Below are 72,089 nucleotides of genomic sequence, written 5' to 3' on the forward strand. Positions count from 1 at the left end.
CTCAAGGTAGCTAGTCTTGAACCTACTAGGAAACTAGGCCCGTAGCTCGACCTAGGGGCACGTAAGGAGCCCACCCTTTACTAGGCCTGTTTCTTAGTCCATCGACCTAGGGGCGCATAAGGAGCCCACCCTTTTGGTACAAGTCATACAAAGTAAAATATTATGGCATATACATATCATATCATAGCATATCATGTTCATGTCATTCATAGCATATCATATACATGTCATTCATAGCATATCATATTCATGTCATTCATAGCATATCATGTACATGTCATTCATAGCATATCATATTCATGTCATTCATAGCATATCATGTACATGTCATTCATAACTTTTCATAACATAGAGAGTGCTCTTAGTCCCACTTGATAGGGAAGCAACTCTTAGGCCTTTCACTTAGCTTGTCATAAAGAGTGCTCTTAGTCCCAACAAATAGGGAAGCATCTCTTAGGCCTTTTTTTTTTTCATTTCATAAAGCATACATACTTGAGCATATAGCACATCATAAGAGACATTTTCATGCATGATTCATAAGCATACATAAATGAGCATATAACATATCATGGAAATAACATATCATGGAAAACATAAGCATACATGGAATATAAGTTAGCATCTCCTAATTCATATCATGGCAAAGTGAAGCACATAAAGAGTCATAATTGGGTCTCAAACATCAACCTACTAAGGGTGGCCGAAACATGCAAGGGTTCTTCTAGATTGCAAGCAATCATAAAAGCATATGAACCTTACATCACTTTCATAACATTTATCATAAGGAACATCATAAGCATATTAAATTTAGGTTCTAAGCTTCCTAGGTCTAAACTTCATAATGTGGCCGAAACATGCAAGGCCTAGATCTAAGTTACAATTAGCATATCAACATGTGAACCCTAAACAATTTCCATAACATTTATTATAAGCAACAACATGAGCATATTGAGTTTAGGTTTCAAGCTTCCTAGGTCTACAAACTATAAGTGGCCGAATGTCATAAGGTGTGGAGCTAGGTTCTCAACCAAATACAAGCATGAGAATATTATGTTAATTTCATATCATATCATAGGTAAAAACATGAGCATGTTAGAGTTGAGTTTAAGCTTGCCTAAGCCCTAAATTCTATCTTGGACGAAAGTTTAAAATGTGGAAACCTAGTTCTAAACCACATGAAATCAAGTTATCTTCATATCATATCATGAGGAAGATCATAAGCAAGTTAGATTTGAGTTTGAGCCTTACTAGGGTTTTTAATTCTTTCATGGCCGAAACCCTAAGGTAAGGTTCACCTAGTTCCAAACAACATACAAGCATGAAACATCAAGGAAACATTCATAACATATCATGAGAAAGATCATAAGCATGTTAGTTTGAGTTTAAGCTTCTCTAGGGTTCTTATTCTCTTCATGGCCGAACCCTAAGGTGAGGATTCCCTAGTTCCAAGGAAACATTCATAACATATCATGAGAAAGATCATAAGCATGTTAGTTTGAGTTTAAGCTTCTCTAGGGTTCTTATTCTCTTCATGGGCGAACCCTAAGGTGAGGATTCTCCTAGTTCCAAGCAACATACAAGCATGAAATATCAAGGAAATATTCATATCATATCATGAGAAAAACCATAAGCATGTTGGTTTTGGGTTTAAGCTTTCATAGGTCTTACAACCCTTCATGGCCGAAACTTTCAAGGGAAATCCTAGGTTTTTAAACCATCTAAACTTAAGGAAAATTCACATAGCCACTTGTACCACAGATGAGGGGATACTTACCTCCTCTTGCTTGGTCTTTTCTTAAGATAAAGATACCCTTGTGAAGAAGAAGAAGAGAGCTCCTCCTTCTAGTATTTCCTTTGCTTCTCTTGCTTGTAGGAAGTAGATATTAAGGACTTCTTCTTGAGGTTTAGTTTTCCTTAGGAAGACAACTAAGATTGGATTTCGGAAATTTGGGAGAGGGGAGGCTCTAGGTTCGGCAATGGTGAGGAAAGGAAGAAGAAAAATAAAACCCCTTTCCCTTTTTCTCTCTTATGCTAAGTGGGAGGAAGAAGCAAGGATAAGTTTTGCTTTCCCTTCCCTATTAACTCATTTCTTATTTTCTTAATGATGAAGAATGTCTCCATTCATCCCCCTTAGTTCTCCTAATCCCTCTCCTTCTTTATCCTCACGAAAATGGAAGGAAGAAAAAAAAAAAGAAGACAATTTGTCTTTTTCTTGTTCTTCTCTTAATCAAGAGAAGGAGGAAGAAAGCTACTTGATGTTTTCTTGTTTCCTTCTCTTAATCATACTTTTACCTTTATCTACAAATTTCCATTCTCTATTCAACAATAATTTATGATGGCCTAGTGGTCAATCCATAATCCTTAAAGATTAAAAAGGTTCAAGGTTCAATCCTTGACCAATTCCTTTTCTTTTATATATTTTTGGTTCTATCTTATCTCCCTTTTTATTCTACAAGAGAACATTTTCATATATAGCTTTAAGAAATTCGTGGGTGTTACAAAATCTTGGAGTCTTCTGTGTGTTTTGTGTGTTTGATTTAATTTCCCCTGTGCATTTACTCATTACATTTTTGATTACGTCAAGTGAAAGCCACGAGCGCTATTCACCCCCCCTCTAGCGCTTCTCGATCCAATAATTGGTATCAGAGCGGGGTCGCTTTGAACAGGTGAAACCACCTTTCAAGCAAGTTTTTCGTGGTATTTTCAATTTTTCGGAGTCGATCGGAATTAGTATAATTGCTATATTCCAATCTATCTTTATCGAATCGATTTTTGCTCGAAGTTGGTGCAACACCACTCGAGTTCATTTTTTTATATATACATCCTGCACTACTAATCCAAGATCAAGTCTTGGAATAGATTTTTCCTGTTTTTGCGTGTGCAAGTTTTCAATGGCCCAACAAGAAGGCTATAGCACGGTCCGCCCACCGCTCTTCACTGGAGAAGACTTCAGCTACTGGAATGGCCGAATGGAGTCATACCTACAGACCCAGTTCAAGATGTTGATGATCGTCAAGACCGAACTCGAACTTCCAACTAACGACATCGACAAACTGATACCTTGCGAAAACTAGGATGTCGCCCTAATCAAGAAGATAGAAGCAAATGCCAAAGCGACCTGCACCCTCCAGTGTGGCCTGACAAAGGAGGAACTCAACAGAGTAGGACCTTTCTCAAGTGCAAAGGAGCTGTGGCAAAAGCACATCGAACTACACGAGGGTACATCAGACACAAAGGTAAGCAAGAGAGACCTTATTTTAAATAAACTATATAACATTAAATTATAGAAAAATGAAACGGTAAGCCAACTGCATGCCAGCATACAAGACCTATTGAACGGACTCCACGCAATCAGCCAAAGGGTGGAGAACAGGGGCATTATAAGGTATGCACTTCCTAAGAATACCTTGTGGGCATCCATGGTAGATGCTTACAAGGTATCCAAGGATCTCTCGTCAATAAAGTTAGATGAACTTTTTTTCTGAATGTGAATTGCATGAGCAGACTAATGCACGCCTAATCGAGAAGGGTATAACTTTGGTTGCAGGTACAAGCAGAAGGCACAAAACTAAACCGAAGTTAGAAGAAGAACCAGATTCGGATGACGACGATGACGAGCTCACGGCCGAACTTGTCAACCTAGTGAGAAAGCTCTACAGAAAGAAGAAGGGCTTCAACAAGAAGGATGTTAGAAAGGTGATCCAGTCCAAGGAGGTCCAACCAAAGGTGAAGTTCGAGGTGACGTGCTACGGATGCAACCAAAAGGGGCACATCAAGGCCAAATGCTCAAACCAGAAAGATGCAAAGAAACCAAGAAGGAAGAAGACCCTGAAAGCGACATGGGACGAGTCTTCTTCGAAAGAGTCTGATGGTGAAGAACTCGAACATACGAGTTTCCTCGCAATGACGACCCGGTACCAAATCAACGAATTCGGAAGCAAGGACGAATCAGAAGCTGAGTCTGAGAGAAGTCACAAATCCGTATCAGTTTTCGAAGGGCTGAACCCCTCTGTAAGTATATTTCGTTTGTATAATTTAATAAATTATTTAATGCATAAACTAGTTAAGTCTAATGCTCGGATCAGGTCACTTCTAAAGGAGGTAACAATCCTTAAAGAAGTGACTAACTCCGAATCCTTGACTGACCCAGTTCAAACTGGAACCTCAACTCAAGTCCAAAAGCTTGAGGAAGAGAATTCCAGCCTGAAAAGTCAAGTCAAAGATTTGAACTTTACATTGGAACGGTTTACACTGGGTTCCAAGAATTTTGGCTTGATTCTTGGAAAAAAAAAGCCGTATACAATCGATCCAGACTAGGATTTAGAACTAAAAGGAAATATCGGTCTTATTTATCGCTTGTTAACCGAATAGAAAGATAGTCCAAGCATGAGTACCTAAGTCCAACTTGGTCAATCAAGTTGGACTTAATCAATATTGGGTCCCCAAGGATCAAGTACATTACCTTGATAGATCATATCGAGGCTATGATTCAGGGGGAGCCAATAGAAAAACTATCTTAATAAATAGATAAAATTACTTGATGCTTGTTTATTTTCTTTTCTTTGTAATATGCATGTTTAGATTAGGTTAGATCAAGGACCTAAACGTAATTTACACTTGTTTAGTTAAACCTAGAGGTTTCAAAAGGAAAATTAAATAGATATTTTATTTGAAATGCTCTGTCTAGAGGTGGTGGATGATCTCATATCAAAGAAGACCTAGTGCCTTGCCACAACCTGGGAGCCAATCTTCGAAATGTATATTTAATTAACCAATTAGAAAATATAAGTTTAACTCAAATGTAAATTAATCCTTAGAAATAATCTAAATTAAGATAACGATCTCACAAAACTACTCAAGGTTCCCTGATTGGTAACTTAGAATCGGGTGAGATGGATCTAGGTTGAACTTAGTCCAATTTACCTGTAACGCCCGCCCTTCCATGGACACTCTGACTGCTCTAGAGGGACGGGGTTACTTACATTCACCTAACATACTAATGCATATGAATTCATGGCAGCGGAAGACATACTTAAAAAATATATATATATTTTTTATCATATGCATTTGATTGTCTTAAACATGGCATGTGAATCATAACTTATTAACCTTTTACCATATCATAATAATTCTAACATGGCACAATATCATAAGAGCATAACATACTAGCTCAAACTATCATCATAAGCATAGGGTCCAAACTTAGTTCACATGCACGATTTAACCAATATAGATTTAAACTTAATTTGATCTATCCACCATGCCACTTCCACACACATCATCATTGCCCTTCCTGCTGCTCCCCTTAGTTCATCCATTCCTTGCCTTTATCTGCAGTACAAGGAACATAAAACTATAAGCCCAAAGGCTTAATGAGCTCCTTTCCTACTCATAAAACATAAAGCACATAACACAACATAGCATGTAAAACATAGCATAGCATAACATAGCATGGGGAATCATAACATAGAACATATCTTATCATGTAAGAAACATAACACATCATAACATAGCATGAGGGAAACATAACGTAAACATATCATATCATATAAGAAGTATAACATAGCATAGCATAGCATGTGAGTGCATATCATGAAACATATCATATCATGTAAGCACATATCCTGAAACATATCATATCATGTAAGCATGTATCATAACTCATACCTGTTCATAATAGTGCATAAACAATAATTCATAAAATATGTGCATGTAGATGCAAGATGTATATATATATATATATTTTTAAAAAACATGTATCATGGAATGCACATATGCATCATGTCTCTTTTAAAACATATCATATACATACTTGAACATAATATCATCATGAGGACCCAACTTGTACCATATACATACATAAATGCGCGCAATCCCTAGGGCAGAGTAGCTAGCCCCGAACCTACTAGGGATCTAGGTCCGTTCATAGTCCGTCGACCTAGGGGCGTACTAAGGAGCCCATCCCTTTTTACGAGGCCCGTTTCATAGACCATCGACCTCGGGGCGCTTATGGAGCCCACCCTTGGTACAAGCCATACAAAAATAAAATAGCATGTCATACATATCATGTCATCATGCATATCATAGCTTATCATACATGTCATAATTTCTTGTCATATTATGAAGAGAGCTCTTGATCCCATCTTAAGGGAAGCATCTCTTTGCCATACCATGAAGAGTGCTCTTGATCCCAACTTAAGGGAAGCAACTCTTAGGCTTTTCTTCTTACATAAGTCTTTCATACATATATCATGAAACATAACATGTTCCTATCATAACATAAAGCATAACATGTGATCTTCATAACATCAAGCATGTCATATCATATCATGAAGAATAGCATATCATATCATGCGCATAGCATATCATATCATGAGCATAGCATATCATATCATGAGCATAGCATATCATATCATGAGCATAGCATATCATATCATGGAACATAGCTTATCTCATAACATAAGGCATAACATATCATATCATGAACATAGCATATCATATCATGAGCATAGCAAATCATATCATGAGCATTGCATATCATATCATGGAACATAGCTTATCTCTTAACATAAGGCATAACATATCGTATCATGTAGCATGGAACTTAACTAATCACATATCAAAGACCATACATCATTAGAAAACATAAGCATGCTTGGTTAGATTCACTCTAAACCCATTTATCCACCTTGGCCGAAACCTTACTAATTGGATTTCCCATTTTTTCCACTATAAGAAACATGAAACTAAAGCCACTCACAGATAAATAACCATATATCATAAATGGGCATAAACAAGCATGGTTAGTTTGCAAGACATGGCTCTAAGTCTCTACACTTGCTTGGTCGAACCCTAAGGTGAAGTTATAAGTTTCATTTGTGTAACATGTAGCATGAAAGCTTATCTAACAATATACAAAAGATCACATATCGTGTAGAAACATAACTAAGCATGATTAGGTTTCAAAAATTTACCCTAGGCTTGGCATTCCCTCTTGGCCGAAACCTACATTTAGGGTTTTAAGTTTTTTTCTAAGGCCACATGTAACATAATAACTTAACCTAACTACATATAAGATATCATACCTCATGAGTAAGCATAAATAAACATAATTAGATTTCAAAACTTTCCTCTAAGCTTTGCATTTCACCTTGGCCGAACCCTATAAATGGGGTTTTAAATTTTTCTAATGCAACATGTAACATAATGACTTAACCTAACCACATACAAGATATCATACCTCATGAACAAGCATAAATAAGCATGATTGGGTTTCAAATTTTGACCCTAAGCTTGGTATCATGTCTTGGCCGAAACTTTACACTAGGGTTTCCATCATTTTTGTTACCACATGAAGCATAACAATCTAAGCTATCAACATATAAAAATTCATATACCATGAAGGAGCATAAACAAACATATTTCCTTTTCAAAATTTTTGCCCTAACTCTTATAACCCATCTTGGCTGAAACTTTACATTAGGGTTTTCATTATTTTTGTTACCACATGAAGCATAAAAACCTAAGCTATCAACATATAAAAATTCATATATCATGAAGGAGCATAAACAAGCATGTTGTCAAAAGAAACTTTGTTTTCCACCAATACTTTTAGTCTTAGCCGAAACATTCAAGGAGATTCTAGATTTCTTTCTTTTTTTTTCCCACATAAAACATAACTTGTAACTTATTAACCCTAAGTGACCACCCATTTTATCTTGGCCAAAATTTCAAGAAGAATCTCTAAGGTTTCAAAAAAAAACATCTACATATAAAACGATCGACAACTACTTGTACTGCAGTGAGGGGATACTCACATCCTCGCTTGATTTTCTTAGGGAAGAGACATTGCTTGTGGAGCCTTCCTAGAGAGAAGCCTTCCTTTGCTTGGGTTTCGGCAATAAAGGTGGGGAAGGGCTTGGTCACGGTGGAGAGAAGGAGGGAAGAGGAAGAGAGAAAAAAAATGAAATCTCTTCTTTAATTTCTCTTTTTATTCTACATGAGAGGAGAAAGGGAAAATGCACTTTTCCTTCTCCTTTCTTTTACTCACTCTTAATGAAAAGAAGAAGCAAGGCTAATCTTTTCCTTGAGAGGAAGAAGGCAACTCCAACTTCTCCTTCTAAGTGAAGGGAGCCTTCACTTCCTTACCTTTAACCATGATTTCCCTCTCCTTTCTAACAATAATTACTCTTGGTCTATTGGTTAACATATTCATGTATTTAGTGAGAGATCCAAGGTTCAAGTCCTAGGTCTTGTATCTTTTTTATTTCCATTTTATTATTTTTTTTTGGCTAATGTTTACCTAAGACCTATTTTTATTCATGATAAAAATATCTAAAATCTTGCTTAGTACCCTATGGGTGTTACAGTGCATCACATCAAGAACATGTCGAACATGCAGATCTTTCCAATACTTAAGTTCAAAGAATATCGATTTCTTTTTCCAGCAGGACTTACCATCATTTTCCTTTGATTGAAGATTTGCTCTAATTTTTCCCCATCGGCATGTAATTCCTTCTACTTTTTTTAAAACTTCATCACCGCTTAGTAGTTTTGGGGCCATAGTAAAGTCTTGTGTCCCATCAAATGCCTTCTTCTGCCTTTGATAAGGATGATCTCTACGAAGAAACCGTCTATGACCTGTAAATGACATTTTTTACTATGCTTCAACCTTTTTGCACAAGTTTTCTCACCACAGATAGGGCATGCTTGATATCCTTTTACAGTGCATCCTGCCAGGTTTCCATATGCCAGAAAATCATTAATTGTCCACAATAGGACAACTCTAAGCAAGAATCTTTCTTCTCGGTGTGCATCATATGCTTCAACACCAACTTCCCATAATTCTTTTAAATCGTCAATCAAAGGCGCCAAGTACACATCAATGTCATTTCCCGGCTGTTTAGGACCAGAAATCAACAACGTGAGCATCATATATTTTCTCTTCATACACAACCATGGAGGAAGGTTATAGGTGATCATTATAACTGGCCAACAACTATATGCAGAACTCATCAAACTATAAGGATTGATCCCATTAGCTGCTATGGCCAACCTTAGATTTCTTGTCTCAGAAGCAAAATCTGGCCAATTATGATCCACAAGTCTCCAACAAGGTGCATTAGCTGGATGTCGCATATAGGCATCACATACTCTTTTATTAGCATGCCAAATTAACTCCTTAGATATTTCCTTGCTCCGAAACATTCTTTGAAATCTTGGAATAGGAGGAAAGTACCATAAAATTTTTGTAGGGACACCTTCAATTATCCTAGAATTCTTGGCCAACTTCCACCTTGACAACCCACAAGTAGGACAATTGGTAAAATCCTCATACTCCTTCCAGTATAAGACACAATCATTAGGGCAAGCATGTATTTTCTTATAAGTTATCCCCATTGCACATAAGCTTTTCTTCGCATCATATAAAGATAAAGGCAATTCATTGTCAACGGGAAGCATTTCACCAAACAAGACAAGTAGTTCAGTAAAACTATTATCACTCCAGCTGTATTTCGCTTTCAAGTTATATAATTGCACAATTACAGATAACTTTGTAAATTTAGTACACCCAACATACAGGGGTTTCTTAGCATCCTCAAGTAATTTTATAAATTGATCTGCATTCTCTGAACTTTCATATGCAGCGTGTACCATATCTATAGGTTTATCAGCAAAATAGTTTTCACTTTCTCCAGCTGCATCATTCTCTTTCTTTAAATCTCCTAATACAGATTCTTCCCCATGCTATATCCATTTTTTGTATGTTAAGTCTATACCATTACAGTACACATGTGCCCTTATGCTGTTAATATTATTGTTCCATAGATTGCCACATTTCGTACAAGGGCAAGGTATACTAGTAGGATTAGTAGCATGTTGCAGCGCAAATTGCAAGAAAGATTCTAGTCCAAGTTCAAACTCATGTGATAATCTATCATTTGCCATCCATGCCTTGTCCATTTTGTTGTACTAATGAATCTAAAATCAATCAAAAATATCAAGAAAATTACAACAATGAGCCAAAATTCTTAATCCATCATTATACAAATAAATTAACTATGCGGGTCCTCTGAGAAACCAACTACGCTTACCAAGAAAAGGATACAAATAAATTTCATAAACCAGAAACCAACTACTTCATCATTATACCAATAAATTTCTAAACTAGAAACCATGACATATCAGTGAAAAGAATTAGCATAGACATAAAAGAAACTTGATAGTTCAAGGATTACATAAAACCAACTTAGCAAGAGGAACTAACAACTCCTCAATCTATCAAACAAAAATGATAAAATCAACTCAAGGTAGTGTTTGAGGAAATTCATCAAACACATTGCATGCATCAATCAATTAATACTTGCAAACAAGAGATCAAGAAGATGAAACTGTCGAAGATGAGGAAGAAATTCAGTAGCGACGATGTATAAAGGAAAAATTACCGGAATGTGAAGAAGGACTCGAGCGGTGGCAGTGAATGCTGGACCGGAGATGGATGAAGGAAAAACTACTGGAATGCGAAAAAAACTCCTCTTCTCAACCAAATGGAGGAGTTGGAGGAGATGCGGTGTGGTTGGACGGAGAAGCAAGGGCGTCGTGTCTTGATCCTGATCGGGAGAGGAAGGGGTGTCGATCTAGGAAGGGGGAAGAGGGAGATGAGGTTGAGAGAGATGGTCGGAGGTTTAGGTTTAGGCTGAGAGAGATGGTCGGATGGTCGGAGATTTAGGTTTAGGTTTAGGCGAGAGAGATGGTCGCGCGGAGGAAGGGGCGCGATATAGATTTAGGTTTGGAGGGAACTTCACAGTATTGCAAATTTTGGCTGGTGGGAAAATTAAAATATTTTATTTTGGGTCATTAACACCGGGTTTTAAAAACTGATGTTAAAATCGGTGTCTATTAACGAAAAAAGGGTGCTCATAGACATCGCCTAAAAAACCGATGTCTATGAGCTAAAATCTGCGCTCATAGACACCGATTTTTGGAAAAACCGATGTAAAATACTCAAAGACATCGGTTTTTGCTTAAAACCGTTGTTGTTCCACTGATGTCTATGAGGGTTTTTGTTGTAGTGAAAATGAAGGGTTTGTTGCTACAGTCTGACCTGGCTGTTGTTTTGATGTTGACACGGATTTAAGTTTGGATCAGATATTAATTAGACTCAGACTGATTAATGATCAAGGTTGATCATGTGGAGAGGAAAAGTCCAAGTACGGATACTTGGCACGTGAAGTCGGAGAGGGCTCGACAGCTCGTTCTCTGGACCGGACGAAATCGGAGAGGGCTCGGTAGCTCGTTCTCCGGACTAGGTCAGAGAGGGCTCGACAGCTCGTTCTCTGGACCGGACGAAGTCGGAGAGGGCTCGGTAGCTCGTTCTCCGGACTAGGTCAGAGAGGGCTCGACAGCTCGTTCTCTGGACCGGACGGAGTCGGAGAGGGCTCGGTAGCTTGTTCTCCGGACTAGGTCAGAGAGGGCTCGGCAACTCGTTCTCTGGACCGGACAAAGTCGGAGAGGGCTCGGTAGCTCGTTCTTCGGACTAGGTCAGAGAGGGCTTGGTAGCTCGTTCTCTGGACCAGGAAGACGTTAGGGTTTAGGGCTGGGAGGCTCTAAAACTAACACAGGACATTGGATCGGTCTGTTGACCGATCCAGTGATACTTCGATTGACTGGATCAGTCTGCAGACCGATCCAGTGATACCTCAAGTGAACTGATCGGTCTCATGACTGATCAGTAACCACACAGAAACAATCTGTGGATTATCTGATCGGTCTCGTGACCGATCAGTAACCACACAGAAGCGATCTGTGGGCTATCAGATCCGAACCTGGACCGATCATTAACGAGCAACGAAGACTCAGAACCATAGGGGATCGGTCTGTGGACCGACCCACCCATAGGCTGATCGGTCCACAGACCGATCAGTATAATCCCAGACCGATCAGGGTGTGTCCTAATCGGTCCAGAAGGCTATGGATCGGTCTGTTGACCGATCCACAACAATGTCGTTTGTTTCTGCTTCTTCTCTGATTTTTCTGATTCACTGATCAAATCTTCTACTGTGAGATTGTTGAGTTACAGGTTGCAGGTGTCGTTCCATTGGTTAATTTCAAATGAAGCTCCATCAGAATAATAAGAACAAGTGCCCTTTATGCTGTATTTCACTGCAAGTGATGCAATTCAAGCTTCAACGTTCACTGGCCACGATCAGTTGGACTCTTGCTCATTGGTTCGAGCTCATAGACACCAGTGAAGACCATGGATGGTATTGGTGTGAGTTCAGAGAACCAGATGAGAAGGAAGAGTGATTGGCGACGCCTGAGTTGGTTGCAGTGATTCGACACAGGCGACAGTGATTCGGGACAGTGAGAAAGCAGAATAAGAAGAAGGAAGAAGAGAGGTTTGCCAAGGTTCTGAAAAAAAAACTCTCTCTGTCGATCAAGCAAGAGGCTGTGTGTTGTTGAGCTCTTGGCTGAAGACTTCCTTCTGTCTTTGCGTGCCTTTTGCTTCGTGGCTGTAAGTTTCATTTGTTCAATCCTTTAGCCACTGAACTCTGTAAGTCATTGTGCTTTATTTTCAAATATATTCTGTGACTTTTGTGGAGAGGTTACTCCACCGAGAAGGAGGAATACTTAGTCGGAATTTGTCCGGGCTGTGATCTACCGAAAGATCAAGGGATCGTCCACCTTACGGACACGCCGAGGAGTAGGGGCAAGTTATCCCCGAACCTCGTACATCGTTTTGTTAGTGGTGATTGTTTTCCTTCTTTGCATCAGTTTTCTTTTTGTTTATTTCCGCTGTGCTAACAAAGTTTTGTGAGAAAATTGATTGAGTTTTAGAGGAGGCTATTCACACCCCCTGCCTCTCTAGCCATCCGAAGGTCCTAACAAGTGGTATCAGAGCGAGGCGCTCTTCATCCGGATTAACACCCTAAAGAGCAAGAAGATGGCTATGAAGGAAGGTTTTAGTACAAATCGCCCACCCTACTTCGATGGAGCGGACTTCCAATATTGGAAGAGCCGTATGGAGTATTATCTCAAGACCGACATCTCCATGTGGTTCTCGGTCAAGGAAGGTTTCACACCTCCGAAGGATGAAGAAGGTAAGGAACTAGAATCGTCGAGGTGGTCCGCCGAGCAAACTCGCAAAGGACAAGCTGATGCCAAGGCGGTTGTCACACTACAATGTGGAATAGCCAAAGATCAACTTGTCAAGGTAGGTCCATTTGTGAGTGCAAAGGATTTGTGGAACAAGCTCATCGAGCTCCAAGAAGGAACTCGAGACTCTCGGATTGCCAAGAGAGACTTGTTCCTAAACCAACTACAAAATCTCACCATGAAGGAGAGCGACACGGTAAGTGAACTACACGGAAGGTTCAAAGAGATCATCAATGGTCTTCACTCCGTAGATGAACGCGTAGAAAATCGCGATCTTGTAAGGTACGCTCTCAAAGCCTTTCCGAGGAATGCCTTGTGGTCATCTATGGTAGATGCCTACAAGGTCTCCAAGGACCTTTCAATTGTTAAGTTAGATGAATTCTTTTGTGAAATGGAACTTCATGAATTTGCTAACAAGGGTCAAAAGGAGAAAGGTATTGCTTTAGTTGCAGGAGAAAAGAGCAAGGATGGAAGAAGGAAGAAAGAAAAGAAGAAGGAGAAAGAAATTCCTATATCCTCATCCTCCTCCGAGTCCGATGATGAAGGTGGATCATCATCAAGAGAAATGGCCAACTTCGTGAGAAGAATCATGAGAAGGAGCCGGAGATTCAAAGGGAAAGGTAAGTCTATTGATCAAAATATTGATAAGACTAACGTTACATGTTATGAGTGTAGCAAGAAAGGACACTATCGGAGCGAGTGTCCAAAACTCAAGAAGAAGGAGGAAAGGGCCAAGAAGAAGAAAGCTCTCAAAGCTTCTTGGGATGAATCCTCCTCAAGCTCATCGGAGAAAGAGAAGGAGAAAAGCACTCGTCAATTAGCACTCATGGGAAGGGAGGAATCGGAGTCCGGAAGTGATACATCAGCCGTGGCTTCATCATCTTCGGATGATGAAGAGGTAACTTCTCCACATTTAGAAAAATGCTATAAAACTATTGCACATTTATCAACTTTGCTTAAGAAATCAAAAACTGAAATCAAATTATTAAAAGAAGAAGTAGAACACTTGAAGACTCTTAGGGAAGATGAGGTTGATGACCTTCATCAAGAGCTTCTTGAGGATGAAAACAAAGCCTTAAAGAGTGAAGTTGAGAAACTCAAGAAAATGCTTGAGAAATTCTCAACTAGCTCTAAGACCTTAGATATGATTCTAAATGCCCAAAGGGCGGTCTACAACAAGGCTAGATTAGGATATCAACCTAAGGAGTCTAGTTTCATTTCCTTAGTGTCTAGAACCCAATTTCATAGATCACATGCTTCTAGGGTTCATGAGACTAGGAAGGGTGTGACCAAGGCATGGGTTCCTAGGTCTTTCATTGTAGATGCATTAGGTCCCAAGATTTGGGTACCTAAAACATCTATCTTTCGTGTCTTGTAGGCTTTTGTCAAGGGGGAGCATCTATCAACTTGGTTTGTTGATAGTGGATGCTCCAAGCACATGACCGGGGACAAGTTACTCTTTACTACCCTTCAAAACAAAAATAGAGGTAATGTGTCCTTTGGTAATAATGGTAGTCTTAAGGTTATAGGAGTTGGAGATATTCAAATATCCGAATGTCTTCAAATCAAAAATGTCCTTCTAGTCAAGGGGATGACTTTTAATCTCCTAAGTGTCAGCCAATTGTGTGATACGGGTTACACAATTGAGTTTCATTCAAGTCAATGTCTGGTTAAGCACATTGACACACTTGACATGGTACTAGTAGGCACAAGGGTAGACAACATTTATCAAGTATCTTTTAAAAGTGCTACTAATGCCTCTGCTAAGTGTCTCATGTCAAAAGAAGAAGAATCATGGCTGTGGCATAGAAGGTTGGCCCACGTAAACATGAAGAACATTCGAAAGTTGGCCAACAAAGGATTAGTGCGAGATTTACCAAGCATCAAGTATCAAAAGATAAAATTATGTGATGCATGTCAAAAGGGTAAGCAAACAAAAGCGGCTCATAAAGGTAAAAGCGCTGTAAGTACATCTACTGCTTTAGATCTATTGCATATGAATTTGTTTGATTGCAGTAATGTTATTTCATTAAATGGAAGTAGATACTGCTTAGTGATCATTGATGATTTTACTAGATATACATGGACCTTCTTTTTGAAAAATAAGGATCAAACCATAGAGGTTTTTGTTTCTTTTTGTAGAAGAACTGAAAATGAAAAATCAACAACAATTAAAACAATTAGAAGTGATCATGGTGGAGAATTTCAAAACCATAGATTTTTAGAATTTTGTCAAGAAAAAGGATATAGGCATGAGTTCTCTACTCCAAGGACCCCACAACAAAATGGGGTTATGGAGAGAAAGAACCGAGTCTTGCAAGAGACTGCACGAAGCATGCTCAATGAGTACTCATTACCGAGCTACCTATGGGCTGAAGCGGTAAATACCGCTTGCTATGTGCAAAACCGAGTCTTGATACATAGGTTTTTAGGAAAGACTCCCCATGAACTTTGGTTTGGGAAACCCCCTACAATTAAACATCTTAGGGTGTTTGGTTGTAAGGTGTTTATTTTGAACACCAAGGATCATCTTAGAAAGTTCACGGCTAAGGCTGACGAAGGGATACTAGTCGGGTACTCTCTCACCAGCAAAGCCTATCGAGTCTACAACAATAGGACTAAATTGATTGAAGAGCCCTCGGATGTAGCATTTGAAGAAATCCCTAAATCAAATGATCAATCAAGGGATGTAGGAGAAATTCAATTTGAACTTAGAAATCTAAGTTTAAATGATCAAAACATAGAGAGAGTCGAAGTTGACTCCGATGACGATGAGCAAAGGCAAGAGAGAGCTCAGTCTGATCCTTTACCTGATACTGAGCCCTTGCCTGTGTCTAGTGAGATCACTCATGAGGCACCGTCAACACCAAGGCAATCTAGGATAGCCTCTAGTCATCCCCAAGACCAGATTGTGGGAGACATTCAACAAGGGGTTAGGACTAGGTCGTTCTTTAGAAATGAGTCTAAAGAGGTCGCCTTGATCTCAGAAATCGAACCAAAATTAGTTGATGAGGCATTGCACGATCCTGATTGGATCATAGCTATGCAAGATGAGTTAGGTCAATTTGAAAGGAGCCAAGTGTGGGACTTAGTTCCTAGACCTAAGAAGACCACCATTATTGGAACTAAATGGGTCTTCAAAAATAAGTTAAACCAAAAGGGAGAAGTCGTGAGAAACAAGGCAAGACTTGTAGCCAAGGGCTATAGTCAAGTCGAAGGCCTCGATTATAATGAGACTTATGCTCCTGTGGCTCGATTAGAGTTCATTCGTTTAATGCTAGCTTTTGCTGCACATAGAGGTTTCAAGCTCTATCAAATGGATGTTAAATCAGCCTTCTTAAATGGTTTCATTAAAGAAGAAGTCTATGTTGAACAACCACCGGGGTTTGTGAATACCGAAGTTCCAAACCACGTGTACAAGCTCAAGAAAGCTCTTTATGGGCTTAAACAAGCACCTCGAGCTTGGTACGAAAGGTTGTCAACTTACTTACTAGAAAAGAGTTTTGTAAGAGGTCAAATAGACCCAACACTATTTCTGCGTAGAGATGGTGAAAACATATTTGTAGCCCAGGTGTATGTCGATGACATAATTGTTGGAACCCCAAGGTTGTTTTGGTGTGATCAACAAGTTAAGTTAGGTCATGCGTTGTTTCTAACCTTGTGTCTAAGTGTGCAGGAGCTTAGGAGCATAGGTACTCGAGCGGAAGACGCAGCTAGCGAGAAGGACGGCACGCTGTGCGTCCGAGGGACGAGGTGCTGCGGAAGAGTACACCGGCGGACGAGAAGGAAGTGCGCGCGGTGGTTCCGAGGTACGAAAGCCAGAGCGGAAGATTGCTCGGGGAGCAAGAGACGCAGCTAAGCCGAAGGTCTCAGACGGGTGTGACCGAGGGACTAAGTCTGCGGATGAGTACCCGTGGACGAGAAGGAACACGCGGCAATTCCGAGGGACGAAGCCGGAGGGAAGCACGCCCGAGAAGACCGGAAGATGGGTTCGGTGAGCCCTATTCGGATGGCGAGATCACCCAAGCAAACGAGTCGGAGTGAACAGACCCGGACCGAGATGAGCGGGATCGAGGCGAGTGAACCGAGTCGAAAAGTCAACTTATGTTGACCTTAGGCTCGGCGCCGAACCGACCGGCGCCGGAACCCTTCGCGCCCGAATCGATTTCAACAGGATCGAGTTTGACTCGATCCGGTCAAAAAATTTATCCCCAGGCGCCTGGAACCCTTCCAGCGCCTTGACCAAGACTATAAATATAGCCTTAGTCCGAGTTATATAGAACTCATCGATTGTAAATCCAAAGGTGCTTGCACACTCTCTTTAGTCTAAGCTTTTTCGCTTGACTTCAACAGACGAGGCTTCTCGTCCAAGGAGTTTTATTGAGCTTAATCTTCCTTGGATTAACAACCACATCGGTTGTAACCAAGTAAATCTTTTGTGCCTCGCTTTTCTTTATGCTTTTAATTTATCTGCTTAACTTAATTATGCAAGTGTTAGCCTAAAGAGTTCGAGGAGGGTTTGTTTTCCTTTTTGTGTTAGCAGGATATCCAACAACCCCCTCCTAGCCGGCCCAACGGTCCTACAAGTGGTATCAGAGCCGAGTACGCCTCAGAAGGACTAACCGCCGTCTGAAGCAACAAAACGATGGCCGGAGCTAGCGACTACCCACCTGCATTCGAGGGGGAGTTTTCCATCTGGAAACAAAACATGGAGGTATACCTTAACTCAGATTTTGATATTTCTTTAATAATGAAATTTGGTTATGAAGAACCAAAGAACACGAACGGAGAAGGACTCGATCTACGCCTCTGGAACGAAAAGCAACGTGAGGAGTCTATGGCAAATGGGCGAGCAAAATATTATCTTCTGAATGTAATACCAAAGGAAGATTTCAAAAAGGTCACAGATTATGAAAGTGCAAAAGAACTTTGGGAAAAGTTCTTGCAGCTCTACGAAGAACCTTCAGAAGCTGACACCTCAATAGACACCGAGCCACCGACAGAAGAGTCCGAAATCGAGGTAAGTACTACAACAGCCGAAGTACATCCCGAGATCGATGAAGGGGGAGAATCTTCGGAAGAAAGCAACTCGATAGGGGGAGAATCAATTACTGATAAGGTAAGTCAGGTATGGACTCGAACCTCTGATCAATTGAATGATTCAATCGAAGAATTGCCTGAAAATTTTTGCGAATCATCGAAAGAGTTTTTTATATTAGAAAATCAATTGTCAAACTTATCCTGCAAATTTGAAATATTATCGAAAGAGTTCTTCGAATTTCAAAATATCTTAACAAAAGAATTTTACAAGTTGGAAACTTTGCTAAAAAACTTTTGTGAATCACAAAGAAGTTTTTCGAAAGAATTATGCAACTTAGAAATATTATCGAAAACTTTTTCCGGTCCTTTAGAAATTGATTCATCAAAAAATATTTTCGGATTAAGAAACCTATTAGATTCCTGCAAATTCTTATTGTTAAAAAATTCTAGCAAATTACAAAATATTCTTTCAAACGAATTTTTGCCAAAAGATTTTTTTATATTATTGAGGAATTTTATCAAGTTAGAATTTATGCTATTTGAATATTTTTGTGAAGTTGAAATTCAAAAAATAATAGAAATTAACATGATACAAATTGTTGCATGTTTAATATTTGTGGCTTTAAATTTGAAACAGTGTGATTTAAGAAGTTTTGATAAATTAAAATGGAAATTTAAATCCTGTTGATAAAGAGCATTAGAACAACAATTAAATAAATGCAAAGAAAATTTTTTACGTTATTAATTTTGCTAAATTTTCTTAGAATGATTTTTTTTGGTGAAAATTATTGCAAAATTTTCAAAGTTCTAGAAATTGCTCTAAAAGGATCTTAATGACTTAGAAATTCTTTTGTTTAGAGGTATTTTTTTTTCTAAGTCTTTAACCCTTAGATTGTTTTTTTTGAAACCCCATTTTTATTGTGATCAAAGGGGGAGAAGAGAAAGTATAAGTCTAGGGGGAGGTAGAGAAAATTGAAATTTTCTGTTAAATTCTGTTAAAATTTAATTTTATCTATCATGTTGCATGTTATTGCAATAAACTGTTTAATTTCATATCTATTTTTGACCCTAGCTTAACTTGGGTTGATCACACCAAAAAGGGGGAGATTGTTGGAACCCCATGGTTGTTTTGGTGTGATCAACAAGTTAAGTTAGGTCCTGCGTTGTTTCTAACCTTGTGTCTAAGTGTGCAGGAGCTTAGGAGCACAGGTACTCGAGCGGAAGACGCAGCTAGCGAGAAGGATGGCACGCTGTGCGTCCGAGGGACGAGGTGCTGCGGAAGAGTACACCGGCGGACGAGAAGGAAGTGCGCGCGGTGGTTCCGAGGTACGAAAGCCAGAGCGGAAGATTGCTCGGGGAGCAAGAGACGCAGCTAGCGCGAAGGTCGGCACGGGGTGCGACCGAGGGACGAAGTCTGCGGATGAGTACCCTGGTGGACGAGAAGGAACACGCGGCAATTCCGAGGGACGAGAAGCCGGAGGGAAGCACGCTCGAGAAGACCGGAAGATGGGTTCGGGTGAGCCCTATTCCGGATGGCAGAGATCACCCAAGCAAACGGAGCCGGAGCGAACAGACCCGGACCGAGATGAGCTGGATCGAGACGAGCTGAACCGGAGTCGAAAAGTCAACTTATGTTGACCTTAGGGCTCCGGGCGCCCGGAACCCTTCCGGGCGCCCGGAATCGACTTTTCAACAGGATCGAGTTTTGACTCGATCCGACCGTTGGGGGATAAAATTTATCCCCCCCAGGGCGCCCGGACCAAGACTATAAATATAGCCTTGGTCCAGAAGCTTATATAAAACTCACTGATTGTAAATCCAGTGCTTGCACACTCTCTTTTAGTCTAAGCTTCTGTTTTCTGCACTTCAACGTTGTACGAGGCTTCTCCGTCCGAAGGAGTTTTATTGAGCTTAATCTTCCTTGGATTAACAACCACATCGGTTGTAACCAAGTAAATCTTTTGTGCCTCGCTTTTCTTTATGCTTTTAATTTATCTGCTTAACTTAATTATGCAAGTGTTAGCCTAAAGAGTTCGAGGAGGGTTTGTTTTCCTTTTTGTGTTAGCAGGATATCCAACAACCCCCTCCTAGCCGGCCCAACGGTCCTACAATAATTTGTGGCTCAAATAACAAAGGCTATTTGAATGAATTTATCACTCACATGGAAAGTGAGTTTGAGATGAGTCTGGTGGGAGAATTGACATTCTTCCTTGGACTTGAAATCAAATAAACTCGAGATGGTATTTATGTCCATCAGACAAAATACACTCAAGAGATGCTCAAGAAATTCAAGATGAGTGACTCTAAGGAAGTATCCACTCCAATGGCAACAAACACTCGCCTTGACAATGATGAGAATGGAAAACCAGTTGATCTAACGCAATATAGAAGCATGATCGGTAGTCTTCTATATCTCACAGCTAGTCGACCAGACATACTTTTTGCTGTGGGCATGTGCGCTAGATATCAAGTGTGTGCCAAGGAATCTCATTTAATTGTAGTTAAGAGAATTCTAAGATAACTTAAGGGCACAATTTGAGTAGGTCTATGGTACCCTCATACGGAGTCTTTTGACTTGATAGGTTATACCGACTCTGATTATGCTGGGTGCAAATTGGATCGAAAAAGCACTAGTGGGGGATGCCAATTTCTAGGTTCATCATTGGTTAGTTGGTCAAGTCGGAAGCAACATTGTGTTGCTCTCTCCACAACCGAGGCTGAATACATTGCCATGGGAGAGAGTGTGTCACAATTGTTGTAGATGATCCACACTCTAGAAGATTATGGACTTTCGTATAAGGGAGTGCAAGTGTTGTGTGACAACATCAGCACAATAAACCTAACAAAAAATCCAGTCCATCATTCAAGGACCAAACATATTGAAGTGCGTCATCACTTCATTAGAGATCACGTAGCTAGGGGAGACATTGCACTCACATATGTTGAGTCAAAGTCAAACCTAGCCGATATTTTCACCAAACCTCTTCCGGAAAATGAATTTAGTCATTTGAGAAGAGAATTGGGAATGTGTTTGGCTCAATAAGCCATTAGGACCCCATCATGATCAATAAGGACAATTAAAACAACAAGAGAATTTGGGAAATTAATTTGGGTAACTTGAGGACATCTCACACAAACTATAGGATTAACAAATGATTTTTATTTGCTAGAAATGGGGTGAGATGCTAGGATCAGCCGAATTATTCAAAATGTATCATGCATCCCTTGAATAATTAGGTTGAAGAGACATAAATTGAGTATGGGAAAGACCATTACATAATTCATGTGTATTTGGTTCCTAGATCGTACTAATATATTCCAACCAAGGAAACTTGGTTGGATCTTTATTTAAAAATAATGTAATTTTGGTTGATGGACTATTTGATACATTTGAACGATACTTTTCATGATTTTGATTGAAACTAGGACAAGTTTTTGAAAGAATGATAGCAAATTGGTTATATTTTGACAAACTTGAAACTGAACATAACAAGTCGAAAATTTCAGTTTTCAGGTCTTAAGTTGCCTGTTTTCTAAATGTCTGAAATCCTTGGGCTATAAACAATTTCAGACCATAATTTTTAGGTAATAGTTATGCTTGTAGATCCTCCAGGTTCTAGGTACTGAACTTGGAAGTTTTCCTGGAGACACTTCTACGAATTATCGAACATCTCTACGAATTTCAGTTACTGAAATTACTGAAAAATTTAAGTATCAGACACTGATCGGTCTACGGACCGATCTCCCCACCCTTCTATGTGTAATTTGATCGGTCCGGGGACCGATCAGGTCAGCCTGGCACGCAGAGCCCGCTACTGATCATTTTCTGATCGGTCTACAGACCGATCAGGTAGTTCCCTGATCGGTCCAGGGACCGATTAGGTCAATCTGGTATGCAGAGGGCTACTGATCGCCTTCTGATCGGTCTACAGACCGATCAGAAGGTTCCCTGATCGGTCCAGGGACCGATCAGCAACTGCTGATCGTCTCCTGATCGGTCTACAGATCGATCAGGGTGTTCCTGGATCGGTCCATGGACCGATCAGGAGGCTCCTGATACCTACTGATCGGACAGCCGTTCGATCATTTCATCATCAATACACCCATCAGTAAGCCCTTAAATCTTCCCGATCCTTTCTTTTCACGTTTCATGCGGAAGCCCTAGCCGACTCTTCCCTACTCCTCACTTCTTCTCCTCTCTTTGCACGTCGGAACCCTAGCCAAAGCTCTAGCCATCCGAAGCTCTAGCCATCCCAGCAACCACACGATACTTCAATGGCACCAAGGTAACTCCTTACTTCTCTAGAACTTGGCATTTCGGTTTCATTTCTCACCATATCTGTGCTTTTTGGTGTTGGTGGCTCCGGTGCTCACTTACTTGACCCATTATATCACATTGTTACACCTTAGGAAGAAACCAGTGGGTGAGGGGACCTCTAAGTCACCTGAGAAGTCTAAGTCTAAGGCTCCCTCTCGACCTCAACCATCTGTCTCCGGGAGATTTTCAAACCACCAGTTTGAGGAAGCTTTTAGACAAAGAACCTTTAAATTACTCCCTTGTAGGTCTGTGGATCGAAAATTCATGGACGAATTTTGTCCAACTGTGTCAGAAATCATTGCCTACTACAAACTTGATACACTTGTCTATTTAGAACGAGATATCAATTATGACTTAGTATCGGAGTTTTATAACAATCTTCATCAAACTAATGATGTAAGTTATAAAACAAAAGTTGCTAAGCGGACTCTTGATTTCAGTTTCTCAGCCTTCTTTGACTATCTAGGTTGCCGGAGGTGTTCCGGAAATGTCTTTTCGATATATCCTAACTTACCAGACCCCTTACCTTCACCTTTTGATGTCACACCTGACTCCGTCTATGAGTATTTCTTCAGACAACCTAGACCGGGTGGGCTAGATAAATTAGATGTTGATTTTCCTACTTTTGCAGCCTTGAGATTATCTCCTCAAGATTACATTCTTTTTAAAATTGTCACGAACTGCCTTCTGCCTATCACATCTAAACCATTGTCTGAGATCCGACCATATCATTGCCTGCTGCTTTATGGATTGCGTCGGCGTCTCGACTTTGACATCATGTTCAGCATCTACTCTTCGATCATCTCCTATAGCGAGCCAAACAGCTTCACGGTTTATATGCCTTATGGGCATATAATTACAGATTGGCTCGAGACCCTTCAGGTTGATGTCTCCAAGCTTAGAATAGTCAATATGGTCAGGCAGGACTGTAGACTTGGGAAACGGGCATTTTCCAAGTCTGGCATCATAGGACAGGATGGGGACGTTCGGTGGAAGGATGGGAGAGCACTAGGTGAGTTACCACGGGGACCTCCACGACAGGTTGCTGCTGCTGCTGCTCCTCCTGCTGACGATGGAGAGGCAGATCCTGATCTGCATTGGCAAATCGCTGAGTTGGAGAGTCGCTTTGATCGGCACGATGAGCTGCTGGTTGCTGAGCTCCACGGGCTGCGTGTCCGGATTGACCAACTCTATGATGATTTACGCAGTCAGCAGTTGGCGACACATCAGGCGATCATGGGATGGATGGCCAGATACCCACCTCCGCAGGATTTCCCGGGCTATCCATCCTCGAGCGGCGGCATGCCACCTCAGGGACCCACTCCTCCCTTTGATGATGCTGATGCTCCTCATGATGAGGAGGCTGATTGATACACATTGTTCTATGCTGTCTTTCTGATTATCTATGTTTTGGATGTTATTTGTTGGATATTTATGTCTGACCTGGATACTTGCTACTTTCATCTATTTATGCTGTTCATTTTCTTGTCTTTCTTTATGTTTCACCTCTTATTGGTTTTTAATATGCTGTTCATATGCCATGTCTTGTATGTCTCTTATCTCTTTATCCCTGTCTTATAATACACTTAGAGGGTATTCTAGGTGAATTAAGAAAAAGATAGTATGGGTTAAGGGGGAGTCCTTCAACGTTTTCTTACCTAATTCGCACCTTTTCGGTGTTTGACAAAGGGGGAGAAGATAACTAAGTTTAGAGATAAATGAAAGTTTGGTTTTAGGGGGAGGATCTTGATTCCCCTATCCTTACATGGTGTTGTATCTGTCTTAGGGGGAGAATCTTGATTCCCCTAAAATTAGGGAAATATGAACATTTCCGATCTAAACTTAAATCATGTTGTCAAACAACAAAAAGGGGGAGATTGTTGCTACAGTTTGACCTGGTTGTTGTTTTGATGTTGACACGGATTTAAGTTTGGATCAGATATTAATTAGACTCAGACTAATTAATGATCAAGGTTGATCATGTGGAGAGAAAAAGTCCAAGAACGGATACTTGGCACGTGAAGTCGGAGAGTGCTCGGCAGTTCGTTCTCTGGACCGGACGAAGTCGAAGAGGGCTCGGTAGCTCGTTCTCTGGACTAGGTCAGAGAGGGCTAGGCAGCTCGTTCTCTGGACCGGACGAAGTCGAAGAGGGCTCGGTAGCTCGTTCTCCGGACTAGGTCAGAGAGGGTTCGGCAGCTCGTTCTCTGGACCGGACGGAGTCGGATAGGGCTCGGTAGCTCGTTCTCCGGACTAGGTCAGAGAGGGCTCGGCAACTCGTTCTCTGGACCAGACGAAGTCGGAGAGGGCTCGGTAGCTCGTTCTCCGGACTAGGTTAGAGAGGGCTTGGTAGCTCGTTCTCTGGACAAGGAAGACGTTAGGGTTTAGGGCTTGGAGGCTCTAAAACTAACACAGGGACATTGGATCGGTTTGTTGACCGATCCAGTGATACTTCGGTTGACTGGATCGGTCTGCAGACCGATCCAGTGATACCTCAAGTGAACTGATCGGTCTCGTGACCGATCAGTAACCACATAGAAACAATCTGTGGATTATCTGATCGGTCTCGTGACCGATTAGTAACCACACAGAAGCGATCTGTGGGCTATCAAATCGGAACCTGGACCGATCAGTAACGAGCAATGAAGACTCAGAACCATAGGGGATCGGTCTGTGGACCGACCCACCCATAGGCTGATCGGTCCACAGACCGATCAGCATAATCCCAGACTGATCAGGGTGTGTTCTGATTGGTCCAAAAGGCTATGGATCGATCTGTTGACCGATCCACAACAATGTCGTTTGTTTCTGCTGCTTCTCTGATTTTTCTGATTCACTTCTGATTCACTGATCAAATCTTCTGCTGTGAGATTGTTGAGTTACAGGTTGCAGGTGTCGTTCCATTGGTTAATTTCAAATGAAGCTCCATCAGAATAATAAGAACAAGTGCCCTTTATGCTGTATTTCACTGCAAGTGATGCAATTCAAGCTTCAACGTTCACTGGCCACGATCAGTTGGACTCTTGCTCATTGGTTCGAGCTCAGAGACACTAGTGATGTAACACCCACTAAGCTTTTAAGATAAATATGAGAATGATGAATTTGCCTTAGAAAAATATTAGTAGAATGTTGAACCAAAAATAAATAAATAAAAAGAAATAAAAATAGGGAGTGGTCAAGGATTGAACCTTGAACCTCTCATGATGTAAATGATAGGATTAATGGGTAATAACCAGTTGGGATAGGAATGATATATTGATAGCAAAGGAGGGAAACTCATGATAAGGATGAGAGTAAAAGCTAGCCAAAAGAAAGCAAGAAAAGAGCAAGAGAAAGGCAACTTGCCTTCCTTCTTTTCTCTCCCTCTTCCTCTCCCTTTGCCGTGACTTAAAGAGGACAATTAAGGGGATTCATTCCCCCTTGTTTCATCATGAATGATGAGAACAAATAAATAAATAAAATAAAAAGAAAAAAAAGGGGCTAAGGGAGAAGGAAAGCAAAAACCAATTTTGCTACCTCTTCCCCCTTAACATAAAAGGGAGCATGTAAAGAGAAGATTTTATTTTTCTCTCATTTCTCTCATTCTCTCCTCTCCACCACCGAGAGCCTCATCCCCCTCTCCTCCATTTTCGGCCACAAAACAAGGTTCCTCCCTAGGATACAAGGAAGGCTACCAAGGGAAATCAAAGGAGGAGAACAAGAAGAAGAGACCCTTTCTTCTATCACCACACTTTAGAACCACAAGCGAAAAGGAAGTAAGTATCCCCTCACCTGTGGTACAAGTGGTTTTAATGTGTTTTTGGATTTTATGAGGATTTTAAAACCTAGAAACAAAGTTGTGAAAATTCGGCCAAAGAAAGGACTTGTTGATCCTAGGAATGTTTAATATAAGCCTTGATTCATGATAATTTTTCTATGCTTTGTAAGAAGGTTTTCTCTCATATTTTTATATATATGTGATGCTGGATTAGAGATGTACCTAACCCTAGAGTTTCGGCCAAAAAGGTTTTATAAGGGCTAGGGAATTTATTTGTTTACCTAACTTGCACAAAATCCTCTAAATAAATGGTTAAGGATCCATTATTGTTTTCATACTTGAAGGTTACTTGGAACCAAAAGTACCCCACTCACAAGTTTCGGCCAAGGAAGGGTTTAGGGTTAGCAAGACTTTGAATTTAAACTCACCATGTTTATATGATAGAATATAGAGTTTCTTAAAGAGTTGCATGCTTGTATGTTGATAGAAACTCATGAACATCACTTTTAATGTTTCGGCCATGGTAAGGTGGATGGTTTAGAATAGCTTAAACAGATTTTTTTTAACATGCTCAAAACCTCCATGACAATAAGATATGAAAGTTGTTTGATGCTCCCATGCTTAATTAGAGTATAGGAAAATTGGTTGCATGATATATGATAATTATGACCACAAGGGTCCTAGCTTGTTTGTGAACCAAACTTATATGTATAGTTCCTTTGATGTTTTTGCCATAAAACTTGTTTAGGTTTTCCATACTTTAGGCCACCCAAAACCTAGTTTAAAGACTTGGAAGGTTTCGGCCAAACATATGCTATGAGATAAAGAAAGGAAAAACCTAGGAAACCTAAGACACAATTTAAATGTATGCTTATAGTGCTTGACTTTTATACATGTTATGAAATGTGTTATGACTTTCTATGCTTTTATGCCATTTGAACAAATTCCATGCTTGATGAGGTTCGGCCATGTAGGGTTTAAAGACCTAGAAACCTTAAAATTTAGACCTCATGTGTTAAAGATGCTTCTTATGAAATTGAGATAACATGTTGATTGTGTTCACATGCTTATATATTTAACTATGATTCAAATGGACACCTTAAAGTCTCGGCCATGAAAGGATACATGCCTTAGAAACCCTAGAACTTACATTGAACATGCTCATGTCACTCTCCATGGAATATGAAATGTAGAAAGCTAAAAATTCACATGCTATATGTTGTTAGTGACCTAAATTGATGCTAAGGGAAGTTTCGGCCATGACCACTTGTATGATGCCATTTATAAATTTATACATGATGTTAGAGTAAGTTCACATGCTTGTATGCTTGCTTGAAAACCTAAATGAGTACTTGTAAGTTTCGGCCATGACATAATTTTAAGGGCTTAAAGGATTTAGGAACTAACTCAATTGTGCTTACCATATTCCTTGAAACAAATGCTATAAATATGGTTAAGGTTTTCATGCTTTATGTCATTTAGAACCTTGTTTCACACTTGTTAAGGTTCGGCCAAATGAGGTTTAAGGACTTGGAGAACTTAGAGTCCAAGTAAATCTTGTTTATAATACTTCCTATGAAAATGACATGTGGATGAATTAGGTTCTACATGCTTGGATGTTGTTTAAAACCCAAATTGGCACCTAAGAGGGTTTCGGCCAAGATAAGAACCCAAAGGATTAGGAAGCTTAATACCCAAATTAATCATGTTACATTGTTCCTTATGATTGGATGAGCACATGATACACTTTTATGCTTAGACATGTATGCTTGTGAGCTATACAAGATGAGAATTTCTACGATATGTTATGAGTTCAAAATATGCATGCTTTATGTTATGATATGTGGGTAAATTTTACATGCTTTGATGATATGATATGAGCTGAAAATATGCATGCTTATGTTATGATATGTGGTTAAATTATGCATGCTTTGATGCTATGTTTAGTGCTTAAAATGTGCATGCTTTCATGATATGCTATGTGGTTAAATTATGCATGCTTGATGATATGCTTTATGCTTAAGATATGCATGTTTTTATGATCTATGCCTAAGTGATGCATATTGTTATGATATGATGTATGCCTAAGTGATGCATACTTTTATGGTATGATGTATGCCTAAGTGATGCATACCTTTATGACATGATGTATGCCTAAGTGATGCATACCTTTATGATATGATGTATGCCTAAGTGATGCATACTTTTATGACATGATGTATGCCTAAGTGATGCATACTTTTATGATTGGATGTATGCCTAAGTGATGCATGCTTTTATGATGTATGATATGTATAAGTATGACATGTACTTTACTTTATATGGCTTGTACCAAGGGTGGGCTCCATAAGCGCCCCGGGGTCGATGGAATAAGACTCGGGCCTCGTTAGGGATGGGCTCCTAAGTGCCCCTAGGTCGATGGAGTAAGACTCGGGCCTAGTATGTTGCCTTGTAGGGTTCAAGACTTGCTACCTTGGACCTACATAGGTTGCGCGCAATATGTAAGTGGTACATAGCCGGGATCCCCTTTAAGTTGAGATTATGTTCAAGTATATATGTAAGAAGAAATGGTTTTAAAGATCATGAGACATACACATGTTTTTCGGATACATGTTTTTCAAAATCATATTGCATATACCTTATGATGATTTATGATATGCCATGGTTAGATATGATTATGTTATGTTCCATGATATGTCCATGTGTAGGATATGCCATGACTCCTTATGACGATATGCCATGATTAGATACGATTATGTTATGCTTCATGCTATACTTTACGCTATGATATGCCATGACTAGTTATGATTTCTTCATGTTGCATGATATGCTTAAAAGAGTATGTTACATTATGTCATGACTAGTTGAAATGATGCCATGTTGAGATATTATTTGATTATACTATGATTTTCGATTTTAGTGAGTAGGAAAGGAACTTACTGAGCCATGAGTGCTCACAGCTTACTGTCCTTGTACCACAGATAAAGGAAAAAGCTGGATGAGCTAGAGGAGCAGCAGGAGAGGCAAGGAGATGTGTGTGGCAGTGGCTAGGCAACCAAATAAGAACCTGCTTTTAAAAAAAAAACTTTTAAAGAACTATGCTTTGGTATCATGAATTGTAGTACCGTATGTGTGACTTGATGTTATGTTTCTACTAATTTTGATATCATGTTATTGAGGCCATGGTAGTGTAGTTCGGATTTGATGAAAGGGATAACAAAAGAAAAGTTTTATTAAACTAAGAGAATTATTTTAAGTCTTCCGCTGTTTTAAAAAAAAAAAAAAGAGAAAAATTTGTACATAGAGTATCGTAGCCCCGTCCCTTAGGGTTAGCAGGGAGGGCAGGCGTTACAAGTGAAGACCATGGATGGTATTGGTGTGAGTTCAGAGAACCAGATGAGAAGGAAGAGTGATTGGCGACGCCTGAGTTGGTTGCAGTGATTCGACACAGGCGACAGTGATTCGGGACAGTGAGAAAGAAGAATAAGAAGAAGGAAGAAGAGAGGTTTGCCAAGGTTCTGAAAAAAAAACTCTCTCTGTCGATCAAGCAAGAGGCTGTGTGTTGTTGAGCTCTTGGCTGAAGACTTCCTTCTGTCTTTGCGTGCGTTTTGCTTCATGGCTGTAAGTTTCATTTGTTCAATCCTTTAGCCACTGAACTCTGTAAGTCATTGTGCTTTATTTTCAAATCTATTCTGTGACTTTTGTGGAGAGGTTACTCCACCGAGAAGGAGGAATACTTAGCCGGAATTTGTCCGGGGTGTGATCTACCGAAAGATCAAGGGATCGTCCACCTTACGGACACGCCGAGGAGTAGGGGCAAGTTGTCCCCGAACCTCGTACATCGTTTTGTTAGTGGTGATTGTTTTCCTTCTTTACATCAGTTTTCTTTTTGTTTATTTCCGCTATGCTAACAAAGTTTTGTGAGAAAATTGATTGAGTTTTAGAGGAGGATATTCACACCCCCCTCTCTAGCCATCCGAAGGTCCTAACAGGGTTTAGGGTTGAAAGAATGTGTAACTACCATCAGATCGGAATACCTTTTTTCAATAGACATCGTTGATTATAGAAGCGTGTCAGCGTTGGTATTACAAAGAGGAAAGAAAAGACACGCGTCAAATGACCATAAATGGGCATTGATGATGGACGCGACAAATCGAATCATGCAGGAGTTGGTAACACCTCGTCATGCGCCTCCAACATTCTCTTACCGTGGAAAGACTAATCATAATCAAGAAAATGCTGGAAAAACGGGCGTAGTTTACTAGGGGCAATAAATAGAGATGGATTAGATCTGACTAATCCCTCGTTAGAAGGAAAAAAAAAAAGGAGAAAATAAGGGTCAGTCATGTAGAAAATATTGACCAAGCTAGTGTAATCATAAAAAGGAAATCAGTATCGGCCAGTATGACCTTGTCTATAATGAACAGGCTAATATCGGTTGAGATACTCTTGTCTATAATGGATAGGCTAATATTGGTCGGTATAACATGGTCTACAACAGACAGGCTGATATCGATCGGGTTACCGCGTTCATAATAGATGGGTTAATGTTGACCGGGTCAACACGTGCATAAGAGACAGGTCAATATCAACTGAGTTAATACGTTTATAAAAGATAAGTCTGCATCATCCGAGATTAAAGGGATTGATTGAATATAACATATCGATTGCATTTGAGGCATTTAGCCTTATATAGTCAAACAGGTATTACATGTACTTAGCAGGCAAAGCCTGATCGAGCATATAACATTACCCCAGCTATGTAACTCAACTAAACATAGACTTATGTCCAGTCAGTCGCCCGATACTTCCTTCGGCCAGACTTAAAGGGAAGCCCGTTGGAACGTGAGCCCTTGAACTTCTCAGAAAACTTCAACCCATCTGAAAATAAACCCAGCCAGGTTGGAGAAGTGGGAATATTTTACCTAGCAGGGGGATAGGGTGAAAAATCTGTCATCCAACGGAATTGCCCTCCCCCCTCCTCCTCATTTAGAAGAGCCAGTGTATTCTTTTACGCCTGGGAGAAAGTAGGAAAAAGAGTGGTCTCATGAACAAAAGAGGTGCAAACTTGTTTAAGTCCCTTCAGACGTGTCATGAAACAATCCATTTCCTGCTTGAACATTTTGAGCTCTGCTGCCAGAGTGTCCACCTTAGCCCGCAAATGGCCTGAACTTTACTGTCATCGGGAAGACAATAGGCTAGCTATGTGAGCCTCCTCGGTTAACGAGAGCACTTCTGAAGCCTGTTGAGTCTGCAAAGCAGGCATTTCTTTGGCTTCAAGTTCTTGATCTCGGTGAACTTCGTTCTCAGAGGCCATCCCCAACCGTACTTGAGACTGGGTGACCCACAGAAATACCCCCAGTTCTCGGGCCAGAGAGTTAACTAGATTCAAAGCTCGAGCAACTTCATCTATAGATTTCACATTGTCCAACAAGAGTTGCCCCCAGAAAGGGAGGGGGTCTAAAGCCATACTCTCGGTAAGGGAAGACGAACAAGGAGGAAGAGAGCTGAGATAAGTGGAGAAGGAAGGGAGGATCGCAACCCTATTTAAAGGATCAAAAGACTCACGGGAGAACTACACTTGAGTTCACGGGATTGTTGTACCAGAAGTCATGGGGACTACTGTGAAGAAAGCCACAGGTCTATTGCAGTGACCATGGCAAAACCATGATTAAAGATAGGCAAAGAAACAAAAATAGACCTGTGTCTAGTCAGTCGGCTACACCTCCTTCGACTAGACTTGGAGGGAAGGCTAGTGATATGTGTTAGGTTTAGTAGGCCCCAGTAAAAAGGGGAAAAAAGATAGCAGAATCAAACAGGCATGCATAATGTAACACCCCTAGAAAGCCTAGATAAGAAAGTAAGGATAATGAGAGTACGAATGAAAAGAAGGTGTAAATATTCTAAGTTAAATATTAAGATGGATTTAGATGATTAAAACTTTATGAAAGAAAAATAAAGTTGAGAATATAAATCATCTATGCATGATTTAAAATGTATGGAATTAATATGGACAAAAGGAAGAAATATGAGATAATATATATATGTATGAAATATTTATGCATAATGCATAATATAGTAATATACGAATTATTATGTACAAAAGAAAATAAAATGTTAGAAGAGAGATTGAACCTTAGATCTCTTGTAAGGAACATGTATAGGATACCAAAGGGGATAAGAGAATTATTGATAAGGAGAGAAAGGATTAAGTAGTTAAGAATAAGAAAGGATTCTTTCTACTTAAAAGGAAAAGGAAGTAAAAAGAAATAAAAATATACATAAACAAGTTTTGATCCTTGGTTCTCTTGTGGATGCATACATTGTTAACCAAGTGGGATAGGAGAGGATATTGTAAGAGGAGAGATAGGAATTTTAATTAAAGGAGAGAAAAGAGAGAAATTAAGGGAAAGAAAAGAGAGAACTCAAAAGGCATTCTCTAGAATATTCTTGTCATTTAAGGGGAGAAATGAATAGGGAGGATGGATCAAGTCAAGTTTCCTCCCCTCATTTTAGTATAAATAGGCATGGAGGGGTGACTTCAACTTCATCCCCCACTCATTCTCCTCCTCTCCTCCCTTTTGTGCCGAGACTCACCTCTCCCTCTCTTCTTCTTCTTGTTGCCGAGCAACACAAGAGGAAGAACCTCTTCTTCCTCTTCACTCTCTCCCTCTTTCTCTCTTGTTGTTGCCGAGCAACACAAGAGGAAAGAGAAGCCTCTTCTTCCTCCTCCTCTCCACCAAAAGACCTAGCCACTCCTCTCCTCCATTGGTGCCGAGCAAAGCAAGCAAGGAAGAAAGGTCCAAGCAAGTTCTCAACTCTAGGAAACTTAAGCGAAGAAGGTAAGCTTCCCTCACCTGTGGTACAAGGCTTTTATATATTTTTCAGATTTTATGAGGATTTTAAAACCTAGAAACAAGTTTGAGAAAATTCGGTTAAGAAGAGCTTTCGAAATCTAGTGAGGTTTAACTAAGTCTACACTACATGATAGATTTTCTATGCCATGGAAAAGGGATCTTCTTCATGTTTTTACACCTATATGATGCTTGATCAAAGGAGTACTTAACCCTAGAATTTCGGCCAAAAATATTTTTAAGAGGCTAGGGAAATTATTGTTTTACCCAACTAGTACGAGGTTCTCCCTATGAAATGTTAAGGATCATGTATTTGTTTTCTTGTTTAGAAGATAATTGAAAATAAAAAAAAAAAAAAGGAAAGGAACCTAGGAAGTGTTATACATAATGAGAAAGAATGAAATTTATGCTATGTATATGCCATGATATGTGATAGCATAGGAAATGCTATACATAATGAGAAAAGAATGAAATTTATGTTATGTATATGTCATGATATGTGATAGCATAGGAAATGCTATACATAATGAGAAAAGAATGAAATTTATGTTATGTATATGCCATGATATGTGTTAGCATAGGAAATGCTATACATAATAAGAAAAGAATGAAATTTATGTTATGTAAATGCCATGATATGTGATAGCATAGGAAATGCTATACATAATGAAAAGAAATGAAAAATGAAATGCATGAAAGATTGTTAGGGATATGATATGATAGTTATGCATGATAAATTATTTTTGTATGGTTTGTACCAAGGGTGGGCACCGTAAACGCCCCGGGGTCGATGGAATAAGACTTGGGCCTCGTCAGAAATGGGCTTCTGAATGCCCTAGGTCGATGGAGTAAGACTCGGACCTAGTATGTATGTATGGTAGGGTTCAAGACTTGCTACCTTGGACCTACTTAAGAAGCACGCGCATTATGTATGTGGTACAAACCGGGATCCCCTCTAATGATGATATGAATTTCAAGTACTTATAAGTATAAACTTTCAAATTCATGATGCATTGCCTACATATGTGCTTGAATTATCTGATGATTAGATATAATGTCATGATATGGATATGATACCCTTGTATGTCGTATGCTTATGATACTACGCATGATATTAATATACGATGATTTTCGGTTTTAGTGAGTAGGAAAGGAACTTACTGAGCCATGAGTGCTCACAGCTTACTTTACTTGTACCGCAGATAAAGAAGCTGGATGAGCTAGAGGAGCAACAGGAGGAGCAGATAGTGATGTGTGTGATGGTGGCTCGGCAAAGAACGATCCGGACAAATTAATATGATTAGTTATAGAATCAACATATGCACATTTAATCTATGATATCATGCTTATAAAATGAATGTTTAAAAAGAAAAATTTTTTGTTCTTTCGCTGCCATAGTATAACTGAAGCATGTACGTAAGTAGTGTACGAACGTAGCGCCGCCCTAGGGTAAGAAGGCTGGGCGTTACAGGTGGTATCAGAGCCAGGTTTTGCCAGCTCACTACACACACATCAAGCTCCTTCCTGTCGCTCCAAGTAAGTACAGTTGCTTAATTTATTTATATGCAAATATTTGTATGATACTCTAGGATGCATGAATGGTAGCCTAGGAAGGATACCTTAAACTATACCCTAGAGAATGGTGCATGAGGATAAGTAGGTGATATTCTAAGATGCATGAATGGTAGCCTAGATACAAGAACCTTAGGCTATAACATAAGAGGAATAATGAATCCTTAAAATCTTGTAGAAATGGACTATATCCCGTTCGAATACGATCCCGAGGATGTGGAATATTCTGGCGAATACCTCGAGTTCGCGGATGAACCCGATATGCTGGAATACTTCAACAACTATGTGAGCGACTCGGAATCTCCGGAACACGGCGAGTTCGGAGAGGAGGGTCTCGAGGAAATCGAGGAATGGAATTCGGACGATAATGAAGATGAAGATGCAGAAATTATGGAATATTATGAAGGAGAGAATGAGTTTCCTGAGATGGTCGAGGATGAATTTAACCTTGCTGAATACATGGAAATGGGTTTCAACCCCAACGATATAATAGACTTCGAGTGGAGACTGAACAACCTCGAGGGAGAACTAAATGAAGACCCGATGGAACTGGACGAACATGTTGAAGAAGACGAGGGAATGGATGAAGAGACAATAATCGACCCGGAAGAGGCATCGGAGATTCAACCTCCGATAATGCCTGATCCACCCCAGGATGATCTGGGCAAGTCGATACAGGTTGGGTTGATAATGACTACTGCTCTCATGTCCTTTATGGCAGGAGTAGTCGCAACCTACCTGGCCTTTTAAGAGAAGAAGTTATGTAATAAAAGCTTTTGATGAATAAAAAGAGTAGAAATGGTATCAATTTAAGCATAAGAATGATAATACCATCGGCTAGATCTTGACGCGTATGAATGGTAAGGTAACCTAAAGATGATATGACAACCTAAGAAAGAATACCTCAAACTCAAACATGGCATGAAACCTAGACATGATATGTTAGGATATTCATGCATAAATGATAACTTAGACTAATCTTGTTATCATTTAGGAAAATAAGTATGACTAGAAGACGAAATGCCAGAACGGAGGAGACCGTACCTCCACCTGATTGGGCACAAGTAGTTACTGAGCTACAACGACAGCTTACGGAATAGCAACAGATGATTGCTTCCATGATGAATCAACAAGGGAATCCTGTTACCCCAAATCAGAATAATACGACAACCATACCAGTAGTTGAACCGGAGCCGGTAGCAGCACCGGTACCATCAGTGAATCTGGCACCGGTAGTTCGTCAAGAAGCGTATCTGATCCAGTGGCAAAGACTGAGGCCAGAGAAATTCTCTGGAAATTGTGAAGCATGGGACGCACAAGCTTGGTTTAAGACAATGGAGAGCATGATAGAACTATTGGACTGGCCTGAGCATGAAAAGGTCAAATGCGTATCCTTCTGTCTCACAGGAGACGCCCAAATGTGGTGGGACAGAGTGAAAGTGAAAAGACCAGTGAACCAAATGAGTTGGGCAGATTTTGAGACGGAATTCTTCGAAGAATTCTTCCACACTCGGGTGACAAGTAGGCACTATGATGAATTCACCGAATTTCGGCAAGGTGACCTAACGGTGGAAGAAGGGATGAAAAGATTCAACCGCCTGGCACGATTATGCCCGGAATTAGTTAGGATGGAGGGAGAAAGGGTCAGGCTTATGCTAAAGATGCTCAGACCCGAGATAGCACTTAATGTGGCTGGCGGAGTTAACAGACCGCGGACCACAGAAGAGTTAATTAGCAGTGCCCTAAATACCGAACACTACCTGAAGGCACTAGGCAAGGACAAGAAGCAAGCTCAGATGGAAGAACTGGAAAATATTAAGGCCAACTGGAAAGGGAACCACGGCGGAAAGGGAAAACGACGGAATGACACTGAGATTGGTCCGTCCAACAAGCAGCTCAAGTTTTCTCAGTGCAATACATGTGGGAAGAAACATCCAGGGACATGTCGTACGGGCACTAATAAGTGCTACAACTGTGGGATAGAGGGTCATAAAGCAAAAGACTGTCGTAAGGGCAAAATTAAATGCTACGACTGTGGACTGGAAGGACATCTATCTAGAGACTGCCCTACCAAAACTAAAGCACCACAGTATGTTCTGAATCAAGGTGGTCCCGCAAGATTACACCAACTGCAGACTTCAATTGAGGGACCTTCAATGAGTCAAGGGAGATTAGAAGCTCCACCAACCTCAAAGGGAATCTGAGCAGAAATTGTCATTCTAAGTTCGGGGATGAACTTTCAATAAGTAGGGGAGATTGTAACACCCCTAGAAAGCCTAGATAAGAAAGTAAGGATAATGAGAGTACGAATGAAAAGAAGGTGTAAATATTCTAAGTTAAATATTAAGATGGATTTAGATGATTAAAACTTTATGAAAGAAAAATAAAGTTGAGAATATAAATCATCTATGCATGATTTAAAATGTATGGAATTAATATGGACAAAAGGAAGAAATATGAGATAATATATATATGTATGAAATATTTATGCATAATGCATAATATAGTAATATACGAATTATTATGTACAAAAGAAAATAAAATGTTAGAAGAGAGATTGAACCTTAGATCTCTTGTAAGGAACATGTATAGGATACCAAAGGGGATAGGAGAATTATTGATAAGGAGAGAAAGGATTAAGTAGTTAAGAATAAGAAAGGATTCTTTCTACTTAAAAGGAAAAGGAAGTAAAAAGAAATAAAAATATACATAAACAAGTTTTGATCCTTGGTTCTCTTGTGGATGCATGCATGTGTTAACCAAGTGGGATAGGAGAGGATATTGTAAGAGGAGAGATAGGAATTTTAATTAAAGGAGAGAAAAGAGAGAAATTAAGGGAAAGAAAAGAGAGAACTCAAAAGGCATTTCTCTAGAATATTCTTGTCATTTAAGGGGAGAAATGAATAGGGAGGATGGATCAAGTCAAGTTTCCTCCCCTCATTTTAGTATAAATAGGCATGGAGGGGTGACTTCAACTTCATCCCCCACTCATTCTCCTCCTCTCCTCCCTTTTGTGCCGAGACTCACCTCTCCCTCTCTTCTTCTTCTTGTTGCCGAGCAACACAAGAGGAAGAACCTCTTCTTCCTCTTCACTCTCTCCCTCTTTCTCTCTTGTTGTTGCCAAGCAACAACAAGAGGAAAGAGAAGCCTCTTCTTCCTCCTCCTCTCCACCAAAAGACCTAGCCACTCCTCTCCTCCATTGGTGCCGAGCAAAGCAAGCAAGGAAGAAAGGTCCAAGCAAGTTCTCAACTCTAGGAAACTTAAGCGAAGAAGGTAAGCTTCCCCTCACCTGTGGTACAAGGCTTTTTATATATTTTTCAGATTTTATGAGGATTTTAAAACCTAGAAACAAGTTTGAGAAAATTCGGTTAAGAAGAGCTTTCGAAATCTAGTGAGGTTTAACTAAGTCTACACTACATGATAGATTTTCTATGCCATGGAAAAGGGATCTTCTTCATGTTTTTACACCTATATGATGCTTGATCAAAGGAGTACTTAACCCTAGAATTTCGGCCAAAAATAGTTTTAAGAGGCTAGGGAAATTATTGTTTTACCCAACTAGTACGAGGTTCTCCCTATGAAATGTTAAGGATCATGTATTTGTTTTCTTGTTTAGAAGATAAAAAAAAGGGGAAAGGAACCTAGGAAGTGTTATACATAATGAGAAAGAATGAAATTTATGCTATGTATATGCCATGATATGTGATAGCATAGGAAATGCTATACATAATGAGAAAAGAATGAAATTTATGTTATGTATATGTCATGATATGTGATAGCATAGGAAATGCTATACATAATGAGAAAAGAATGAAATTTATGTTATGTATATGCCATGATATGTGTTAGCATAGGAAATGCTATACATAATGAGAAAAGAATGAAATTTATGTTATGTAAATGCCATGATATGTGATAGCATAGGAAATGCTATACATAATGAAAAGAAATGAAAAATGAAATGCATGAAAGATTGTTAGGGATATGATATGATAGTTATGCATGATAAATTATTTTTGTATGGTTTGTACCAAGGGTGGGCTCCGAAAACGCCCCGGGGTCGATGGAATAAGACTCGGCCTCGTCAGAAATGGGCTTCTGAATGCCCTAGGTCGATGGAGTAAGACTCGGACCTAGTATGTATGTATGGTAGGGTTCAAGACTTGCTACATTGGACCTACTTAAGCAGCGCACGCATTATGTATGTGGTACAAACCGATCCTCTAATGATGATATGAATTTCAAGTACTTATAAGTATAAGCTTTCAAATTCATGATGCATTGCCTACATATGTGCTTGAATTATCTGATGATTAGATATAATGTCATGATATGGATATGATACCCTTGTATGTCGTATGCTTATGATACTACGCATGATATTAATATACGATGATTTTCGATTTTAGTGAGTAGGAAAGGAACTTACTGAGCCATGAGTGCTCACAGCTTACTTTCCTTGTACCGTAGATAAAGAAGCTGGATGAGCTAGAGGAGCAACAGGAGGAGCAGATAGTGATGTGTGTGATGGTGGCTCGGCAAAGAACGATCCGGACAAATTAATATGATTAGTTATAGAATCAACATATGCACATTTAATCTGTGATATCATGCTTATAAAATGAATGTTTAAAAAGAAAAAAATTTTGTTCTTCCGCTGCCATAGTATAACTGAAGCATGTACGTAAGTAGTGTACGAACGTAGCGCCGCCCTAGGGTAAGAAGGGTGGGCGTTACACATAATGGCCGGGGTAACGTGCTTAAGAAAGTATAGGCCAAGGCCGGTCGGGATAACAGGCTTAGATCAATATAGGTCAAAGCCGGTCAGGATAACAAGCTTAAGGAGGTATAGACCAATATCCGCCGAGCTAACAGGCTTAAAGAAATATAGGTCAATATCGGTCGGGATAACAAGCCTAATGAAATATAAGCCAATATCGGCCGGGATAACATGCTTAAGGAGATATAGACCAAGGCCAGTCTGGATAACAAGCTTAAGGATGTATAGCCCAGTATCTGCTGGATAACATAATATAGCCCAATATCGGCCGGGATAGCATAATATAGGCCAATATCGACCGGGATAACATAATATGGCCCAATATCGGCCGGGATAACATGATTAATGATATATAGACCAAGGTCGGTCGGGATAACATGCTTAAACATAATATAGCCCAATATCGACCGGGATAACATAATATGGGCCAATATTGGCCGGGATAACATGCTTAAGAAAATACAAGTCAACACCATCCGGGGTAGTAAGTATTTCAAGAATGTGCATAAATAGCTCATGAAAATATCTATTGCATATGATTGTATGACATGTTGACTAATTTTGCGAGAAAAATGTCTCTAGACTCTTCTACAGGTGCTAGACGACAAAGAAGGTACATCTGGGGTACAAAAAATATTCCTTAAAAAACTATCTTCTGTCAGTACAGGACTGACGTCATCTCATAACAAACTCTAACAAACTAGGGTCCACTTCATGACTACGGAAGTTATATGAAGTAGTATAAAAAGGAAAATCCTCTCCGTGGGCTAGGTATGCTCAGGCTCATCACACTCACAACCCACTTTACAAACCCTAATTTTAATCACTGTTCATCTTCATCTTTTTTCTCTCACACCAAGAGAGATCACTAACTTGAGCATCGGAGGGCCTAGCCAGGGATTCCCAACCCGGTCTTAGGTCACTGACGATAGTGTTGGCGGTTCTCTTGTGCGCAGGAAGTCATCGGAGTTCCAGATCTTGGCATTTTTTCACTGGAGCCTTCCTTTCGTCTGTGGATCTAAGTACGAGGAGGGCGTTCGGTGAGTTCATTCTCTCAGATCCACTTTGGGTTTCTCGGATCGGTAGTCCACAGTCCACAGTCCACAGTCCACAGGTATTATTCTTCATCAGCGGTGAGGTTTTCTCCCAGCTTTCCGTTTTGTCAAGCATCTCAGACAGGATCATATATATATACTTTTATTTCTTTTCTATTCTTCTATTTATTTTTGTTCTTTTGGAGGAAAGGAAATTTACGGGTGTTAGAATCCCCATACCTTATAAAAAGTTCATCCTCGAACTTAGAACAATTGTGGATATTTCTGTCTTAAATCATCCTCGCGTTCCCATGTTGCCTCTTCATACTGTTGACTTTGTCGCAACACTTTCACTAACGATATCTCTTTGTTCCTCAACTTCTTAACTTCTCGATCTATTATCCGTATAGGTCAACTTTCATAATTGAGATCCTCTTGAACTTGTACCGATTGTGACCCAATCACTTGGTTTACATCAGGAGCATGCTTCTTCAGCATTAAGACATGGAATACATTATGGATGGTCGACATCTCCTGAGGTAGTTCCAGCTCATAATCTACCTTGCCAACCCTTCTAGTAATCAGGTATGGCCCCACATAACGTGGACTCAACTTTTCTTTCTTTCTAAACCTCATCACTCCTTTCATAGGAGCCACTTTGAGAAACACTGAGTCCCCAACATCAAATTCTAGTGGTCTACGGCGCACATCTGCATAGCTCTTCTGCTAGCTCTGAGCAGTTTCTATCCTCTGGCAAATGTTCTAAATGACTTTGGTGGTGTCCTCGATAAGATTTGTCTGGAGTCCCATTTCTTGATTTTCACCACCTTCATACCAATAGATAGGGGATCTACATCTCCTCCCATATAGAGCTTCATAAGGTGTTATTCCGATAGTAGCTTGATAGCTATTATTATATGCGAATTCTGCTAAGCATAGATTTCGACACCAGCTCCCTTTGAAATCTAAGGCATAAGCCTGTAGCATAACCTCCATAACTTGATTTACTCGTTCTATTTTCCCGTCAGTTTGAGCATGAAATGCGGTGCTAAATCATAGCTTAGTGCCAAGAGCTTTCTGAACACACTCCCAGAAGTGTGAAGTAAAGCGACCATCTCTATCAGAAATTATGGTTTTGGTAACTCCATGTAATCTAATAACCTCTTTAACATACATTTGCGCTAGCTATTCAATAGAGTAGGATATTCTAATAGCTAGAAAATGAGCAGACTTGGTCAATCTATCCACTATTACCCAGATAGCATCGTAACCATTCGTGGTTCTGGGTAGCCCTACTATGAAATCCATAGATATATCCTCCCACTTCCATTCTGGGATCTGGATAGGCTGCAGAACTCCACTCGGTCTCTAATGTTTTGCTTTAACCTGTTGATATGTCTGGCAGGTACTGACATATCTTGCAATGTCTCTTTTCATTCCAGACCACCAGAAGCGTTCCTTTACGTCTTGGTACATCTTAGTGGAACTAGGATGCATAGCGTAGGGTGTTCCATGGGCTTCCTCTAAAATTTTCTGTCGCAGCTCTTCTTGATTAGGGGCACAGAGGCGTTCACCACAATATAGTATCCCAAGGTCTGATACTCGAAACTCTCCATTTTCTCCCTCCGGTATTCCCTGCTTTATTTTCTGAATATTAGGATCTTCATCCTGCCTTTTCTGTATATCTTCAAGCAGGGCTGACTCTAATGTCAAAGTGGAGAGCTGCCCAGTAACAATTTCAAGCCCAAAATTTACTATTTCTTTTTGTAGGGGAAGGGGCATAGCAGATAAGGATAGTAAAGCTGCACCATCTTTCCTACTTAGCACATCTGCCACTTTGTTCGCCTTCCCTGGATGTAAGAGGATTTCATAGTCATAGTCTTTGACCAGTTCCAGCCATCTCTGCTGTCTTATGTTCAGGTCTTTTTTAGTGAAGAAATACTTTAGACTCTGGTGATCTGTGTAAATCTTGCATTGAGCTCCATACAAGTAATGCCTCCAGATTTTGAGAGCGAAGACTACTGCTGCTAGCTCAAGGTCATGAGTCGGGTAGTTTTTCTCATAGTCCTTGAGTTGTCTCGAGGCATAGGCAATGACCTTGCCATTCTACATCAGTACAACTCCGAGCCCCACCTTAGAAGCATCACTGTAAATATTGAAGCTTTCACTATTTTCTGGAAGAGTCAAGATTGGAGCACTGGTCAGTCTCCTTTTCAGCTCAGTGAAACTCCTCTCACAATCCTCCGTCCACTTAAATTTTCGGTTCTTTCTAGTAAGTACTGTTAGTGGGGAGACGACCCTTGAGAAGTTCTCTACAAATTTCCGATTACTCACAGCTTTTATTTTTGTCGGGTCCACCATAACCCCATCTTTGGAAATAATGTGACCTAGGAAGGATACTTGATCGAGCCAGAACTCACACTTGGAGAACTTTGCATACAATTGGCTTTGCTGAAGAATCTATAGTACTGTCCTAAGATGTTCAGTATATTCTTTCTGAGTTCTGGAGTATATAAGAATATCGTCTTTGAAGACGATAACAAACTTGTCCAAATATGCTTTGAATACTCTGTTCATTAGATCCATAAACGTAGCAGGAGCGTTCGTCACTCCAAAAGGCATAACTACAAACTCGTAGTGCCCATACCTCGTTCGGAATGTCGTCTTCGGTACATCATCTGCTTTCACTTTCACTTGATGATATCCAGACCACAAGTCTATCATGGAAAAGAATGTGGCTCCCTTTAACTGATCAAATAGATCATCAATTCTCGGCAGGGGATACCTATTTTTTATGATTACTTTGTTCAGCTCTCGGTAATCCACACACATTCGCATGGACCTGTCCTTCTTCTTTACAAACACCGGAGCTCCCCATGGTGAGTGACTAGGGCAAATAAAGCCCTTGTCAAGAAGCTCTTGTAGTTGTCCCTGAAGTTCTTTCAATTCTGCCGGAGCCATGCGGTAGGGTGCCTTTGAGATTGGATGGGTACCAGGGATGAGTTCAATCTCAAATTCAATTTCCCTATCTGGAGCTAAGCCTGGCAACTCATCCGGAAACACTTCTAGGTAGTCACATACGACTCTAACCTCCTCTAGCTTTTGGCCTCTCTCTTGTTGGGTATTAACCACATGAGCTAGAAACCTGGCACATCTATCGGCTAATATTTTCTGAGTTTTTATGACCGATAAGAATTTCTGGGTTCTCTTCTTTGATTCTCCGATGAACTCGAACTTAGATTCTACCTCGGGTTGGAATAGGACACTTCGCTTATGGCACTCAATGGAAGCACCATACCTGCTCAGAAAGTCCATCCTAAAAATAACATCATAATCAGACATGTTCAGCATTATCAGACCACTGTACAGTTCTCTGTCTGAAATTTTGACTGGTACAACACGTAGCCAATGTGTAGATGTCATTATCTCTCCCGAGGGTAGCGTTGTCAAGAATTGTCCGCATAGGACCTCCGGGGGTATACCTATTCTTTCATCAAATGCTATGGAGACAAACGAATAGGTTGCCCCAGTATCAAATAGCACAGTTGCATAAAGACTAAAAATGTGTATCTGACCTGTGATGACAGTGGAGGCATTTACTACCTCCTCTCTGGTAAGGGAGAAAACTCAAGCATTTGTATAACTTGGTGGAGCCTCCAGTCTACCTTGGCTAATATAAGGACCCTCCAACGCGGCCTGCATCTGGTGTAACTATGCCTGCTTGTCTCCATACTAAATAGGTTGTGCTGGAGGTAGGTGGATCTTGGTCGGGCAATACATGGCTATATGCCCCTCTTGACCACACGTATAACAACCACTAGTGCCTTTGCGACATATTCCAGGATGCATCTTTCCACACGTGGGACACGTAGCATACTTAGGCTGCTTGCTTACGGATCCTCCCTTTCTATTGCTCCACTGATTTCTCTTGGAGCTCCCCTTCCAGGTTGAACCATGGCTCAGGGGTTTATGAGTGCCAAAACTCCCTTGACTTTTATTCTCAATTCATACTAGCTTCTACTGCTTGATACTATTCAGGTAATGTTCTGTGATCAGGGCACTACTAATCAGCTCTTCTGCAGTCTGCGGTCTATTAATTCTGCCAGCTACATTCAAAGCTATTTCTAGCCTCAGCATCTTGAGCATTAGTCTTACCTGTTCTAGTTCTATACTGACCAGCTCAGGGCATAGGCGAGCCAACCTATTGAATTTCTTCACAGCTTCGTCAACTAATAAACTTCCTTGTCGGAATTCCTTGAACTCATCGTAATGTTTGTTCGTGCCCCGCATATGAAAGAACTCTTCAAAAAACTCAGTCTCGAAGTCAGACCAGGTCATTTGATTCATTATTCTTTTCACCTTGACCCGTTCCCACCACATTCTTGCATCCCCAGTGAGGCAAAAGGAAGCGCACTTTATCTTTTCTACTTTTGGCCAGTCTAGCTACTCCATTATACTCTCTAGGGTTTTGAACTATGCTTGAGCATCCCACGGTTCGTTGGTGCCAGAGAAGTTCTCTGGTTTTAGTTTCTGACACTGGATAAGGTATGCTTCCTGCCTTGCCTCACTACCCTTGTAGGGGCGGCCGGTGTAACTGATGGGACCTCAGTCGCAATTGGTGCCACCACATTAGCTTCCTGTGGGACTATGGGAGGAGCTCGCTGGTTAGCATTCAAGGTGGCTATAACCTGCTGCTGTTCTGCCAATTGTCTCTGCAGTTGAGTTACTACTTCTAAAAGATTGGCTGGTGGTACAGACTCATTTGTCTCTGGTTGAGGTTCATTAACTCTCGTCTGTCTAGCCGGCCATCCTCTGGCCATCTACATATTCATAATCAACCAGTGAGACATACGTCAGTCCCCCATCATTCTTACTTGTTGCCCTCAATACTTTCAAGTGTAAGCATGATTAACCTTAACAAACAGTTCTTACTAATCATAACAGGAATAAAATGCATAAAAGTTGTGAGAAAGTACTTTCTTACTTGGAAGTTGCAGGATCAATGCTTGATGTGTGTGTGACGGAAGGGTGGAACATACTCTGATACCAAACTATAATGCCCACCCTTCTACCCTTACCTCATATAGGACAGATGTTACCCTTTTCATATATCTAAATTTTGGCATTCTTACACATTATGTACTGCTCAGTCCATAGATCTACTCACACTTGTTTGACTGATAGGACATGACTTGGAGCCAAGTAGAGCTACACAGCTATGTGAATTCACACGGTTGTGTCCCCTTGGCCGAGAGGAAAAGGTACACGGTCATGTGAATCCACACAGCCGTGTCCCCTTGGCTGAGAGGAAGAGGTCCATGGTCATGTGAATTCACAGGGCCGTGTCCCCTTAGCCAAAAGAAAGAGGTGCACGGCTGTGTGAATCCACACGGCCGTGTCCCCTTGGTCGAGAGGAAGAGGTGCACGACCGTGTGAATCCACACGACCGTGTCACCTTGGCCGAGAGCAAGAAGTAGGGAGCCGTGTGAATCCACACGACCGTGACACGAGCCGTGTGGAGGTCACACTCCACTCTACAAAGGGTTTGTTCTCCCCTTTGGGGAGACCCTAGAGCTCCCCTCTTCTCCACTCTTATACTGTCAAACTAACGACTTCATCCTAGGCATTATACTACTTTGCGTGCATCCTTAATAAGATCCGAGGTAGCTAATCCCGAACCTATTAAGGTACTACTAGGCGATCTAGGGGCATAGGGGCAATCTAGGAGCCCACCCATGGACCTTGTGTCCAGTACATGCCATTTTAAAGTAAAATACTTCCTTTTAAATATCGCTTTCTTGTACTTGCACTTATTGGTCATTTAAACAAACACCTTATGTGTGTTTAATCCCCTCACACTTATAGGGAAGCACTTTAGGGCACTTGAATACGCTTCTTAGTCCCAAAACTAAATGGGAAGCAATTTAAGACACTCTACACATGCTCTTAGTCACAAAACTTTAGAGGGCATCTTACATATCATATCGTGCATCTTCTTTAACATGAAAAAAAAACATATCATAACATGTGTCTTCTTAATCAGGCATAAAAGATATCACAACATACACCATCATAGCAACTTATACTGCAGGTGAGTAGTACTTACCTCCTTTCGCAATATCTTACTATTATTGGGTAAAGGAAAGACGATCCTCTCTTGTATGCCTTAATCTCCAAGTTGCCCTTCCCGTGCATACTAATCCTTGGGGAAGCTCTCCTTTAGATTCTCCCCTTGAAGGAACTTAGCACCTTGGAACCCTTAGGGTTCTTGGCCGAAAACCAAAAAGAAAGGAGAAGAGGAATTTCGGCTAGGGAGGAGAAGAGAGAATAAAAAGTTAGGTTTTCTTCTCTTCCCTTCCCCTTTTATACTAAGTGGAAGTTGAAGCATCTCTTCACACAAAATCAACATATAATGAATACTTTCCTATTACCAATGTGATGCTTTACCACCACCTAATGACTACTTAACCCAATCTTATATCAAAGGTCTAGGGTTTAAATCCTAGCTCGGGTCATTTATATATATACTTTTATTTCTTTTCTATTCTTCTATTTCTTTTTGCTCTTTTGGAGGAAAGAAAATTTACAGGTGTTACAAAGTGTAGGATCGTAGACGTGCTAGAGGGGGGTGAATAGCACGCGTTGCTTTCTCATTCATTTCAGAAAAATCAAAGTAAATGCAGTGGAATAAAGAATGAAAAAGACAAGCAACACAAACAAGATTGCTTTTACTTGGTTCGGAGCCAGTGGCTACTCCTACTCCAAGGTTCACGATCGTTGATCGCTTACGTTGGGCAATCACTATAGATCCAAAATTCTTTACAAATATATAAATATAACTATTGAACTTAAAACAGATTATACTGAAAATAAATGATTATGAATTGATTTGTAGATTTGTCAGAACAGTAGCTGAGCGTCGTTGAGTTGTTTCGTCGTGGCTCGCAGCTTGGAAGATTGCTTATGCAGAAATTGTTGTTTTGTAGTGCTGGTCGAGGCTCCTATTTATAGCTTCTTCAGACCTGATCCAGATCCACTGATCTCGAGATCAATTTTGACACAAACCAGATCGATCGATCGATCCCCAGGTTCGGTCGACCGATCTCACTTGAATCAGTCAGCCTTCCAATCTCGGTTCTGCTGCTCAGATAGAGTTTCTTCATTCGGTCAACCGATCCGGTCATTCAGTCGACCGATCCCCAGCTCATCTGGTCCGATCAACTTGGCTCGACCACATCATCGCTTATCCTCGGTTCGATCGACCGATCCGGAGATTTGGTCGACCGTGTAACACCCGTAAATTTTCTCTATTCAAAAAGGCCAAAAAGAACTAGAAGAAGAGAAAAAGAAATAAAAAAAGATTTAAAAATGACCTTGGGCAGGATTGAATCCAAGACCTCTTATATATAATTGGTTAGAGTTTCCATTAGGGTGGTGGTAAAGCATCACACTAGCAATAGGAAACAATTCCTTATAAGCAGATTTTGGGAGAAGAGATGCTTCAACTTCCACTTAGTATAAAAGTTGAGGGATGAGATCAAAACCTAAATCTCTTCATTTTCCCTTCTCCCATACCTAGCCGAAACTCCTTTCCTCTTCTTCTCTTGTAGTTTTAGCCAATAACTCTAGGGTTCCAGGGTTCTAGGTTCTTCAAGAAGAGAATCTAGAGGGGAGTTTTCATCAGGATTCGTACGTACGAGGTGGGTAGTTTGGAGATCAAGGCATACAAAAGAGAGTGTTGCTTTTCGTACACCCTATAAGAGTAATATCTAGCGAAAGGATGTAAGTACTCCTCACCTGCAGTATAGGTTGTTTCGATTATGTATGAAGGAACCTATTTGTGGTAGGTTTGTATAGTTATATGCATGGTTAAGAAATTTCATGTTAAAGTGCATGTTAAAGAAGATATAATGCATGATATGTAAAGATGTCCCTCTAAGTTTTGGGATTAAGAGCATGTGAGTACTTTGATTTGTTTCCCATTAAGTTTCTGGGACTAAGAAGCAAAATCAAGTGCCCTAAGATGCTTCCCAATATGTGTGGGGGATTAAGTGCACATAAGGTATTTGTCGAAATAACAACAAGTGCAATTATAAGAAAGTACTGAGTAGAAGAAACTATTTTACTTTAAAATGACATGTACTGGACACAAGGTCCATGGGATGGGCTCCTAAATTGCCCCTAGGCTTAAGTTCGCCTAGTAGTACCTTAATAGGTTCGGGATTAGCTACCTTGGATTTTATTAAGGATACGCGCAAGTGGTACATTGTCGGGCCCAAGAAAGTTGATTATGTAGGACTGTTGCGGCCGGCTAGAAGGGGGTTATCGGATAGTCTTGTAAAATAAAAAACAAAACAACCCTTCCTCGAACTCTTTAAGCTAACACTTGTATATATAAAGTAAGCCGACAAATTAAAAGCATAAAGAAAAAGTGAGGCACAAGGATTGACTTGGTTACAACCGATGTGGTTGTTAATCCAAGAAAGATTAAGCTCACTAAAAACTCCTTCAGGCGGAGAAGCCTCGTACAGCGTTGAAGCGCAGAAAACAGAAGCTCAACTCTAGACTAAAGCTTACAAGCGTTGGAATTACAATTCAGATTTCGTTGAAAAGCTTCTAGACCAAGGCTATATTTATAGCCTTGGTCGGGGCGCCTCGAAGGGGTTCTGAGCGCCCTGGGGGGGATAAACTTTATCCCCCAACGATCAGATCGAGTCAAATCTCGATCCTGGTCAAAAGTCTGGTCCGAGCACCTGGAAGGGTTCCGGGCGCCCCGGAGCCCAAAGTCAACAGATGTTGACTTTTTTGTCAGGGACCTCTTCTCCGGTTCAGTCCCGCCTCGGTCCGGTTCTTTTCCTCCGGATCCGCTCGCTTGAGTGATCTCTGCCATCCAGAAAAGGGCTCACCCGAACCCGAGTTCCGGTCTTCTCGAGCAGCCTTCCGCTTCGGCTTCTCATCCCTCGGAATCGCTGCGTGTTTCCTTCTCGTCCACCAGCGTACTTATCCGCTGTCACGCCCCCAAAGGAGTCCCTGCCAGACAAAAATCGGGCAGCATCTCCCCTGTACCGGTGACAATCTGAAACATCAATATATACAAAATATACATCAGCCACATACAGCTAGAATATATACACAACCACGCAGTTATAATCACAGCCCACATGGCTGGAATGAAACAATCACAACCACGCAATTATATATAAAGCAGCCCACACGACTGTATTAGAACACACAGCGGAAAAACGAAGGAAAGCCCACACAAACCAAATAAATACAATGCATGCTGACACGGCTTAAACACAAATACACCACCAAAACCATAAGATAGCCACATGGCTACACATAAATACAATGCCAAAAATAAGAAAAGAATATACAAAAAGAAAACAAACACTAGGTGAAACCGTCTTCGGATGTGACGTAGGACCCGGCAAACAGGATACTCAAACCGACACCAACCATCTACAAGCTACCTGAAAACATAAATGTATACATGCGGTGGTGAGTATAGGTAACTCAGCGGGTAATAGACAAGATATTGCATGGTCCATAAACAAACATGGAGATCACAAGTATACAGTCTCAGTAGGGAATAAAGAACATGATCATACTATCATAATCAATGCACCTAACCACATCTGACATAATAACCTGACATATAAATTGTACAAACCACAACTAACACAATGACAGATACATACCCAATCTGGAACCAACACAAGGTACAAAGATCAGTACACTCACCGTCTCCGCAATAGACATACCGTGACACCTGTGCAATATAAATACAACTGTATATACATGTAAAATAAATGACATGTATGCAGCATGACAACCATATGCAACAATCACATCTCAAACAAGTGCAACAACCACAATCACATGCAACTACTATCTACTAGGCATGTATGCAAATATAAATCCACAAGATGCACCGCGCATCATATGCAAATGCGTATGCAAGCTCCATGGTCACCCCCGCCACCTCTCCAGACACCACGACCCCAGTATGCCCGAGAGGCTTGGGTCCGTGACAAACCGTACAAGCCTCATGCACGTAACTGCTATAAAGCAACTGAGGCGACAGTATACTATGTAGTTATCTAACTACATAGCTAAGGGTCCCTGACCACTCACAACTCAAGCTCTCCGACTACTGTACCCTCAAGATCCACTACTCCAGAGTGGTCGAGGCTGACAGAGTGACAACACTGAGCAGCTGAGTAAGCGCGGCAGGACATAGCTCCACTCCCAGCTACCACTCTCCATCAGTGGTAGAGTGGACAACTATAAAAATTGACAGCCCTCTCTACTACAAAGGAGACGATAGTCGTCAGTATGCAATAAATGATGAACATGATATATATATATATATATATATATATATATATATATATATATATATATATATATATATATATATATATAATCATGATACAGACACCATCATCATCCATGCAAACTCTAACTCCACATAAGCACTCCACAACATGAATATAATCGTCATGATAAATCCACACATCCCACCAAACACATGTACACAACTACACATGTATACTCAACCAAAAATCTCCAATAATCCCACTGGACACATATGCACAGAACGTAAGTACAATCAACATGTATCCTCCAATAATAAACACAAAACACGTGTATAAACCACAAACATACAATCAACACAACTCCTCCAAAAGTACATAACCAAACACGTGTGTACATACAACATTCAAATGTACGGTCAACATGATGACTCCTAAAACACATACCCACCTATGTACAATCCACGTCATATACCCAATCAGCATGGGAATACCAACAACCCGACAATCCCTACAAGACATACTCTACACGTGTAATCACAACATAATAGATATCAAGAGTGGAGACTGTATATGAATTAAATAGATTATCACAAGGGTTAAGCATAAGTATCATGCAGGAAAAATAGCAACCGATCATGATATAAGATAAAGCAGCCTAATTCATCCAATAATAATCATGCACTAAGTTTCAAAGAAACTATAAAGAGGCCAAGGAAGAAATACCCGCCTTAAATGTAGATCGTGTAAAATACAACCCCCACATCAAGACGCTCGCCTCGAATCACCGTCCTACAAATCACATGATATATATATAGTTTAGCTAATCACATAATCAACAACTAACCAAACCCTAAACCTAATCCTACGTCGATTAGGCAACCCTGTTTAATTCCACCTAAAGATCCAATTAGATAATGAGTTCATTCTTAATTCACCAATAAATTCCTCAATTCTCACCAATCAAGCCTATCATAAATCCTTCAATTTTTCCACTCATTATCTACAATCCATTAATCAAATCCAAAATAACTTGATTTATTCCCACAATCCATTAAACCATCTACTAGACATTATGAATCAATCCTACAATATTCATCCACCCAAAATAATCCATCATTCAATCCATGACTTAGCACAACTAACTACACAGATTACAACTTAAATGAAATCTGATATACGATCATATTCACCAAGTATCATCATCAACAATCAACCACTACATCACCGAAAGGCAAACCAACCTCCAAACACATAATAAATCTATACTCTGCCCACAATTAACACCTCCAATTCAATAATGAAATCAATCCAATGCAACTAAACCACCATGAATTTATTTCAATATTAATCCAAATTAATATACATCTTACCCCACTAGATTCTGCAGCAACTTCCCCTCCAAATGCAACTATGAGGATCAAGAGCTACTGACCTTTGCCGGAATTGGTGACCTATCGAGTGGTGAACCCAAGCAGCAACCCACCACAACTTCAAGAAGTGGAATTGACAGTGACTGAGAACAGGTAAAGCCCACAGTGAGTTGATCCGTTGCCTCCCTAAAATCCAGAACAGAAAGAACAATGAAATAGAAACAACAAAGCAAGATCTTGAATCCATACGAATCCAAATGAAGCTTATCGAAATGGATCGCCCGATTCGATTCATCTGATGGGGAGATATGGATTACCCTCCAGCGAACAGGTTGAGGAGGAACAAATCAGTCGGAGATCGGCTGGGAACGCGAGTCAAGACCCTCATTGTGCCCTAGCATCAAATCCTGTCGGACGTGTTGGGTTTTTCGAGCCGCGAAAACCGCTTTTTTACGTCGCGGAAACCCCGAAACTCCCTAGCCAACGGATCCGTGCGAAGAGTATAGAATAAAAAATTTTACATGTACGAGTTTCTTACCTAGATCTGCTCTTAGATCTATATGTTTAGAAAATTACCCTTGATGCGTGTCCTTTTCGAATCCCGCTCGTCCAAGGAAGTGTCGGATCTCAAGATTGTCAACGTAGACAATCCTCTAGAAGTATCCACACGAACAAGATGTGTTCTCTAACACACAAGGATGGAGAAGAGAACACCACAAGTGTGCTAGCACTTCTTGATGCTCTCGGATGGGATTGGAAGAAGAAGAAAAGAAAAGAAGAGAACACACTCCTCTAAAAAATTCCTATGTGACTTTCACTAACCTTTCTTCTTGGATTAGACTCACTCTCCTTTCTTCTACCTTTCTTGAAACCCACGACCAAGAGAAGAGAAGGAGCAAAAAGAGAGCTTGAGGAAGAAGATGATGTGAATGTGAGTGAATGAAAAATTCATTCTCATTCAAAACCAAAAAGGTAACCCCCATTCTCATTAAATGTGGCCATTAAAGAGAATAGATTTGTAACCCCCATGAGGTGGCACACTTTGATGATGTGGCACATCATCATTAGTCCTCCTAATGCCAAATCACTAATGATATGGCAAATAGTCAAGTCAAACTTGACTCTTCCTCTTCCTCTTCCTCTCAAGTCAAGTCAAACTTGACTTAATCTCTCTCATGGTTGATCTAATCCAACCATTTAATTCAAGCCAATTTAATATAATAAATCTAATTCATTTAATTAAATTGATTCAATGAGTCATAATCTAAATTAGACTCATTGAACACATGAATTAACTTGAATCCAACTCAATTAGCCTAATTAGGATTACTCTTAATCCAATTTGATTCATCACATGAATCTAATCCTCTTGGTTCATCATATGAACCTAATCTCCATCCACTTGTTCTTTGTGTGTGACCCAATAGGTTCTTGTAACGTTGGCAATGCCCCTAAACCCATTTAGGACCATAAGTAATGAGCGGTATCTAGCAATACATCATTACTACCCAAGTTACAAGAATGTTGAGATCCAACATCACCTTGTGACTACTAATTGTGACTCCTTACAATATATGACAAGTGTCCTTCTATCCTAGACATCTAGATTGATTAATGTGAGGCATAGACCGTGTCATCCTCTAATCAATCTAAATCTTGAACTCCAAGTAGACTCACTTAATCAAATGAGCTCAATATCTCATATTGACTCATTTGGGCATGGCCATGCACTTCGTGGTGTCACTCTATCAAGAATATCGATGTCTCTCCCGTCATATAGGAGGGATAGATCCCATCTACATCACTCACATCCCTCCGTAAAATTTGTTACATACCCAGTAATCGCCTTTATAGTCCACCCAGTTACGGGTGACGTTTGATGAAACCAAAGTACATAACTCCTTATGTAGGGAACCATGGTGACTTCAGGTCTAAGGACTAGTAGTCATACTAATAGCCACATGAGAAAGTTTATGACACTCATATAACGATCCATGATACTTTCTCATGGCGGGTCATTCAGTATACATTCTCCAATGCATACCCATGTGTCAACTTGATATCTCCATATCCATGACTTGTGAGATCGAGTCATCGAGTTGACCTACATGCTAGTCTTATTGTATTAACATTGTCCCTGAATGTTAATACTCGACTTGGAATGATTAAGAGTAGTGTTCCCTATATCATCTCACTATCCATTCAACTAATCGATTGATATAGGTAAGAACCTTCTACTCAAGGACGTTATTATACTTAGTTTATTTGGCACCAATACAAGTAAGTATAATAACCAAAAACCTAATGCCTTTATTTATATAGAATATGATACAACAAGTCCATAATACAATCATCAAATGATTGGCTCTAGGGCTCTAGCTAACAGGATGCGCATCAGAATCGAACGAATTTTGTGACCGACGACCAGGTACGGGGAAGAGACGACGACGGCTGGCCGAAAGGGGAGGAGCAATGCCGCTGGTGCTCACAGTGATCCGGCTACGCCGTGTGGCGTGGCAAGGTCGGGAGGGCTCAGCGTCGACAAATCTAGGTCACAGCGACGAGGGAGAAAGGATCGACGGATTCGAGGAGGAGAAGCTCGAGTGGCGGAGATGAGGGACGGTGGAGGAGAAGCCCTCCATCGGCGGTGAACTCGCGACGGCCGACGATCGGGCGAGGAGGAATCGCCGGAGAGGGAAGGGGGTTTCGGGCACGTGTGAGGAGGAGGAGATCGGGAGAGTGAATTTGGGATATTAGGGATTACTAAACTTAGGTTAGCTTAATTAACCACTAAGTTTATTCCCTAATCAACTCCTATTTAAGGGGTATCCCAAACAGGCTTTCACTGTACCCCGAATCCATCCCCTCAAAACGGGTCATACGGACTCCGTTTAAATCTCGAAAAAATTCTATAAGATTTTTCGTCTAATAACATTTATTATTTAATTTTTGCGGTATCTTACATCCGCAGTCTTCGTCCCTCGGTCACACCCCGTGCCGACCTTCTTGCTAGCTGCATCTCTTGCTCCCCGAGCAATCTTCCACTCTGGCTTTCGTCCCTCGGAACCACCGCACGCTTCCTTCTCGTCCACCGGGGTACTCTTCAGCATCACCTCGTCCCTCAGATGCACCGCGTTCCGTCCTTCTCGCTAGCTGCGTCTTCCGCTCGAGTACCTGTGCTCCTAAGCTCCTGTACACTTAGACACAAGGTTAGAAACACACAGGACCTAACTTAACTTTGTTGATCACACCAAAATAACCTTGGGTTCCAACAATCTCCTCCTTTTTGATGTGATCAACCCAAGTTAAGCTAGGGTCAAAAATAGATATGAAAATTAAACAATTTTCAATTTTCAATTTTTCAAATTTTCAATTACATGCAACAAGATAGAAAAATTAAATTTAAAAAAAAAAAAAATCTAATTTTCAATTTTTCTACCTCCCCCTAGACTTATACTTTTTCTTCTCCCCATTTGATCACATAAAAAATTGGGGTTGCAAGAAAAGTCTAAAAGTTAACACTTAGAAGCTTTATAAAGATCTATTTCACTGATTTTCTAGATAATATTTCTAAGTCATTAAGAACTTTTAGAAAATTTTGAGAACTTTGAAAATTTTGTAATAATTTTCACAAAAGCAATCTCAAAATATCAGAGAAAATTTCTAAGTTAAAAATAACTTTTGGAAAATTTCTAAGTTTTTGTCATGAAAATTAAGAATTTTCTCAAGAGAAAACTTTATGCAAAAATTTTTTTGGAACATGTAGAAATAAAAAATTCTATGTATTTATTTTTAATTTTATTTCATCATTTTTTTATGCTTTTATCAGAAGGTTTTAAATTTCCATTTTAACTTATTATAGCTTCTTAAATCACACTTTTTCAGATTTAAAACAACCCTGATTAAACATGCAAAGATTTGTATCATGTTAATCTCTATTTCACAATAATATTTTGATAATCTAAATTCTAATTTGATAAAGTTTTTCGACAACATATCCAATTAGCAAAATTTGTTCGACAAAATATTTTATAATTTGTAAAAATATTTTGACAACATAAATTTTAATTTGAACAAATCTGTTGATAATCTAAAAAACTCTTTCGATAATATCTCTAATTTACAAAATTCATTCGAAAAAATATTTCGTATTTTGCTAAATTTATTCGTCAGAAGATTTTCTAATTCAAAAAATTCTTTCGACGATTTAATTTTTAATTCGTAAAATTCTTTCGGCGATATTTTGATTGATTAAACTAATTGTTCAGAAGTTGGAGTCCATACCTGACTTACCTTTTCGACCGTTGGTTCTCCCCTTGTCGAGTTGTTTTCTTCCGACGTTACTCCCCCTTTATTGATGCTCTCGATGTCTATTGAGGAGATGACTTCAACTTGTTCTTCGTAGAGCTTTAAGAACTTTTCCCAAAGTTTTTTCGCGCTTTTGTACTCTCCGACTCTGTCGAAATCTTTAGTTGGTATTGCGCTTAGAATGTGAAACTCTGCCCGAGCATTTGCCATGGACTCGTCACGTTGCTTCTCGTTCCAGAAGCGTATGTCGATTTTTTCTCCGTTTGTGTTCTTCGGTGCTTCATAACCTATTTTCATTATTAGAAAAATACCAATATCTGAGTTTAGGTATACCTCCATTCTTTGCCTCCAAGAATCAAACTCCCCCTCGAACCTTGGTGGGTAGACGCTAGCTTCGGCCATCGTTGCTTCGTTTGGCGGTTAGTCCTCCTGAAGTGTCTCGGCTCTGATACCACTTGTAGGACCGTTGCGGCCGGCTAGAAGGGGGTTGTTGGATAGTCCTGTAAAATAAAAAACAAAACAACCCTTCCTCGAACTCTTTAAGCTAACACTTGTATATATAAAGTAAGCCGATAAATTAAAAGTATAAAGAAAAAGCGAGGCACAAGGATTTACTTGGTTACAACCGATGTGGTTGTTAATCCAAGGAAGATTAAGGTCACTAAAAACTCCTTCAGGCGGAGAAGCCTCGTGTAACACCCATAGAGTACTTAGTAAGATTTTAGATATTTTTTTATCATGGATAAAAATAGGCCGTATGGGTAAATTTGTAAAAATAAATAGAACCAAAAAGAGATGACCAAGGTTTGAACCTTGGATCTCTTACTAGATGCATGTATGGGTTAACCAATAGACCAAGAGAAGTTATTGTTAGAGAGAGAAGTTACAATATAGTTAAGAGTAAGAAAAGAACTTCTCTCATTTAGAAGGAGAAGTTAGAGTAGCCTTCTTCCTCTCAAAAGAAAAGAGGATTCTTGCTTCCTCTTTTCATTAAGGAGAAGTAAAAGAAAGGAGAAGGAAAAGTGCATTTTCCCTCCCTCCTCTCATGATGAATAAAAGGGGAAATTAAAGAAGAAAATTCATTTTCTCCTCTTCCTCCTTCCCTTCACCGTGACCAAGCCTCCTCCTCACCTCTCTTTGCCGAAATCCAAAAACAAAGGAGGACTCCTCTCTAGGAAGGCTCCACAAGCAAGATTCTCTCTTAAGTAAATCAAACAAGGAAGTAAGTATTCCCTCACCTGTGGTACAAGTCGCTTACGATATTATCGAAAAAAATTAGAACACTTAAAAAAAAAGATAAAAAGGAGAAGAACCCATATTCATAGATCTTATTATGTTATGATATGAAATTAGTTAAAAATTTATGTTGGATATTGTTTAAGCTTGATCTCCTTCTTGATATGTTTCGGCCATGAATATTCTAGGGCTTTAATAAGCTTAAAACCTAATTTAACATGCTCCTAGACTTCTTTATGATATGTTATGAAATTAGCTAGGTATTCATGTTCATATGTTGCTTAGAAATTTATTTCTTGTCTTATGAAGTTTCGGCCATGATGGAGTTTTAGGGTTTCATAAAGCTCAAAACCTAATTTAACATGCTCCTAGACTTCTTTATGATATGTTATGAAATTAGCTAGGTATTCATGTTCATATGTTGCTTAGAAATTTATTTCTTGTCTTATGAAGTTTCGACCATGATGGAGTTTTAGGGTTTCATAAAGCTCAAAACCTAATTTAACATGCTCCTAGACTTCTTTATGATATGTTATGAAATTAGCTAGCTATTCATGTTCATATGTTGCTTAGAAATTTATTTCTTGTCTTATGAAGTTTCGGCCATGATGGAGTTTTAGGGTTTCATAAAGCTCAAAACCTAATTTAGCATGCTCAAAGACTTCTTTATGATATGTTATGAAATTAGCTAGGTATTCATGTTTATATGTTGCTTAGAAGTTTATTTCTTGTTTGATGAAGTTTCAGCCATGATGAGGTTTTAGGGTTCATGAAGCTCAAAACCTAATTTAGTATGCTCATAGACTTCTTTATGATATGTTATGAAATTAGCTAGGTATTCATGTTTATATGTTGCTTAGAAGTTTATTTCTTGTTTGATGAAGTTTCGGCCATGATGAGGTTTTAGGGTTCATGAAGCTCAAAACCTAATTTAGTATGCTCATAGACTTCTTTATGATATGTTATGAAATTAGCTAGGTATTCATGTTTATATGTTGCTTAGAAGTTTATTTCTTGTTTGATGAAGTTTCGGCCATGATGAGGTTTTTAGGGTTCATGAAGCTCAAAACCTAATTTAGTATGCTCATAGACTTCTTTATGATATGTTATGAAATTGGCTAGGTATTCATGTTGTATGTTGCTTAGAGGTTATTTCTTTCTTTATGAACTTTCGGCCATGACTATAATCTAGGGTTCAAGAAAGTTTAAACATAAACTTAGCAAGCTCATGGACTTCCCTTATGATATGATATGAAGGTAGCTTGGTATTTTTATGCTTATGTAGAACTTAGTTTCATGCTCTTAAAGGTTCGGCCACAACTAAGTTAAAAGGCCTAGGAAGCTTAGAACCTACTACCTATGCTCATGATATTCTTTATAGTTTATGATATGAATTTGATTTAAGGTTTACATGCTTATATGTTGTTGTAACCTAAAACTAAGCATGGTGACTTTCGGCCACCATATGAAACTAGGGTTAGAGACCCAATTATGACTTTGCTAGGTGTCTCACATACTAGGATATGGATTAGGAGATGCTAGTAAGTGTTTTCCATGTATGATTATAGTTGCCTATGATGATTTATATACTTAATTAAGGATGCTCATGAATTATGCATGATGATGACTCTTATGATATATTTTATGCTTAAGTATGCATGCTTTATGACAAGACAAGTAACATGTCTATTTATGTATGTTTATGAATTATGCATGAAATGATTCTTATGATGACTATGTACCCAAGCATGTATGATTTCAAATATGTAGCATGCTCATTTACGTAAGCTTATGAACCAAGCATGATAATGGTTTTATATGATGGCTATGTGCCCAAGAATGTATGCCTTATGATATGATAAGAAAATGGCAAAGAGTTGCTTCCCTTAAGTTGGGATTAAGAGCACTTTTCATGTTAAGACAAGAGCATGACATCTATGATGATATGATATGATAGTTATGATGATATGATATGCATGACATGTATTTTACTTTGTATGGCTTGTACCAAGGGTGGGCTCCTTAGTACGCCCCTAGGCCGACGGACTATGAACGAGTCTAGTAAAAAGGGATGGGCTCCTTAGTACGCCCCTAGGCCGACGGACTATGAACGGGTCTAGATCCCTAGTAGGTTCGGGGCTAGCTACCCTGTCCTAGGGATTGCGCGCATTTATATATGTATGTGGTACAAAGCCGGGCCCTCATGATGATGATATTATGTTTAAGTATTAAAAGATATGTTTAAAGACATCTTGCACTTGACATGACATATGTTTTAAAAAGAACATTTTGCATAATGTACCCATTCATAATATGATATGTTTTTTTTATGAATTATATGACATGATGTTATGCCATACTCTTATGACTTATAGGACATGAGGTTATGAGATGTTTTGTTTATGATTCATATGACATGATGATATGTTATGCTTCTTATAATTCACATCACATGATCCTTTTTAATTATGATATGTTAGAATCATGGTTCATAGTGATATGATATGATAAGGAACTATGTTCACATTACATAAGGTTAGATGATTATATCTTCAGTGATTATATGCTTATATGATTATGCTTTGAGATACTGTTTTTGTGAGTAGGAAAGGATCTTACTGAGCCTGTGTGCTCATAGCTTACTTCCTTGTACCACAGATAAAGGCAAGGGATGAATGACCTAAGGGAGCTACAGGAGAGGCAAGGAGGTGTGTGTGGTAGTGGCTCGGCTAAGACAAATAAAGACCTGCTATGTTATTTTTGTTATGTTTGACATGAACCAATTGTATTTATGTTACATTCCAGTATAACTTCATGACATTTCCGCTGCTTTATGTTACTAGAAAGAAATTTTAAATATGCATGTATCCTGGAATAGTTAAGTAAGTAAGTAGCCTCGTCCCTTTTAGTAGCAGGGAGGGCGGGCGTTACACCTCGTACAACGTTGAAGCGCAAAAAATAGAAGCTCAACTCTAGACTAAAGCTTACAAGCGTTGGAATTACAATTCAGAGTTCGTTGAAAAGCTTCTGGACCAAGGCTATATTTATAGCCTTGGTCGGGGGCGCCCCGAAGGGGTTCCGGGCGCCCTGGGAGGGATAAACTTTATCCCCCAATGATCAGATCGAGTCAAATCTCAATCCTGGTCAAAAGTCTGGTCTGGGTGCCCGGAAGGGTTCCGGGCACCCCGGAGGGCTCCGGGCGCCCCGGACTGCTCCGGACGCCCCGGACTGCTCCGGATGCCCCGGACTGCTCCGGGCGCCCCGGAGCCCAAAGTCAACAGATGTTAACTTTTTCATCCGGGACCTCTTCTTTTGTTCAGTCCTGCCTCGGTCCAGTTCTTCTCCTCCGGATCCGCTCGCTTAGGTGATCTCTGCCATCCGGAAAAGGGCTCACCCGAACCCAAGTTCCGGTCTTCTCGAGCAGCCTTCCGCTCCGGCTTCTCATCCCTCGGAATCGCTGCGTGTTTCCTTCTCTTCCACCAGCGTACTCATCCGCAGTCTTCGTCCCTCGGACATACCCCATGCCGACCTTCTCGCTAGCTGCGTCTCTTGCTCCCCGAGCAATCTTCCGCTCCGGCTTTCGTCCCTCAGAACCACTGCACGCTTCCTTCTCGTCCACCGGGGTACTCTTCCGCAGCACCTCGTCCCTCAGACGCACCGCTTGCCATCTTTCTCGCTAGTTGTGTCTTCCGTTCGAGTACCTGTGCTCCTAAGCTCCTGTACACTTAGACACAAGGTTAGAAACACACAGGACCTAACTTAACTTTGTTGATCACACCAAAACAACCTTGGGGTTCCAACAGATTACTATGTTCACTAATATGTATGATAAAGTTCTCAAAATGCATTGGTTTGTTGAAGTGAAACCATCATTAAGTGGAGAACTTGAGTTATAAAGTGTAGTGTTGGTGAACTCTATGATATGCCAGGATTTCTGTTTCGTTACAGTACTAGCAAGGTTTAAGTTTGTGTTTAGCATTTCTAAAACTGTTTGAAAATACATATCATGTGCATATTTACAATGCATATGTTTTAGCGTGAACTATACTCGAGTGCATGTTTGTTGTTTTCTTCTCAAGCAATTTTACCATAAAAAGGCATGTTCTCTTTAATGCGTAGTTTTGTGAGTCGATGGTACTTACTTAGCCTTTGCTTATAATTTTCATTTCCTTATACTGCAGATAAAGGTAAGGGAAAGCTGGAGTAAGAAGGGGCAGCAGGAGCAATGTTTGATGGTATGGGTGACGGAACAATGGGAAGTGATCCTGGAATTTGCTAGTATCTGGCCATGTTAGATTTTGGTGCGGATGGACATATGTTCTTATCTCCGCTTAGTATAAAAGTACTATTCAGAATGGTGTACAATGAATTTGTAGTTTGGTAGTAGTTGAAGTGTCAAATATTCTCCCTAAGGTTGTAGGATAAAATGATAAGTCAAGAAGGAGTACAAAGGGGGAGAACCACTCCTTTTTGGGTACAGGGCGTGACCCCCACAAGGCCATGACACGGCCGTGTGGAGTCACACGACCCCAACCCTCTCCCTCTCGGCCAGGGTTGCACGGCCGTGTGCCACACACGGCCATACAAGGTTTAGTCTCTGGAAAAGTTGCACGGTCGTGTGCCACACACGACCATGCAACGCTTGGCCTCTGGAAAGGTTGCACGGCCATGTTCCACACACGGCCATGCACCTCTCCTCCTCGGGAAAAATGACACGGTTGTGTGGATTCATATGGTCGTGCACCCATTTGAGTCAGCCGAGGTGACACGGCCGTGTGAGCCACACGACCATGCCCCTCTTCGTTACAGCCAAGGTGACACGGCCGTGTGGAAGCCACACGGTCGTGCCTTCCACACGGTCGTGCCCTGCTTCAGCAGGGAGGACCTTACAAGGTCGTGTGGCACACACGGCCAAGCCTAAACTAGGGCACAGTAAGGCTACATTGCCGATCATCACCACACGACCCAAATCCTCAAGCAGTTCTAAACTTCATCTTTGTAAGATAACGCAAAATTAAATAATAAATGTTATTGGACGAAAAATCTTATTGGATTTTTCAGAAATTTTTAGAAATTTTCTGGGAATTTTTCGGAGCTCGTACGATGGGTTTTACGGGGATAAATTTACGGGTTCGGATAATGCCTGTTTGGGATACCCCGTTTAAGTGGGAAAATGTTTTAAATTATAAATTCCCGTTCTTTTTATTTTCCCCAAACTCATCGCTGTCGCCCGACCATTTTTTCCTCTCTTCCCCGATTCCTCCCGTTCTCTCTCGCGGACGAATCAAATCCGACGGATCTTCGGCGATCGTCGACATCGCCGGAGGAGCTTGTCGCTGGAGCTTGCCAGAGGTCGAACAAGGAGGTCAGATCTTCCTGATCTCCTCTTCTCAAGCCTTCCCCGAGCCTTCCTCCCGTATTTGCCGACTCTTCCGCCCAGAAGCCGACTGCGCACCTCCTCTACCACGATCATGGCCTCACCGAGTCGCCTGAAGAAGGGTCGCTGGAGCTCGAAGGGTATCGACCATCTTCGGCTGAGCAGGTGCCTCGGTGGCTGTTTCTTGTGGGCGAGTGACGGTGATCCAGCGGCTAGGGCACGACGGGGCTAAGGTTGATCAAGCCCTTTCTCTTCTCCTCTTCAATCTTCTCGCTGGAGGGCGAGCCGGATTGTCGCTAGCTGAGGTGGATCGTCCGACACCAGCTGTAGGTGATCGATTGAGGTAAGGAAGTGTCGGGAAGTGCTGTGAATTCAAGGTTTTTGGTATAATTGGGTTCATTTGTGGTTCTCTCTTTGATCTGGATTGGGAGGAGAGGATCAACATACTGTGGACTTGCCCTATTGCCGATCACTCCAAATTCCACTTCTTGAAGCTGTAAAGGTCTTGGGTGAGGAGGTAAGGGTCTGTTGAGGTAAGTTTTGGACTGTTGATTAGGGTTTCATCAAACCCTTTGCTGTATAATTGGTATTCTAGATTGATTCTTGGAAGAATTGGTGTGTAGGTGTATTTGTAGCTGTTGGACAGTGGGTGTAGGGCTATGGGGTACTGGATTTGGCTGCTCTATCTCAAGGTGAGTGTATTCCAGTGATGCATTTCTGATTTTCCCATTAGTAAGTTACTAAATTAAGTTTATAATGGGATTGTTTGATCGGGAATGGTTAATAGTGATAGCAAGAATAATTATGTTGGGTACTTGGGGGTTTTAAGAGTGTAAACATAATCTGAAATTTATTCGGGATATTTAGGTTTGCTTTGTTCTAGGTGATCATGGAAGCATTTGGGGTAGTTAAGGATTGGATGAATTATTGTGGATTAAGGATTAAGGTTTTGCCTCTAGTGGTAAGTATTGTTTTGGTTGATATAGATTATCATGTGATCATTTTTAGGATCATTGGATTGGTTGTTGATTGGATTATCAGATGACGTAGGTTGATGATTTGGTTGTTTGGTTGATGTGAATTTATGATGGAGATTTGAGCTTATGATAGGTTTTGTGGTTGATATCATTATGTGGTGGGTAGGTAATTAAGAGAATAGATATATTATTGGATTAAATCTGTTGTTTTAGAGGAGTTTTGGAGATGTATCATATATAACCTAATCTAATTAGGTTGTATTATGGTTAAGGTTAGTTGGGGGATCAATCCATAATCATGTTTGATTAGGGTTATTATAATTAGGTGGGGGAAAGTAGTTTGGTTAATTACTTTCTATGTAATTAGCTAAATATACTATGTGATCGCAGGACTTGGATTCGGGACGAGCATCTCGACGTGGGATTTCCGGACACGATCTACGTATTATGGCGGGTATTTCTTTCTTGGCTCTATGTAGATTTTTATTGAGCTTAGTGCATGGTTTTATGTGATGGTTTAGGATGCTTTACCTTATATCGTGTTCGTTTGTTGTTTTCCTACTTGATACCGATGCTTGAACCTTGTGATGATCTATTTAATTCTTATACAGTCTGCACTTTGGTTATCTATACTCTGTGGTATTTTTACATGTAGAGTATGTATGGTAGGGGATACTTCGTTGGTGGTATTCATATGAGGTTTGTCCATTGGTATGTCGTGTATACTTTTGTCTGGTGAAATGATTGGAGGAGTTGTGTTGATTGTATATTTGTGGTATATACACGTGTCTGATGTGTTTACTGGAGGATATATGTTGATTGTACCTATGTTCTATGTGCATGTATCTAGGGGGATTGTTGGAAATTCTTGGTTGATTATACATGTGTAGTTGTATATATGTGTTTGGTGGGATATGTGGAGGTATCATGACGATTATACCCGTGTTGTGGTGCACTCATGTGGAGTTTGAGTTTGCATGGATGATGACGGTGTTCGTATCATGATTATATATATATATATATATATATATCATGTTCATCATTCATTGCATACTGCCGACTATCGTCTCTCTTGTGGTTGAGAGGGTTGTCAGTCTTTTATAGTTGTCCATTCGGCCACTATTGGAGAGTGGTAGGTTGGAGCTAGTCCTATCGCGCTTACTCAGCTGCTCAGTGTTTTGTCAGCCTCGACCACTCTGGAGTAGTGAGTCTTGAGGGTACCGTAGTCAGAGGGCTAGAGATGTGAGTGGTCAGGGACCCTTAGCTATGTAGTTATATAACTACTTTGCTAACTATCCGCTTCGGCCGCCTATAGCGGTGCTTGTACTGGAGGGTAGTATGGTTTGTCACGGACCCAAGCCTCTCGGCCATACAGGGGTCGTGGTGTCTAGAAAGGTGGCGGGGGTGACCATGGAGCATGCATACACATTTCTGCATATGATGCGCGGTGCATCTTTGGAGGTATTTTTGCATACATGCCTAGTAGATACTAGATGCATGTGATTGTGGTTGTTGCACTTGTTTGAGATATGCTTGTTGCATATGGTTGTCATGCTGCATACATGTCATTTATTTTACATGTATATGTAGTTGTATTTATATTGCACAGGTGCCATGAGTGGGTTTGTTGCAGATACGGTGAGTTTACTGATCATTGTACCATGTGTCGTCTCCAGATTGAGTATGTGTTTATCATCTTGTCAGTTGTAGTATGTGCAGTTTGGGTATGACAGTTATGATCGTTATACTCATGTGATATAGACTGGTACTGGTAGTTTTGTTTATTGGCTATGTCATTATGATCATGTTCTTTATTCCATACTGAGACTATATACTTTTGATCTCCTTGTTTATTTATAGACTATGCACTATCTTTTCTATTACCCGCTGAGTTACCTATACTTACCACCGCATGTATATCTTTATGTTTTCAGGTAGATGGTTGGAGTGTCGCTCGGAGTATCCTGTCTGCCGGGTCCTACGTTACATCTGAAGAGAGTTTTGGGTTTCCTCTTATGTTTTACTTGTATTCGTTATTTGGTGCATTCGGTGTATTTGGTGTTGTTGTTGTATTTGTGTTGTTGTGGTTGTTGTATAAAGCCTAGCCAGCTAGCAGTGTCTTGATGTGTTTTGTATGGGCTTGTTTTATGTTTTTCCGCTGTGTTGGTTTTGATTTCAGCCGAGTGGGCTGATAGAAATATATATAACTGCGTGGTTGTTGTTATATTTGTCCAGCCGTGTCGGCTGAGATTATTAACTGCGTGGTTGTGTATATATTCAGCCGCATGTGACTGATGTATATTTTGTTTGTACTTATGCTTCAGATTGTCACCGGTACAGGGGAGATGCTGCCAGATTTTTGTCTGGCAGGGACTCCTTTGGGGGCGTGACATTTTTGGTATCAGAGTAAGTATACGATACTTGCTATGTGTTCTAGATTTTCGAGATTTATCTGATACCAATTTTTGGTATCAGAGCAGGTACGATGCCTGTTATTTGTATTTTTGGACTTCGTGTTTCGGGTTTCTTGATGTGACTTTCGGGCTTTGGGACCAGGCAGCAGCAGGACATCTCCAAGCTATAGGAGGTATGTTTGCATATTATTATCTTACATCCCTATTAGTACATGCATGGTATTTCTGATAGTTATGACATGTGTTAGTACTCTCTTGTTATTACCTGCCTATTTGTTTATAGCATGCATTTCATGTGTGGGTCAATCACTGATCACAGTTGACCCTACTGGAGATCAAGGATTTACAGTCTCAGAGGATTGGTCATATCATACTATCAGTGGTTTTGGTGTATGCTATTACTATTTGGTTGAGTGTTAGAGTCACATACCTGTCTTTGTTATTATTAGCTGGGTAGTGGGGGGTATCTATATACTCATGTTGACTCTGTTGGTAGAGTATCGGTTTACTCCTGTGTGTTCAGTCAGTTTAGGATTGATTTACTTGGTTGACTTGTGTAATTATGGTTTGACTTACTTTAGTCGGCTTTGTGCTCCTGTTAGTTCGGTCAGTAGAGGATTATTTTAGATTCTTTTTGGTTATGTCTGTAGAGGACCGATGACTGATTTACCCTGGTTGACTTGTGTAGTTGGGTATCGATTTACCTTAGTTTTAGTAGTGGATGATTGGTTTACTCTTGTTGGATTGGATAGTAGTTGACTGATTTATTTTATTGGTCCGACCAGTAGGGGGCTGACTTACTCTATTTTTAGAGATTCCTATCTTTGAGATGTTTCATACTTGGTTAGATATTTTGACTTGTACCGGTGTAGAAAGGATTGAATTAGCCGTATACCATTGTCGGCTTAGTCAGTCTATAGAGGATTGATGTATCCTATTCCATGGAGACTTTGACCATGGATTGTCTGTACTTGGATGGAGGACTTAGAAGGTACATTCAGATAGGATACCCTACGGTGTGAAAAAGTGTAAAGCTACTTGCATAACACTTATGAGATACAACCGTTACTAGGGTGTACGAGTTGGAGAGTACATTTGGATATATGATTTGTACTGACGTGAGAGAGTTGGAATTAGCTGCTTAACCCTTACGTGACCCGGTACCACGTGAAGGAAGAAGTAGAGAATGCTTTTGGAGGTCAGGACATTACTTAGTGATTTCTTTGAGGTGTTTAGAGAGAGAGTACTTCTTTACCTCTTTTAGTAGCATGATGGTTTATAAGGCGATGATCAGCTGACTCGCCTAATGTTGTTCCATGGGAGATCTTGACTCATGGAACTATTGGATATGATTAGACATCTATGATGTACTTAGGGATATATACCTCGCAATTGTGCGGAGGAAGTGGTGTTAGTTGAGTAATACCTAGGAGGTCCGGACATATATGGGATGATTATGAGAGTCGTGGAGATACTCTCTTGATGGGTAGACTCTTAGTCAGCAGGTTGTGTGACTTTTTGACTTAGGATTGACATTCTTTTACTATGGATATTTGATTATCGGAAAGGATGAGATGATGGGATTTGGTGGACCTTTTGGATACGTTTAGTTTGTTGGTAGTGAGGGTTAAAGGTTGGATGATTTCCTTTTTCGCTGTCATTGTTCATGTAGTTATCAGGTTTGATTGATGTTGAGGATGGTTTTTGATGAATGAATATTAGGAGATCAGGTGTGGTGATATGTTATTTGTTGATGATTTATTGGTGGATATTGGGTTTGATGATCTACTATTTGGTGTTTGATGTTGATAGCGATATGGGGAGTAGCACATGTGCGATATTTATAGATTTGGTGATTTGTGGTTGGTGATCAGATTTCAGACTTGTGGTCAGTGATCTTACGATTGAGTGAGCCTATTGTACGTATATTATGAGACTTTGGTGTCACCATTTAGGTTTACATTGCCCTAGATGTTTTTATGGACTTGATGTATTTGGTATTTCTAGAGTGTTTGGATCAGTTTTCATTGTCTTCGTTGATGATGTTGTGATCTATTCCCGATCCGAGGTGGATCTCGTACATTTTTCGCATAGTTCTAGAGATGTTTCGACGGGAACATCTATATGCGAAGTTCAGTAGTACATATTTGATTGTCTTCTATGGGATTTCTGTGACACATGGTCACCAGTAGAGGTAGTAGTGGATCCACAGGAGATAGAGGTTGTTATCAGTTGGGAGTAGTGGTAGTCTATACAGGAGACTCGCAGTTTCCTTGATCTGTCTAGATATTATCGGAGATTAGTTGAGGTTTCTCCAGTATTGTTATGCCGTTGACTGGACTTTCTAGGAGGGGTATCGAATTTTCCTGGATAGGTGTTTGTGAGATCAGTTTAGATAGCTGCACCTATCTTAGTAGTACTTTCTAGTGTAGACGGATTTGCACTCTACACAGAGGTATCGTACCTGGAGTTTGGTGCAGTTTCGATATACCACGAGCGAAGCAGTTTTGCGTCAGTAGTTAGAATTCTCGGGTAATGAGAATGAGATTCTTTGATTTCTATGGAAGATTATGTGTGTTTTCGCATCACTTCTTATCCGAGAGGAGTTACTGTAGGAAACACATTGATCTGGATTTGTGATACATTCGGTTGACACTTGATGTATGGAGACTGGGAGCATTCTGATTGGTGGAAAGATATGAAGGAAGACATCGCGGATTTTGTAGCTTGAGGTCTAGCATGTCAGCAAGAGAAGGTTGAACATCAGAGGTTAGTAGGATGACCTCCATTGATTTGGATACTAGAGTATAGTTGGTAGCATGTTATGACGGATTTTGTTGTGGGATTATCCAGGACATGGAGAGGATATGATGGTTTGGGTAATCATTGTTGGGCGACAACTTGCTCCCTAGCTATTGATTTGTAGGACAGATTCTTTTGGATTGAGTAGCAGGATTATACTCTAGAGGGATTACCGAACTGGATGATGTATCTCTGAGTATTGTTTTGGATGGAGATCAGTGATTTCATGTTATGGTTTTGATTATGGTTACAACAGACTTTGGATTAGGAGTTTCACTTTAGTATAAATTTTCATCTCAGACTGATGGATGGTTTGAGCGCTCTATACAGGTGTTGGAGGAGTTATTGATAGTGGATTTTGGATTTTAGAGGTGTTTGATTTATCCGTAGTTGGCTAGATTGCAGAGTGGGAGTAGCGGAAGTAGGGTGAGTTCATAGCTCACAAAGTTGTCGCTAGTCACTTGGAGGAGGATTAACATGTTTGGAGATATGTTTATGATATTAGGGTTGCTGATTTATTCATGATATCTGGATGGAGTGGTATATGAGTATGTTGCTTGGTGGTTACCCATGGATAATGATCCCTGAGTTGAGTAGTAAATTTGGGGACCAAATTTTTAATAGTGGGGGAGAATGTAAGATAACGCAAAATTAAATAATAAATGTTATTGGACGAAAAATCTTATTGGATTTTTCAGGAATTTTTAGAAATTTTCTGGGAATTTTTCAGAGCTCGTAAGATGGGTTTTACGGGGATAAATTTACAGGTTCGGATAATGCCTGTTTAGGATACCCCGTTTAAGTGGGAAAATGTTTTAAATTATAAATTCCCGTTCTTTTTATTTTCCCCAAACTCATCGCTGTCACCCGACCATTTTTTCCTCTCTTCCCCGATTCCTCCCGTTCTCTCTCGCGGACGAATCAAATCCGACGGATCTTCGGCGATCGTCGACATCGCCGGAGGAGCTTGTCGCTGGAGCTTGCCAGAGGTCGAACAAGGAGGTCAGATCTTCCTGATCTCCTCTTCTCAAGCCTTCCCCGAGCCTTCCTCCCGTATTTGCCGACTCTTCCGCCCCGAAGCCGACTGCGCACCTCCTCTACCACGATCATGGCCTCACCGAGTCGCCTGAAGAAGGGTCGCTGGAGCTCGAAGGGTATCGACCATCTTCGGCTGAGCAGGTGCCTCGGTGGCTGTTTCTTGTGGGCGAGTGACGGTGATCCAGCGGCTAGGGCACGACGGGGCTAAGGTTGATCAAGCCCTTTCTCTTCTCCTCTTCAATCTTCTCGCTGGAGGGCGAGCCGGATCGTCGCTAGCTGAGGTGGATCGTCCGACACCAGCTGTAGGTGATCGATTGAGGTAAGGAAGTGTCGGGAAGTGCTGTGAATTCAAGGTTTTTGGTATAATTGGGTTCATTTGTGGTTCTCTCTTTGATCTGGATTGGTAGGAGAGGATCAACATACTGTGGACTTGCCCTATTGCCGATCACTCCAAATTCCACTTCTTGAAGCTATAAAGGTCTTGGGTGAGGAGGTAAGGGTCTGTTGAGGTAAGTTTTGGACTGTTGATTAGGGTTTCATCAAACCCTTTGCTGTATAATTGGTATTCTAGATTGATTCTTGGAAGAATTGGTGTGTAGGTGTATTTGTAGCTGCTGGATAGTGGGTGTAGGGCTATGAGGTACTGGATTTGGCTGCTCTATCTCAAGGTGAGTGAATTCCAGTGATGCATTTCTGATTTTCCCATTAGTAAGTTACTAAATTAAGTTTATAATGGGATTGATTGATCGGGAATGGTTAATAGTGATAGCAAGAATAATTATGTTGGGTACTTGGGGGTTTTAAGAGTGTAAACATAATCTGAAATTTATTCGGGATATTTAGGTTTGCTTTGTTCTAGGTGATCATGGAAGCATTTGGGGTAGTTAAGGATTGGATGAATTATTGTGGATTAAGGATTAAGGTTTTGCCTCTAGTGGTAAGTATTGTTTTGGTTGATATAGATTATCATGTGATCATTTTTAGGATCATTGGATTGGTTGTTGATTGGATTATCAGATGACGTAGGTTGATGATTTGGTTGTTTGGTTGATGTGGATTTATGATGGAGATTTGAGCTTATGATAGGTTTTGTGGTTGATATCATTATGTGGTGGGTTGGTAATTAAGAGAATAGATTTATTATTGGATTAAATGTGTTGTTTTAGAGGAGTTTTGGAGATGTATCATATATAACCTAATCTAATTAGTTTGTATTATGGTTAAGGTTAGTTGGGGGATCAATCCATAATCATGTTTGATTAGGGTTATTCTAATTAGGTGGGTGAAAGTAGTTTAGTTAATTACTTTCTATGTAATTAGCTAAATATACTATGTGATCGCAGGACTTGGATTTGGGACGAGCGTCTCGACGTGGGATTTTCGGACACGATCTATGTATTAAGGCGGATATTTCTTCCTTGGCTCTATGTAGATTTTTATTGAGCTTAGTGCATGGTTTTATGTGATGGTTTAGGATGCTTTACCTTATATCGTGTTCGTTTGTTGTTTTCTTGCTTGATACCGATTCTTGACCCTTGTAATGATCTATTTAATTCTTATACAGTCTGCACTTTGGTTATCTATACTCTGTGGTATTTTTACATGTAGAGTATGTATGGTAGGGGATACTTCGTTGGTGATATTCATATGAGGTTTGCCCATTGGTATTTCATGTATACTTTTGTCTGGTGAGATGATTGGAGGAGTTGTGTTGATTGTATATTTGTGGTATATACAC

The sequence above is a fragment of the Zingiber officinale genome, chromosome 10A (genome assembly GCF_018446385.1).
Source record: "Zingiber officinale cultivar Zhangliang chromosome 10A, Zo_v1.1, whole genome shotgun sequence".
In the NCBI taxonomy this organism is placed as follows: Eukaryota; Viridiplantae; Streptophyta; class Magnoliopsida; order Zingiberales; family Zingiberaceae; genus Zingiber; species Zingiber officinale.